Source organism: Salmo trutta, chromosome 19 (genome assembly GCF_901001165.1).
Source record: "Salmo trutta chromosome 19, fSalTru1.1, whole genome shotgun sequence".
In the NCBI taxonomy this organism is placed as follows: domain Eukaryota; kingdom Metazoa; phylum Chordata; class Actinopteri; order Salmoniformes; family Salmonidae; genus Salmo; species Salmo trutta.
Genome location: NC_042975.1, coordinates 55,663,421 through 55,735,509, shown reverse-complemented (window position 1 = coordinate 55,735,509; position 72,089 = coordinate 55,663,421). Strand labels below are relative to the sequence as shown.

At 41.4% G+C, this 72,089-nt stretch overlaps 1 protein-coding gene across 2 annotated transcripts; it reads left to right on the top strand.

The window, feature by feature from the left end:
* Positions 1-37,672: 37,672 nt before the first annotated feature.
* LOC115155022 (segment polarity protein dishevelled homolog DVL-2) lies at positions 37,673-71,604 on the top strand. 2 transcript variants are annotated; one of them, XM_029701809.1, is made up of 15 exons: positions 37,673-38,386; positions 52,789-52,858; positions 53,125-53,270; positions 53,573-53,682; positions 54,549-54,675; positions 54,960-55,050; positions 57,363-57,432; positions 57,645-57,784; positions 57,867-57,943; positions 61,651-61,718; positions 61,977-62,144; positions 62,553-62,684; positions 66,922-67,098; positions 67,483-67,707; positions 69,781-71,604. In XM_029701809.1, the coding sequence occupies exons 1-15, from the start codon at positions 38,226-38,228 to the stop codon at positions 70,320-70,322; spliced, it is 2,304 nt and encodes a 767-aa protein (XP_029557669.1). In that variant the 5' UTR covers positions 37,673-38,225; the 3' UTR covers positions 70,323-71,604. The 2 variants fall into 2 exon arrangements, with proteins under 2 accessions (XP_029557669.1, XP_029557668.1); XM_029701808.1 differs by having other exon boundaries at positions 61,953-62,144.
* Positions 71,605-72,089: the final 485 nt, after the last annotated feature.

Below are 72,089 nucleotides of genomic sequence, written 5' to 3'. Positions count from 1 at the left end.
CAGGTAATTGAGGACCCTCATCTTAATCTCTCGGGTCAGTTTGGCTTCGCCCTCATTTAATTTCATAACCTCCATCTTGAACAAATGGAGGACCGGCTTCAGATAGGACACACTCACGTATGTCTCTCCTGGAGGGGCTTAAGTGCTGCCGTGATAGATTCAAAGACCTCAATGTTTTGCCAGGAGGGTGCAAGGTGCTGTGTTTTTTTGTCTGCTGCCAGGACTTGTGTGATGGCCTTTTCTTGCTCCAGGACTCTCCATCATCTGCAGTCGAGATCCCCACCTTGTCGGGGATTCCGTAATGAACTTGTGGAGGGGCAGACTCAGTTTATCCTGTGCACTTATCAGGGCCTTCTGCTTCCAACTATAGAAAAATGTGCTGATCACTTTCTTGCACACCGGGAAACCAGAGGTTCGTTTTGGACACTCTTCTCTGAAAAATAAAAAGGTGAAAAATAATTACATATGAATCACAATTATTCAATAGAAATAACATTGCATCTGCTGTAATTACATCAATTTACAGCATGGACACTGGACATGATTACAAATGTAATCCATCTATAGACGTACATACAACTGTTGTGATTAAGAGAGCTATGTTGCTTTAGAAAACGGGATAATTTATTGAGTAGGCTATTTATTATTAAAAGAGAGAAGATAGCTTCATATATTGAAACCACAGGCTAATGTATCAATTAGGGGAAAAAAACTATGAATGTTTGGATATTGCACACATTTACAAATATGATAGATTTGCATAGCTGTATATATTCAGCTTAAAGTATAAGAAGGATCAGGCAGTGTAGTCAGCTATAACTGTAAACAGAGGAGATAGGGAATACAATAGCTTCCGCATTTTAAGTTGTTGTTTTTAAGTTACGTTATTTTTCTACCTAGCTCTGTGTGTTTTGGACGTTGAAACTTACCAATAGCAATGTGTAGCCTGTGTCCGAAAAAACCTAGTCTTGTGTATTTGTTCAGCTTCAATGCTGTGACCATGTTCGATTCGCTGTCGGTAGTCATACATACTTGATGCAACTCTTTCAAGCCCCAGGATGAAAGTGCCTCCCTCAGCCCAGCTGCAATTATTTCTCTGGTGTGTTGGTCTGGGAAATAAGAGGTCTGAAGGCATTTGCTTTGCACCTTCCAGTTGTCGTCATTGTAATGAATTGTGAGGCTAATGTATGCTCTGGTCCGGCATGACCATAATTCGGCAGTGGTAGAGAAGAATGCAGCATTACGGATTTAATTGGCAACTCTGTCCCGACATTCTGCATAGCGTTCTGTCAGACATGTTTTGCTGAAGTATTTACGGCTCGGGATCTCATGTGCTTAATGATTCTGATGTTTAGGGGGGTTATAGCCTAGGCTAACCAATTCTAAATGACACTAGCAGACAACAAACAAGTGCAAAATGGGTTTGGGGTTAGCCATCCTTTTGTTAGCCAAAGGGGCTAAGTAGCCAGCTAGCTTCCCATCCACCACAGCCACGTGGACAAGCCCCACCCCCTCCACATTCATGAAGTGGGATTAACCATTCAACATCAGCTTGGCTGAATGCGGCTGGGCCCAGGTCATCTTAAGCTCATCGACGAAGTCTGGAAAAAGAGGCAAGCGGTGCTTGACCGGTAGCAGATATTCCCCCCCAAACCTGAATGCCTTCCGCCGTGGGCGGAGGACGGCCACTCCACTGACAAGCGTGCAGTCGCTTGGTGACATAGCTCAATTAGCGGCGCGCTAGAAGCCAGGGATTCCCCTGCTACATCCGTATCAAGGATGTGTGGCTGCCCCAAAGCCAAACCCTCCATCACAGTCTCAGAAAAAAGTTAACCAGCCAGAGAAACCACGTCGTCATCCGAACGCGAGTCCTATGTAACACTGAAGGACACCGACATATCAGCCAGCACTATATCACCATGCAGGGAGTACAGCTCCATGTGATTTGATTATGAACCCAGATCCACCCTCGTATCCTGCAACTCAGACTTCACCAAGGTACAGGCACCCACGGGAGGAAAGTCAACTTCTGTCTCACCAAACCTTCTAAGGAAAGTTACACGCCTCTTGAGAGAGCTTAGATGCAGCCAGCGACAGTCATAGCACAAGCTGGCTCGATCCAGAGCAGCCTGAGCATGCAAGTTTCAATGAATTAATCAAATGTGTTTATAAAGCCCTTTTTACATCAGCCGATGTCAAAGTGCTATATAGATGTTACACTTACCATTAATATATAATTGAATCACATCAGGTGTCGTTCTAATGTTACTCAGTAGAGGGCGCTATCGTGAAATCTCCCTATAGCTATGTTGTACAGAGGACCGACAAAGGGAACTGTCTGTTTTCCTAGTTTTGAGTTCTAATGTCTATGTTATAAATGACTTCAAAATGCATCTTAGAAAGAAAGCATACTGTTCTAATTCATTCAAAAACGACTCATCTTGTTTTGAACACAAAGCATGCCTCTGAATCCAGGCCATGTCCCAGTATCTAATGTTAGGTTTCTGGCAATTCACGAATGGATAGTGGAGAAATGCAAGATTACATGTATCAAGGGGAAAACATGACGTCGCACGATAGGAGAGAGTTTAGGAGATTTTATACGGTTTGTTCTATGGTCATTTTCATGAGCTAGTCACTTTTTGTAAATTTAAGCATTTATGTAATCAGAAAAAGCACACAGGCTTCATAATTCATAGAGGTCATGTTAACTGACTGCTATTATCTCAGAACATAACGTGTACAATCTCCTAAACCTGTGTAAACCTATTTTCGGCGTTTATCCCCCCCCCATGAATGGCTGAACGAACCAGCAGTAAGATGGGGCGTATTCATTATGCCGATTGTTGCCAAACGTTTTGCAACAGAAACCGTTTACTTCAAATGGAAAGGAGAGTTTCTATTGGACAAATTCCGGTAGGTCCCTCCGTTTCGTTCTTGAACGGTGAACTGTTTCCGTTGCAAGAGGTAATGAATGCACCCTGATGTTCCCTCATTCTGTCTGAATGGACAAAAGCTTTACGCGTATGTGTTTTCTACTTTCAATAGCATAGGATCAACAGCCTAGTAATAACATATGCTTTTCTTATTTCAAACTCTGACAGCAAACGGTAGTCATCGAAATGTAAACTTGCTGGCTAGTTAGTAGTTACCAGCTAGCGAGACCATTCCAGTAGTTTATCCGGTCTGAGATCATTAGCTAGCGAACTACTAATCAGAACCAAAAGCAACACATACAGCAAACTCTCCAAAGTGTGTTACTTTAACAATTTTTATACAGCGTGCAAGCCAGACAACTTGGTGCATTTTGTTGATTTACTAGCTGGCTAACAGTTAGCTAACGTTCGCTAATGCTAGAAAGCCAAGTTGATTAGCCTAGCATAGCGCTCTTACCTTAGTAAAGCTACAAATACAGTCGTTAAACACCAACAGGAGAAAGTTAAACGAATTAAAAAGAAACAAATACTATAAAAATGTGCGATAATGGCTTCTTTGCAAATCTAGATCATTACAGTATATATTCATTTGTAGGTTTATTTTAACTGCTTTATGGTATGCAGCTCTGACACCGTTTTCTGAAAATCCGCCATTTTGTTTTACCTTTCAAGGTCCTCAAACATGTTTACGTGAATGAAGTGACATCCTCTATTTTGAAGCGTGTTACATTTGTGTCTATGGTGGTATACAGTTTTATGAAGTTGGTCTTATTGTAAAATATAGTATACATAAGGATTTTGTAACACTTCAAATGTAACTTTTTTTGTTGTTGAATATTTCACACTACACATCTGTAAGGATTAGTTGGATGTTTTTATCAATCGGCCAGTTCTGACTGGCAGCAATTGTTCCATATTTACCAGCCGTTTGCCCTATCCTAGTTCTTACAATGCAAACCTACCCTAAGCCACAGGTCTGTTACAGGTAGTCTTTATTGCAGTCGCGCAGCACAGCTCAGAAGATTGCTATATCATATGGATGTGGTCCCTGAGAACACTTATCCAAGCGCAAACACGATTCCAAAAAAGACAACCTGGAACGTCACCGATAACATGCCTAACGATGAAAGATATTGACCAATCAGATGGTCCAGAAAACATAACTGCGATGTCTGCGGTCGGTAACAAGCTGTATCTTTTTTTTTTTTTTGCACAACTGTACTGTGGCGGGTTGGCATTGCGGATAAGTCAGATGGTAGCATTAGGGCAATTGATAATGATGATAAAACTATTGATGATCAGCTATTTACACCTATTGCAAATCGGAGGAACTGGAGTAAGAACCGCAATGAGGGTGATGGAGGGATGAATACTGCTGGGGAAACAATGAGTAGTGTTGAGAGTAGACCTGTAAAGCACAAGACCACTCTAGACAAAGAGTTGTAGAAAGTTCCACAGTTATGGTAGTGTTCCCAGAAACAGCAAGCAAGTACTTTCAGCCATTGCATTTTACAAAAGCAATTAGGGAAGAGATTGGGGTGATTAAGGATGCCAAACCGCTGGGTTATAGGAAGGTCCTGATCATTGCAAACAGTGAAATTCAGCAGGAGAAAGCTTTGAGATTGAACTCACCAAATGGGAGTTAGCACCGGGAATGTGACATTTCACATATATCTAAAATGAGAGGAGTAATTGCTGCGATGTCATAGGAAATGATCATGGAAGAAGTTAAGGCTTCCCTGAAAGGAGGAAAAGTTATTGATGTGAAAAGGATGAAAAGCAAAAAGAGTGGCAGTCGAGTGGACACTGCAACTGTACTGTTACAATTTGAAGGGAACCTGCAGAATAGGGTGCAGCTAGGATCACTCAGTTGTCCAGTCAGAGAGTATGTGCCGCCTCCTTCTGTGCCTTAAGTGCCAAGGGATGGGTCATTTTGCTAATGTGTGCAAAGGTTAAATGAGATGTGCAAAGTGTGGTAGGGATCACGAGCAGTGGCGATTTTAGCATGTAAATCTTGGTGTGGCAAAAAAAAAAAAATTGGTATGCATGCCAGCAAAGCCACAACACTAAACAATACATTCATTGCACTATAATGGTGGCAAACGGTGGCCACAATCTGTTAGGGCCTACATGAAGCTGTACCAACAGCAGAGTCCCAACACCTTACCACTGCTACACCTGGCTATCAGCGGAGCCTTGTCTGGCAGCGAAACAGTTCATTCAGCCTCATATACTGCCATTTTAGAAAACATAGCTGATATGGATGACTTGCCAATGTATTCAAACGTTTCTCGTCCATGACCTTATCCCCTTTTTCGTGATAGACAATTGGTAGTTACGATCTTGTCTCATCGCTGCATCTCCCCTACGGACTCGGCGCAGGTCGAGAGCCAAGCCGCAATGCTTCTTGACAGACTGCTCGATTAACCCGAAAGCCAGGTCTTCCCTGTGGCTCAGTTGGTAGAGCATGGTGTTTGCAACGCCAGCATGGTGTGTGCAACGCCAGGGTTGTGGGTTCGATTCCCACGGGGGGCCAGTACAAAAAAATATATATATAAAAATTCACTACTGTAAGTTGCTCTGGATAAGAGTGTCTGCTAAATGACTAAAATGTAAAGCCAGCTGCACCAATGTGTCGGAGGAAATACTTTCGAACTGTTGACCTAAGTCAGCTTGCAGGCGTCTGGCCGCCACAAGTAGTTGCTAGAGCACAATGAGACAAGGACATCCTGGCTGGCCAAACCCTCCCCTAACCCGGATGACGCTGGGCCAATTAAGCGCCGCCTCATAGTTCTCTCGGTCACAGCCGGCTGTGACACAGTCAGGGATCAAACCCGGGGCTGTAGTGGCGCCTTAGCACTCATTGTTGGATTTCCAATTTGTAATGTTTATGTCTAATGACCGTTGAGCACCAATATGTTTAATATATCATTTATCTTCATATGACAAGGATTGAAAAGGATTTGCCAGTAGATTGCTGACTTGATGCATGATGATGACTGCTTTTCTAGCTTGCTAGCTAAGATTTTGAAAGTATGATCTTGACATGATCAGTGCAATCAAACCTACAGTAGATATAGTGTGATTTGAAATAATTTTATCTGTGGCCAATGACCTTGAGCCTTCTTGGATGGGCACTTCTAATGTAAGTCTATGGCAGCCCCCAAGGGGCTTGAATTTTATAGCCTTCCCTGTAGCTCAGTTGGTAGAGCATGGTGTTTGCAACACCAGGGTTGTGGGTTCGATTCCCACGGGGGGCCAGCACAGAAAAAAATTGTATGAAATGTATGTATTCACTACTGTAAGTCGTTCTGGATAAGAGCGTCTGCTAAATGACTAAAATGTAAAATGTATAGCTCTACCTGTAGATTTTGCGGTGACGTGGTGTCCTCATGAGTGACAGAACACTGAGCCAATCACGGCGCAACTAGAGAAAAGGACCAACCCCTATGCACCATATTTTCCGCTGGCTGCCCCACCACCACAGAAAGCACTGAGCTAGGCTGAAACACCTACATTTTGAAGCTGCCTTATTCAAGAAAGCTAAAAAGAGACCATGTCTGTATGCAGCTTTATTAACTCAATGATTTTTTATATTGTTTGGAAAGTGATATGTGACACGTATTAATGCCAAATAATATGCAAGCTAAACAGGTGGGGCTCTGCATGAATGACGCATCGCCACTGATCACAAGTATGGGAAATGTGAGCCTGATGCTAAAGTTAAATGTTGTAACTGTGATGGAGAACAGTGCAGCATATGGAGGATGTGAAGTACAACAGAAAGCCATGGAAGCGCAGAGGTACAACATTACAAACAATGTATCTTATGCTGAGGCTGTTCGGAAAGTGAATAACAAACCAAGTGTTCAAAATACTCCAGATACAACATGGATAGTGGTCGCGCCGAGGACGCCAGTGGAGCCTCAGCTTATTGTTAATGTGATATGCAAGCATAAATGATCAATTACAGAGAACCATGGTAGTAGATCATGTAGAATTCTTGGCCTTTATGTGTAGGGCAATCAATATGACTGCTCCACATAAGAGCAGGACTGCACAAATAAAAAAAGTAGTGGGCAGCCAAAGACATTCTGGGGATTTCTGAAGTTACGGTAGAAGTTATACATCGGATGCTGAACCAAATAGCAAATGATCAGGATAATACATAGTATTATGGTGTTCCTTGTTGCTCAATGGAACGCTAGGAGTTTGATAGCCAATGGAAAGGAATTTAAGAAGTTTATACATGATTTAGATGTTTTATCGGACGTGGTGTGTGTATACAAGAAACATTTCTTAAACCTCAATTGGATTATATTATACCTGGGTTTATCTCTGTGAGAAGTGATAAAATAGAAGGTTCAGGTGGTGGGTGTGCTACATTTATCATAGAAGTTGTAGCACATAAAGCAATTAATGGTTTCAAAGAACATGAATGTGTGGCAGTGGAGATTTGTAGAGAAGGGGGTAATATCACATTGTTTAATTACAATAATCCTTTTATGCCCATTTCTGAATATGAATTAAACATAGTTGCGAAATCCAGTTCAGGTGATAAGGAGATAACGTGTGGAGATGTAAATGTGCATAACTGCTTGTGAGGGAGAAATATCAAATTCACCTTTCCAGAAACAAGTCTCTCACCGTTGCCGCTTGCTATAGACCACCCTCTGCCCCCAGCTGTGCCCTAGACACCATATGTGAATTGATTGCCCCCATCTATCTTCTGAGCTCGTGCTGCTAGGTGACCTAAACTGGGACATGCTTAACACCCCGGCCATCCTACAATCTAAGCTTGATGCCCTCAATCTCACACAAATTATCGATGAACCTACCAGGTACAACCCCAAATCCATAAACACTGGCACCCTCATAGATATCATCCTAACCAACTTACCCTCCAAATACACTTCTGCTGTTTTCAACCAAGATCTCAGTGATCCCTGCCTCATTGCCTGCATCCGTAATGGGTCTGCGGTCAAACGACCACCCCTCATCACTCTCAAACGCTCCCTAAAACACTTCTGCGAACAGGCCTTTCTAATTGACCTGGCCAGGGTATCCTGGAATGACATTGACCTCATCCCGTCAGTAGAGGATGCCTGGTTATTCTTTAAAAGTGCCTTCCTCACCATCTTAAATAAGCATGCTCCATTCAAAAAATGTAGAACCAGGAACAGATATAGCCCTTGTTTCACTCCAGACCTGACTGCCCTTGACCAGCACAAAAACATCCTGTGGCGTTCTGCATTAGCATCGAATAGCCCCCGTGATATGCAACTTTTCAGGTAAGTTAGGAACCAATATACACAGGCAGTTAGGAAAGCTAAGGCTAGCTTTTTCAAACAGAAATTTGCATCCTGTAGTACAAACTCAAAAAAGTTCTGGGACACTGTAAAGTCCATGGAGAATAAGAGCACCTCCTCCCAGCTGTCCACTGCACTGAGGCTAGGAAACACGGTCACTACCGATAAATCCACAATAATTGAGAATTGCAATAAGCATTTTTCTACGGCTGGCCATGCTTTCCACCTGGCTACCCCCCTACCCCGGTCAACAGCCCTGCGCTCCCCAAAGCAACTTGCCCAAACCTCCCCCACTTCTCTTTCACCCAAATCCAGATAGCTGATGTTCTGAAAGAGCTGCAAAATCTGGACCCCTACAAATCAGCCGGGCTAGACAATCTGGACCCTCTCTTTCTAAAATGATCTGCCGAAATGATTGCAACCCCTATTACTAGCCTGTTCAACCTCTCTTTCATATCGTCTGAGATTCCCATAGATTGGAAAGCTGCCGCGGTCATCCCCCTCTTCAAAGGGGGAGACACTCTAGACCCAAACTGCTACAGACCTATATCTATTCTACCCTGCCTTTCTAAGATCTTTGAAAGCAAAGTTAACAAACAGATTACCGACCATTTCGAATCTCACCGTACCTTCTCCGCTATGCAATTTGGTTTCAGAGCTGGTCATGGGTGCACCTCAGCCACGCTCAAGGTCTTAAATGATATCATAACCGCCATCGGTAAGAGACATTACTGTGCAGCTGTATTCATCGACCTGGCTAAGGCTTTCGACGCTGTCAATCACAACATTCATATTGGCAGACTCAACAGCCTTGGTTTCTCAAATTACTGCCTCGCTTGGTTCACCAACTACTTCTCCGATAGAGTTCAGTATGTCAAATCGGAGGGCCTGTTGTCCGGACCTCTGGCAGTCTCTATGGGGGTGCCACAGGGTTCAATTCTCGGGCCGACTCTCTTCTCTGTATACATCAATGATGTCGCTCTCGCTGCTGGTGATTCTTTGATCCACCTCTACGCAGACGACACCATTCTGTATACCGCTGGCCCTTCGTTGGACACTGTGTTAACTAACCTCCAGATGAGCTTCAATGCCATACAACTCTCCTTCCGTGGCCTCCAACTGCTCTTAAATGCAAATAAAACTAAATGCATGCTCTTCAACCGATCGCTGCCCGCACCTGCACGCCCGTCCAGCATCACTACTACTATGAGCACAGCCTGCTTTTCATGTTATTTTGGCATTGATACAAGTCACATATCAGTTTGTAAACAATGTAAAAAAATCATTGAGTTAATAAAGCTGCATACAAACATGGTCTCTTTTTTGCTTTCGTAAGACAGCTCCAAAATGCAAGTGTTTCAGGCTAGCTCAGTGCTTCCTGTGGTGGTGGGACAGCCAGCGGAAAATAGGGTGCATAGGGGCTTGGTAATGTTCTCTAGTTGCACCTTGATTGGCTCACGTCATCGCAAAGTTTTCAGAGAGACCTCGAAAATTCAAGCCCCTTGGGTGCTGCCATAGATTTACATAAGAATTACCCATCCAAGAAGGCTCAAGGTTATTGGCCACAGATAAAACTATGCCAAATCACGTTATAGCTTTGATTGTACTGATCATGTCAACATCATACTTTCAAAATTGTAGCTAGACAAGCAGTCATCATCATGCATCAAGTCGGCAATCTACTGGCAAATCCTTTTCAATCCTTGTCATATGAAGAGAAATTATATATAAAACATATTGTTGCTCATCGGCCATTGGACATAAACATTACGCAACAAGTTGGAAATCGCAAATTCAACATTGAGTGGTTTGGAACGAATCAGTAGCTAACTCCAAGCATTGCGAAGCAATCACTAACCTGCTATTCAGTGGAGAGGGTGTGTGGTCCAAGTCTGCTATTTTAAGGGTCTCTTTTCCAAGCTTAAAAGGATAAACATTCCCATGCAACACCATGGGCCAGAAAAGGTTGAATATATTGGCCATGCTGTCAATCCAGCATGACTTCTGCCACGTTCAAAACAACTGGAAACTCGGAACTGGGAAATCTCAGATTTCAGCAAGTTCAAGACAACTGGGAACTCTGGAAGAAAAAAAAAACTATCTCAAACAGGAAAAATATGTTTTGAACGGTCATCAAACTCGGAATTCCAAGTCAAGAACTCAGGCCTCTTTCTAAAGCTCTGATCTGAAGATCACTAACGTCATGATTCGACCGTTTTTTTTTCAGAGTTCCCAGTTGTCTTGAAAGCACCATAAATCCAGAGAATGCCAGACTTTAATGACGAAGTTTGATGACAAAACTTGCCCACAAGAAGGACCGTCGGCCCACTTTCCTGTTCAAGTGAACACAGCACAACAAGATGAGTCCAATAATGTATTGTATGCTGCTGCATAAATTATGTCATATGCAAGGGAGATATGTATACTGTAGCTAAGGAAGTCATACTAAGCGTATGTTGTGTACTAAGCTGTTGGTAGCTTATGTGCCTCACCCTACTGTTTTAGAGAAATGTCATCATCTAATTTTGTAAGAGCTTTCATTGTCTGTTTATATGCCCCCTTTATTTATCCTACGGTTCTGACTTGGTGTACAGGGAGAATACTATAAGAAAAGCCCATTTTCTGAATTCTGTCACTGTACATTTCAAAAGTGCTGAACAAATAGTTATATTGACTACGTCTTTCTTAGCTCGCTCATTAATGTCTTTATAGAAATTACGGATCGCCTCTTATCCCCTTGTCGTCCCCATATGCCACAGCTTGTACATCTCAATTGTCAGTAGAAACCACATTTGTTTAAGCAAGTCAGCTATGTTTTCTAAAATGGCAGTAAATGAGGCTGAATGAACTGTTTCCCTGCCAGACAAGGCTCTGCTGATAGCCAGGTATAGCAGTGGTAAGGATTCACTCCAGGGTGCTGAAGAGAAAGCTCTGCTGTTGGGACAGCTTTATATAGGCCCTAACTGCTTGTCATTGTTATAGTGCAATTCATGAATTGTTTAGTGGCTTTGCTGGCATGCAAATATAAACTTTTTTTTTACTTTGCCCCACCAAGATTTACATGTTATAATCGCCATTGGGCAGGGATCATTTCCCAGTCATGCAACATGGATGTGCAACATAGATCTTCACGTACTGTAGCAGTCAAAAGTTTGGACACACCTACTCAATCAAGGGTTTTTCTTTATTTTTACTATTTTCTAAATTGTAGAATAGTAGTGAAGACATCAAAACTATGAAATAACACATATGGAATCATGTAGTAACCAAAGAAGTGTTAGGGAGACATGTCTTTGAGTGGCCCTACTCAACTGTAGCATTGATTGATAAGAGGTTCCTTTGTCTTCTTCAACCTCGTGTTGCGTTTTGGGGTCGTGACTAATCATAGACCTCGGCAGCAGTGCGTGGTCATCCTCGTCTGGTATGTTAATTCTTAACTCAAATGCTTTATACCCTCGGGGAGAAAGGGGCGTTTCCGTCTTGCTGGCACGCTCTCTGGGTTCCCTGGGGCGTAGCTAGTTACGAGGCAAGGCATCACAATTTACTATGATCTCGTTTAGATAACAACTAAAATCACAGTCTCATTGTCACGAAAAAATTCTCTTTAATCTGGATATTTTCTACACAACGTAAAGTATGTAAACATCATAAACCCATTATGAAACTCTTCAAGTTACAATGTTTTTGTCATAACGTCTTCATTTAACACATCTTTTAATGAAATATAGTCTTCCCGTGTCCATTGTTTAATGTTGTAGTTTTGGGCTGTAAACTCTTCATAAGGCACACAAAGACATTCCAATCGCTCATGCTAGAGCAGAAAGGAATCGTCTGCTGCCTTACAATTTACGAAGGGCGTGAGGTGTCATAAAACCTCCACATCCATCCCTCTCCCCCTCTGCGGGAGAGAGAGTTCTGTAGAGTTGATACACTGTAACCTGATCCTTTGGATCCTCACAGGAGAGTCATGACACAGGATTAAGTGAACTGTTGGGGAAATCTTAAGGAGATGTAGTATTTAATGATGTATTTAGTTTCCTTAGAGAGATGGGGATTTTTATTTTTTAAATGGCGACGATAGATAGGGCAGCCGTGCTTCTAGCCCCTAGGCAACTTTGCACTGTTTTTTTATGTGTTATTTCTTACATTATTAGCCCAGAATTTATTTTGTGTTATTGCATACAGCCGGGATTTTGCATATCAGAGCGGCTGTAACTCACTTTGAAGTTTGTAGAAATGTGAAATTAATGTAGGAGAATATAACACATTAGATCTGGTAAAAGATAATACAAAGAAAAAAACATGCGTTTAAAAACAAGATTTATCTTTGAAATGCAAGAGAAAGGCCATAATGTATTCTTCCAGATTAGGTGCAATTTAGATTTTGGCCACTAGATGGCTGCAGGTTATGTGCAAAGTTTTAGACTGATCCAATGAACCGTTGTATTTCTGTTCAAAATGTTGTATCAAGTCAGCCCAAATGTGCCTAATTGATTTATTGATACATTTAAGTTCATAACTGTGCACTGTCCTCAAACAATAGCAATGTATTATTTTACTGTAATAGCTACTGTAAATTGGACTGTGCAGTTAGACAAGAATTTAAGCTTTCAGTGGAGGAAAGGGAGAGTGGAGGGATATTAAGAGGCGGACCCTCAGTCTGTTGCTCTCCCTCCGCTGACCATCCGGTCAGATGCAGGCACCATCAGCCCAGTAAAACAAAAACTCAGCTGTGCCTGACAAGTAATACAACAACGGATCTATTACCGATGTGATCATATAGCCCATCTCCATTTTTTTATATATATATTTTTTTAAATGGCCCAAACAACAATGCATTGGCAGGGCAAAGCTATGCGGTGATAATGTATTGGTTATAGCTTACGGCACAATCTTCATTGCTACAGTACTGTTTTTAATTTGTTGATGTTGCATTGGCTTACGTTTTTTAATCAGTCATGTTAAAAAAAGAGTGGTAGATCTCAGCTTGCATTTTGACTCGAAGTGAACTTGACTCAGAAAAGGTTGGTGACCACTGTTCTAGAGTTTTCCCTTTTTATTTTTTTTATTACAAAAAACACAAGGAAGGGGTAACATTAAAGTATTTGAACATGAAGGACAAACAATACAGCATCAAGACACTATCAAACATGTATCAGTCTTTCCGCAACAGAGCCATCCTTATGTGTGAGGGTGCATGATAGTGATATAAAATATGTCATAGTTTCCTTTTTCATGATCACAATCTTGTGAAGCTCGAACCCTCCAAGATGCCTCCCACAGTTCCCCAATAGCTGTCCCTCAACCATTTGAGACCCCTCCCACAGTCCCCCCCCTCTCCCGGAAGCAAAAAAATAAAAAATACAATTAATTCCATTCCCCACCACCAAGAAAAAAGGAAAAGACAGAAGAAAACAGCAAACAACAATGCAAAAAAATAATAAAACAAAATAATACAATTAAAACAAAGGACATCAAGGACAACTGAAAACATAACAGTAATGCCTACTTTATATGTTTGTGTGCATGTCTGGCACTATTACATGTATGTGTGTGTTCTTGTGTGTTGATTTGAATGAGAGTGTGTGTGTATATGCATGTGTACAAACACCTGCACGGCATCAGCCTCAGGCAAACTGGTATTAGTTGTAAAAACACTGCCACTTAGTGTCATTCAAATGTACTTTTATTATGTTTTATTTAGACTTTTTTTCCTTTATCTTTTGACCATCATTCTCTCTCTCACACAGCAACTCCACTCCCACTTGTTTCCAATTCTACATACCAACCCTCAGCTTCCCTCAGCCCATCCCATCTATCTCTGCTGGCCACCCACTTCGTGTTTCTACGTAACACATATCTTTCAACTATGCTATGATGTTTAGCGTACAATTTCAATCTATCTAATCGAATAGAATCTACAAATTGCGTGTTGAAGATAAATACTTTTACTGAGAGTGTTAGTATATTAGTAATTGACTGACCCGGTCTCTCCAGATCTCCTAACAGTACTATTTCTAGGGTAAATTTTAGATCAATGCTATGCGTTTTCAGCCATTCCTGAACGTGAGACCAGAAACAGGCTACCTGAGGGCAATACCAAAATAAATGGTCTATTGATTCTGTATCCTCACAACGAAATCTGCAGAGCTTCGATGATTTTATGCCCCAAATATTCAAAATTTTGTCGGTGGCAAGAGTTCTATATAATAATTTTAGCTGAAAAGCACAAAGTCTTGAATCTTGTGTTGTTTTATATATCAACTCATACACCCTGTACCATGGAATCGGTACATCAAAAATCTCTTCCCAACTATTTTGCAATCTGTATGGCACAGTTGTCAACATCCTGGTTCTCAAATTAAACTGGTATACTTTCCTATTTATGCTATTTTTATTCCTCTGCCAATTTTGATCCTTTATATTGGGCAGACAGACCAGTTCCCTACCTCCTCCCACTACCACCTGCCTCCTCCATTTTTGAGGCCATGCTGTAATCAATTGGTTGTACTCTTGGATTGAGCAGACCTTCCCATACAATTCCGATAACTCCATGAAGGACATAACTCTACCATTACAATTTACAATATAATTTAAGAACAAAATAACCTTTTCATACATCTTTCCCATAAATACAGGTATTTTATCAACCAGCACATTTGAGTTCAGCCATAATATTTGTTGTAATATTTGTTCTATCTTTTCAGGGGGATGAAATTGAAATTGTAGCGAGCTCTGCAATGCTTGTTTGAAAAAGACAGATACTTTAAAAAAAGTATAATTTTCAATTAATCGAAAATGAGACATGGCGATCTGCACAAAGGCAAAAAGGCCATTTTTAAACAATGGATGAGCTTTTCTTATTAATCTACTTGAGAACCATTTAGGGTTCAAATAAAACTTTTGAATGAGTGAAGCTTTTAGAGAGAGGTTTAGTTATTTTATATTTAATAATCTCAACCCACCCAATTCATAATATAGATATGCTCGTTTTATTTTGTCTGGTTTAGCGTCCCAGATTATTTTTTGCTCATATGATTTGAAAAACTAATCTTCAGGAGTAGGCAGCGCCATAAGTAAGTGAGTAAACTGAGATATGACTAAGGAGTTAATCAGGGCAATTTTTCCATAAATAGACAGGTATTTACCTCTCCATGGTTGCAGGATCTTGTCTATTTTTACAAGTTTTCTATAGAAATTAATTGTGGAGAGCTTATTTATATATTTTGTGATATGAATCCCGAGTATATCTACTTCACCATCAGCCCATTTTATAGGTAAGCTGCAAGGTAATGTAAAAGTTGTATTTTTTAAGGATCCAATACGTAATATTGTACACTTATCATAATTAGGTTTTAGTCCAGAGAGTACAGAAAAGTTATCTAGATCTTTAATGAGACATTGCAGGGATCTAGCTTGCGGACTTAACATAAAACTTGAGTCATCGGCGTACATGGACACCTTTGTTTTTAAGCCTTGGATTTCTAATCCTCTAATGTTGTTATTGGATCTGATTTTAACAGCTAGCATTTTGATGGCCATAACGAATAGATATGGTGACAGCGGACACCCTTGTTTAACCTTTTAGGGACAGATGTTCCGCTAGCGGAACGCCTCACCAATATCCAATGGTAGAGCCAAAAAGCGTAATTCAATTGTTTCCCAGCAGCACAGTTGCGGTCACCAACACTCTGGATAACATAAAAACAGCTTAACCAGCTCTGCTAGGGCGAATAAAATGGTCAGAGTGAGCTGTTCTCTCATTTGTCTGGAAATAGCTAGCAAGCTAGCCAACTTTAGCCAGTTAGCTTGGGTGCTTGACTGCTGTTGTTAGGACAGAACAATTGGATCAACCCTACTCCTTATCCAGAGTGTACAGTGTGTTACGGATGAAATCCCTTTAGCGGGATCAATTTCACAACAGCCAGTGAAAGTGCAGGGCGCCAAATTTGCGTCCCACCTAGTCAACAGCCAGTGGAATCGTGTGGCGCGAAATACAAATACCTTAAAAATGCTATAACTTCAATTTCTCAAACATATGACTATTTTACACCATTTTAAAGACAAGACTCTCGTTAATCTAACCACATTGTCCGATTTCAAAAAGGCTTTACAGCGAAAGCAAAACATTAGATTATGTCAGGGGAGTACCCTGCCAAAAATAATCACACAGCCATTTTCAAAGCAAGCATATATGTCACAAAAATCAAAACCACAGCTAAATGCAGCACTAACCTTTGATGATCTTCATCAGATGACACTCCAAGGACATTATGTTATACAATACATGCATGTTTTGTTCAATCAAGTTCATATTTAAATCAAAAACCAGCTTTTTACATTAGCATGTGATGTTCAGAACTAGCATACCCACTGCAAACTTCCGGTGAATTTACTAAATTACTCACGATAAACGTTGACAAAAAACATAACAATTATTTTAAGAATTATAGATACAGAACTCCTTTATGCAATCGCGGTGTCAGATTTTAAAATAGCTTTTCGGCGAAAGCACATTTTGCAATATTCTGAGTAGATATCACAGGCTAGCTAATTTGACACCCACCAAGTTTGGTGCTCACTAAACTCAGAATTACTATAAGAAAAATTGGATTACCTTTGCTGTTCTTTGTCAGAATGCACTCCCAGGACTTCTACTTCAACAACAAATGTTGTTTTGGTTCGAAATAATCCATAGTTATATTGAAATAGCTCCGTTTTGTTCGTGCGTTGAGGTCACTCTCCGAAGGGTGACGCGCATTTCGTGACAAATTTCGAAATATTCCATTACCGTACTTTCGAAGCATGTCAAACGCTGTTTAAAATACATTTTTATGCTATTTTTCTCGTAAAATAGCAATAATTTTCCAACCGTTGTATTCATTCAAAGGCTGAAAGAAAAAAATGGAGTAGTCTCGTGGACGCGCATCTCCAGTGTCACTGTTCCCAGCCTGACCAGTAACAAACAGAGCTGCTGTACTTAGCCCAGAGACTGCAGACATCAAAAATTCCACTTTCTGGCGCCTTCTGAGAGCCAATGGAAGCCTTAGAAAATGTCACGTTACAACACAGATGCTGTATTTTTGATGGAGATGCTACAGAAGGACAATAAATTGTCAGACAGGGCACTTCCTGTATGGAATCTTCTCAGGTTTTGGCCTGCCATATGAGTTCTGTTATACTCACAGACACCATTCAAACAGTTTTAGAAACTTTAGAATGTTTCTATCCAAATCTACTAATTATATGCATATTCTAGTTTCTGGGCAGGAGTAGTAACCAGATTAAATCGGTACGTTTTTTATCCGGCCGTGAAAATACTGCCCCCTATCCCAAGCAGGTTAACTCCTCTTGACAATTCAAAACTCTCTGAGAAGTAGCCGTTATTTACTATTTTACACCTGGGGTTGCAATACATTATTTTTACCCATTTTATAAGAGAATTACCGAAATTGAAAAAATCCAGGCATTTATAAATGAAATCCAGTCTTACTTTATCAAATGCCTTTTCAAAATCCACTATCAATATCATTCCTGGCTTCATACGTTTCATGATGTTCTATTATTTCTAGTAGTTGTCGTATATTATCTCCAATGTATCATCCATGTAAAAAAAACTATCTGATAAGGATGAACAATATCTGGTAAAACCCTTTTAATTCTGAGTGCTATGCATTTTGCTAGTATTTTTGCATCACAACTGTCACAATTGTTGTAGTGATTGGACCAAAATGCAGCAGGGATGTGAATGCTCATTTTCTTCTTTATTACATTTACGTCATTTAGCAGACACTCTTATCCAGAGCGACTTACAGTAGTGAATACATACATTTCATTTTCATTTCGTGCATTTTTTTTTGTACTGGCCCCCCGTGGGAATCGAACCCACAACCCTGGCATTGAACACACCATGCTCTACCAACTGAGCCACAGGGAAGGCTAAATATTAAATAAATGAACACTGAACAAAAAGAACGACGAAAACAGTCCTCTCAGGCACACAGCTAAACAAGAAACAACTACCCACAAAAACCCCATGAAAAACACCCCTACTAAATAGGACCTTCAAATAGAGGCAACGAGGAACAGCTGCCCCCAATTGAAGGTCAAAACAATAAACTAAACATAGAAATTGAATAACTAGAAAATAGAACATAGAAATACAAAACATAGAACACTACCCAAAAACCCCGACAACACAAAACAAACACACCCCTGCCACGTCCTGACCAAACTACAATAACAAATAACCCCTTATACTGGTCAGGACGTGACAACAACATTGAAGTTTAAGGGACCTCCAGTTTTTTATATAGACCGGGTCTTTATATTTGGCATCTGGGTCTTGTTTTAATAATAGAGAAATCAGACCTTCCTGCTGAGTACCTGACAGACTACCATTTCTATAGGAGTAGTTATAACAATCTAACAATGGAGCTTTTAGTATATCAAAAAATACTTGATATACCTCTACTGGTATGCCATCAAGCCCTGGGGTTTTTCCAGACTGAAAGGATTTAATAGCCTCAAAAAGTTCTTCCTTGGTAATTTGGCCTTCACACTGATCTTTCTGTACATTTGTTAATTTTCAATTTTTTATATTATTTGGAAAGAATTCCTTACCGTAATCTTCATTCAGTGGGAGAGGATGAGACGGAAAAGAGAACATTTGCCTAAAATAATTAGCTTCCTCTTTTAAAATATAATTCGGAGAATCATAGATGACTCCGTCTTCGAGTAACGAGTTTCTGCAAATTATTTTTGTTAGCGTTCCTGTATTGGAGAATCAGGAAGAATTTTGTGCATTTTTCTCCATATTCCATCCAGTTTGCTTTATTTTTGTAATAGATTACATTAGATTGTTCTTGAATAAGTTCCTGAAGTTCTTTTTGTTTTTCCTCTAACTTATTTTGTATCTCTGTAGTTGTCACACTTCTTCATCTGAAGATATAGAGAACTCATCGTCGGAGAAAGTGGACCAATACGCAGCGGGGTTATGTGTACTCATCTTCTTTTTATTATGGCTAAGAAGGTAAACCGAAAACAAAACATATACACAGAAAAACCATGACGACGACGCTTGTAAGGCACAAGGCTATACACAGAACAATCTCCCACCAAGTACTCAACAAACACATACCTATATATAGGACTCTCAATCAGAGGCAACTAGACAGAACATAGAAATACACTAACATAGAACAGTGCCCATAAACCCCCGGAATACATAAATCAAATACCCTACTAAACAAACCACCACCCCGAACCACATAAAACAAATACCCTCTGCCACGTCCTGACCAAACTACAATAACAAATAACCCCTATTACTGGTCAGGACGTGACAGTAGTATCATTTTTATTGCTATCTACTTGTACTATTAGTTCATGGATTTCCCTTGTTAGACTTGTTTCTTTAGCCAGAAACTGCTTTTTTTATTATTGATGAATATTGAATTGAATGACCCCTGAAGGTACATTTAAAGGTATCCCAAACAATAAGTGGATTTGCTGAACCTATATTATACTGGAAAATTTCAGTTATAAATAATTTTGTCTTAGTTAAAAATAAGTTGTCCTCGTGGAAAATCTATAAGAGTTATGTGAATGCCAATAAGATGATGATCCGATCGCATTCTACATTTACATTTTAGTCATTTAGCAGACGCTCTTATCCAGAGCGACTTACAGTAGTGAACGCATACATTTCATACAATTTCATACATATCATACATTTTTTTCTGTGCTGGCCCCCCGTGGGAATCGAACCCACAACCCTGGTGTTGCAAACACCATGCTCTACCAACTGAGCTACAGGGAAGGCTGTCTCCTATTAAAACTTTTTTAACCTTTGATGAAAGAGACAAGAAAGTGGTCAAGACGACTAGCTTGATTAAGTCCCCTCCATTTATATCTCACTAGGTCGGGGTTTTTTAGTCTTCAAATATCCACTATTTCTAATGTGTCCATAATATTTGTGATTTCCTTAAGGGCACGGTGATGATAGTTTGTAGAGTGATTACCTTTACGCTCCATTGAGGTACTTAACGCTGTGTTATAGTCTCCTACCATAATGATTAGATCATTTGTTGCCTGTAAGTTAAAAAAATTGGTCTAAATGTTTTCAAAGAAGTGTGGATCATCCTGATTTGGACCATATAGATTAATGAGCCAAATCTCTTTTTCGTACACTCTTTTTCGTACACTTTCATATTCAAAAGGATCCACCTTCCTTGCGAATCATTCCTGATTATTTGCACATTCAGATCGATTTTTTTGTTAATTAATATCATCACACCCTTTGAGTTCCTTTGTCCATGACAGAAAATTATTTCACCCCCCCATTCCTTTTTCCACGCAACTTCATCTAAGGATGTAGAGTGAGTTTCCTGTAAACAGTATATGTTATATTCCTTTTCTTTTAGCCATGTAAAGACTGATCTTTTTTTATAATCTGCTAAACCGTTACAATTATAACTGGCTATACTTATTTCACCCCTTACCATAACTAGATACTATTCTCAGTCTAAATTGACCATAATTAGTGCTTGTAAAGTTACTGCCGTCAGAGGTATTATAAAGGTCAAAACTAGAGCTTTCAAATGTCTGATATTTAGAATTCAAGAAATAGGTTCTAGCAATATTTTTTGTATTCCCTTGCCTGTTTGCCTGTGAGCCAATGCCACAGATGTTAGATAATTGAGACGAATTATGTGTGTAACAAATCTGAGTAGGTTGATGTGTATGATATTGGATATGATATAATGAGTGTGTGTATGATGTCTGTATAAGAGTAAGACTATAGTGTGTGATGTCCAAATAAATAATAACTGTGCCAATTTGCATGTTTGAGTGTCTATGTGTGTAACATGTAGTGCGTATAGCCTTAATATTCATAATTGTAATCCATATGGTATCACCATCATAGTTGCATCATAATTACCTTTAACATAATTGAAAAACACATCCCAGCATTTCCATAGCAATTGACGTTTCACATGATCATGAAAGAGACCTTGCATTACTCTAGAGACGGCTTCACTACAGTACAAATGTATTCCGTACAATATGTTATTATTCCATTATGCCCTTATTTTGATATCTTCCCCTTGCTTGTTGTAAACATATATAAACTTGTAGACAAATACATAAAAAAGATAGACAAACAATAAACACATTAAATTATAAAACAGTTCTCAACAATAGAGAGAGGAAGAAAAGAGAAGAGAGAGAGAGTGAGAGAAGAGAGCGAGATCAGGTGTGTGTGTATGTCTAAGTCCGTATGTGTAAGCAAGCATGTAGTTGAGTACGTGTGTGTCCATATCCACTTCATAATGTTCAGATATTTTAAACAGTTCCCATACCTTATTTTTTTTCGTAACCTGAAGTCCCTGTAGAATTTTCCCTATTAACGTTTCACTTTATTGTGGCAATTGTGATCGAATCAACGCAATATTAGCCACTTTTAATGCAACATACAGAAACAAAAGGAACTGAGCAATAATTGTATTTTTTGTTATTTCAATTTTTTTTGCACTTTTTACCCCTTTTTTGCCCCCATTTCGTGATATTGGTAGTTACAGTCTTATCCCATCGCTGCAACTCCCTTACGGACTCAGGAGAGGCATGCATCCTCTGAAACACGGCCCTGCCAAGCCGCACTGCTTCTTGACACACTGCTCGCTTAACCCAGACAACACTGGGCCAATTGTGCGCCAACTCATGGGTCACCCGGTTGCAGCCGGCTGCAACCAGCCTGGGATCGACCCTGGGTCTGTAGTGACACTTCTAGCACTGCAATGCTGTGACTTAGACCGCTGCGCCACTCTGGAGGTGACTATGCAGGAGATTTTGTTGTAAGCCGATCTCTTCGGAGTAGGACTCTATTACATTGACACGCACTACTCAGCCCATACTCTACACAGACCGGTGTGGCATAAACAATCAGAGTATATGCAAATAGACCATTGCCATGGATCTGTGCCATTTTACTTTTAACTGGATTGTGTTTACAGCATGAGCAGTCGTGAGTAAAGCTGCATGTAGCCACGTGTGCACATTTTGTTCACATCCTTTACTAGTTATTGAGTTATTAACCCAGTTATAAATCATTTGTAGTCAGCAATAGGGGAGTGATTGCTTTTTACAAGAGCACAAACATGTACATTTCTAGACATATTTGAAAAGTGAGTCAGGTAAAGAGCTTTCTTTTGTCTTAAAGGGGTAGTGTTGTATTTTGAGACAGGCTTAAATAAACTAAATAGACAATAGGCAGAGGGTAGCATCATTTGTCTGATTTGCTGTAATAATGGTATGAGAATAATGCATTTCATTTTGTAAAGTGGCTTCTTGCATCAAACACAACATGTTCAGTCACCTTGTCTGAAGGACAAGTGGATAAACAGGTTATTGTCAAGCCCTGCATGTTTGAATGTAGGCCTACATTAAACACCACACATTGGCTGCTACTGTAGGCTGAACAGCTATTTACATGTTAAAATGTTTATAGGATGCATTTTCTCCATTGTTTTTGATGGTAGCCCAATCTGGTAGGCCCACATTATGACCAAATAGCCACAGTAGCCTACATGGCCACTGTTAACTGTAGCTTCCTATGCGGGTATAGTACAGCCTCGTTATTCACAGTAAACATTCCCTGTTCAAGTTTGCGCTCAGCAATCCTGAAATTTGCTTAGTGCTGTAAAAAAAATTAGAGGGAACATTGGTCTGGAGTCTACTTCCTGGGTGATCCAAATCAACATGGAGGCGTCGGTCAGGGTTGCTCACCACACCAGGCTCAGGGTCTTTGTGAGCAGCAGCGTGGCCACACTGGACCCTGACAGGAACTCTGTGCCCAGATACGTCTTCATTGGGAAAATCTCCTACTAACTTAAGCGGCTAGTGTAAGAATATTTTAAGATAAATACACAACACAGAGGACTAAAAGTCAAGAAGGAATTAACGAATAATGGAAATTGTAATTTTTTTGTAATAGGGAATTAATTATTTAAATGGTCAGAGACACGGGAGGAATTTCAGTCCAGGACTCATAGCTACATGTGACAAGTTCTCATTGGTCCGAATTGTTTATACATTGAGCCTGAAACAGGATACTTGTTATTTGGCCATCGGCCCAGTTTTATTGCAAGGAATTCCAATTGGTCAACATCCTGTCACTTTGTTCTGTGGAGAATCACTGAGAACAGGGAAGAATGACCATCTACTTCCCAGCATAACAACTATGATTTGTTCTCTTTGAATAAACCTATTTTTCTCCCCCTGATTTGCTTTGGGGTCTGTGTTATTGAATAATAACATCAACTGCTAACACTACCTAGAATGATTGTGTTCTCCGGCTGTCCCTGTATAAAAACTTTTTTCAGGTTAAACCTTTTCCCCCAAAGGGTTCTTTGTTGGGTACCAAGGAAGAGGAAACAATATGTTGAATGTAGTCTGATCCTGATCTTTCCCCTCCAGGTGCTTGATGGACTCCCAGCTGCCTGCCGACCAGTCGGGTTTATGCGTAGAACCCAGGATGACAAGGCCTACAATGGTTATTCAGATTTTGTAAGTACACTGTATTGAGTAGTCATACACTGTGTGGCCCGATTTCAATTGGCCTCTTTAGTGTCACCATGTAAGTCTGAGCGAGTGTGCCTAAATATACAATTGTGTGTTGTCTTTGTGAGCAGTATAGTGTTTAATCGGTGATCATTTTTGATTGTGTGATTTTGTAATGTCCCAAAAAAAGTTATTTATTTATTTTTTCATACCTGTTTTTTCCAGGTGTACATCAATTGCCACCTTATGGCAGACCTTGTCATAGACCATGCAGAGCCTAGCAACAAGGCATGTTCTGACTTACTTCCAATTTACCCATTGTCAAGCTGAGCCCTCCTTAGATACTGTTACTGGGCTGTGACTTATCCACTGGGATAACCATAGCATTTGTTACAAGATGGTGTGTTCTTGGTCCATGATTACATCTTCTTTCATACATTTCAGATGGCGGTTTTCTGATGAGAATGATATGATATGTGGCTAGAATAGCCAGAAGGGGGTTGATCAAGTACCCTCAGTCCAAGACTAGGTGGTAGCCGACCTGAACCTCGTGACTACCACAGGTTCTAGTGGCCATTGGAAGAGTGGCACAAAGGCCAAGAAAGGTATATTTGGCATGTTCATCCTTCTATTCCTCTCGCTGCCTCCTCAAAACGGGACCTTGGACTTTCTCCTCCAATATGGTTAAGGAGGCAAGGAGATGAGTTTTAGGAATTGAAGAAAAACTAATTGAAAGAGCCATGGTGTCTTGACTGCAAATGCATTAGTGAGAAGTTGACCCTGCATGCATTTAATGAGAATGTTGTCCTTTTAGTATGGGACAGGATACCACTTTGGGCCCCATGATGGTCTTCCCAACCAAACAGAAGACTGCACCTTTAACTCCACGGGGAGGGATGGTATCCATATCAATGGCGTCCCCTCCAGTACATGGGACAGGAGGCCCAGTCCACTGGAATGGACTTAAAGAGGTACTTTGACTGTCTGAAATGACATTATGTTGTTATACCTTATGCAAGCAGTGGTCAAAAGTAGTGCACTCTATAGGGGGCCATTACGCACACTTTTCATATCCATATATGCTACCAATTCTGGCAACACTAGCTATTACATTTCATTCCTGGACCTTATTTTGACAAATCCCAAAATGCTGGTAGTCCCTTGGGCCCCATGGTCGGACCCGACAACAAGCAAGGTTTTGTTAGCTCTACAACATATGATGGCCTCTTCAGGCAGAAAGGACTAATCGGTCCCAAGGAGGTAATGACCTTTCTGGTTTGGATGTGTGGTAATTAGGCTCTGTGCTAACTGTAGTCTCTTCTCAGAGCTGGAGCCCATCCCAGACCCTGAGTTCATTCCTGAGCCCATTGGAGACTTTGGAGCAGAATTTACCACAGAGAAAGAGTGTCTGATTGAAGATCTAGGTGACGAGAAGGATGAAGCCAAGCCTTTGGTTGACAAGGATCATTCTAAAATTGGAACTCATGGTAAGGGCATGTATTGTATCATGGTGGGTATGTGAATTTCAAGAATGACCCCTAAAAAGCAACTAATCCCTTTGATAACTGCATATGTGGCATCAATATGAGTCAAACATTTATTCTAGTGTCAAAATTGACTACAAAGTTTAAATAGGATAATTTTGGTCATAGTTAGTCTAAAACGGAGTTTGGAACCTCAGTGCTTCACAACGAGTAAATGAAGTTTGGATAACCATTGTCAACAAATCATGCCCCCTTTTTTTAAACTCCATGTGCAAATCTAGGTAGCTAGCTAGATAACTAGCTAGTGTTAGGGTTGAACTGGCTATTTGTTTGCATAACTTATATAATATACCGGGGAAGCTATGCTACAATAATAAGTATATGAACGGCGGATAAATCAACTGCTGAAGACAGGAAGAACGACACCCGGCGACAGGAAGTGCGTCACGACGCTGGGATCAGCCTGCATGCCGACGACAGGAGGAGCAAGTTTAAACCACGCTCCTCCTCCCTCTGACAGGCCAGCATTGAGCGGGAACTATCTCTGTCAGAGTATAAAAGAGAGAACAATAGAATGTGATGCTCTCTTCTTCTGTCTGCCCTGCGAGGTGTCACAGATAGACCGTATATACGAACCACCCATTTACCACACACGTGTTTGCATTAAGTAAAGTACAAATAAATCAGAAGTTACTATGTGCTGACTATTTTGTTCTGATACCAGAAACGAACTGTCGCAACTTTAACATGGTAACCCCGACGTCTGGTAGATAGAACGTCTTCGCTGAGAATTGATCAGCCAATTGGACTTCGCTTTCGGGAAACGGTGTGCTTCACGATGAGTCTGGACAACTAAAAACAGGTAAGCAGACACCTATTGTTATAATAACTAAAGATCTGCATATTGGCTTTAACCAAATTAATTTTGTGAAGCACCTGTTCGATGTAAGTGGACAAAATTATGAATTATTATGAGTAGATAAGAAATTTGATAGAGTCACTATTGTGACATGCAAACCTGTGGTAAATGTGTTGTTATTACCATGATACCATAGAGTATTGCTTACCTGGAAAGATCCGTAAAATATAAAAGGTGCGGTTAGGTTCAGGGAGAATACTGAAATCTATCGGCAAGATTCGTAACGAAGGGTACGATTAGGTTCGAAGATATAGGGAATAATTGGGTTAGTAATTGGTATCAGCAAGATTCGTACATATAAAAGTGCAGTTAGGTTCGAGGAATTACCCCGACAAAGATCGGGAAATTTTAGATAGAATAATTGGTTTAGTAATTGGTATCGGCAAGATTCGTACATATAAAAGTGCGGTTAGGTTCGAGGAATTACCATGACAAAGATCGGGAAATTTTAGATAGAATAATTGGTTTAGTAATTGGTATCGGCAAGATTCGTACATATAAAAGTGCGGTTAGGTTCGAGGAATTACCCCGACAATGATCAGGAAATTTTAGATAGAATACTGAGTGAGGTTATAAAGGGAGGTAGAGAGGAAGAGACACAGGGAGGAGGACAGGATTTAGCCACTTTATTGAAAATGTGGATAGAAACAGAGGGAGATATAATGATGAGAACTTGGGGTCGAGAGCGTGTTGGGGGTGCTGCACAACCCAGAGCCCTCGTTAGACTCGTTTACCATAACCAAAGTCCGGATAGAAATAGACAAAAGAAAGGGTAGATGGATGCTTTAACTATAACAAACCGGGTCATTTTGCTAGAGAATGTGAGGTTCTGTGTAAACACTGCAATAAAATAGGTCGAAACTGCAAAAAGAGTGAATCGGTTGAGATAGAGCATCTAACAGTAACTGTCGGGGTAACAGAGTACCTGATAGCAAACCTAGGAGAAATAGCGGGGAGGAGCAGAGTCTCCGTAGACAGAAGGGGAAAAACAGGGAGACACGCTGACAGAGACGGAGAGAAGCGGTGTTTGTGACCGAGTAGGACACAACCACCGAAATTGCAGCTCTAAGCAATAGCATTGGTGGTTCAGTGGTAGAATTATTGCCTGCCATGCGGGAGGCCCGGGTTCGGATCCCAGCCCATACACCATGGGACTAAAATGTAAGAAGGTATGCTTTGCACGGAAAGATACGGTTGTTAGTGGTTGTTTAAGATATAAACCGAACGTTTTGATGGCTTGTTTAGTTTAAAATGAAGAAACAGTTACCGAAATCTAATGATTTATAATGAGCGGATAGGTTTAAAGGGAGTAGTAATAAATTGTATTAAGTATTATATAAGTTTGGCGATTTACATGGTACATATAAGGTCATAGACATTTCATAAGTGTGAAGCCGAAAGAGAGATACAGTTGGAATATTGGTTTAAATCTTGTGATAGAGGAAAGGCAGAACGCTGTTTGAAAAGAGGTAATCGCTGGGCTATGTTTGGCGGGAAAGAAGCATTTTGTGATGTGATAAATTCTGGCTATTGATTCGTGGTATTGATTGTTTAGTAACACCAGTGAATTGAACATTGCATGGAAAAATATCAAGTTATTAAAGTGAATTACAGGTGGAGTTAATTTTATATTTACAGGGACGGTGCACATTAAACACAGTTGTGTATAATGGCAGGGTATTCCTAGCAAACAGAATGGGCCGGTTTGCAGACAAACTGAAGGGGTTTTAAGGTTTTAAGCAATCTTGGGTCAAATTAGTCAAATAGTACGTTAAAATATGGGGTTTCATAGATTGAAGTACAGTATTTTATCCAAGGGTAGCGCATGTTCAATTAAGTTTAAAACTAATGATTGGGGGGAGTACAATGGAATTATAAGCATTTTTAGGTTTTGTTTGTAGTTAACTTTTGGGTTTCTGAATCGGTGTAGTATGAGGAAATGCTGACCAAGTGGTTATTTTATGGAATCAGGAGCGCTTAGCTCTTTGGGGAAAAATTCCTAGGGACAGGATATCTTAAAGGGGTATACACACATGGCATTTTGAAGTTTTGTTTTTTGAGTTTTAATTAAACACGTGAAATTCTTTTTGATAAGGAATGTTCTGGGAAATTGAGATACAAAATGTAGATGAAGTTATTAGCTTTCATTTGTCTAATATAGTAAGAAACACGGTTCTGAAAAGGGGGTATGACTTTTGACCCCACTGGTGACTTTTCCTTTTGTGGTCTGATCAGCCACAATGAAAAGCCATTTGGATGGTGAATTTAGGGTCATTTGTGATACTGATTTTAAGGAAATTTGGAGAACTGATAATTATGATGGAGTTAAAGTTCATAGACACAAGTGTTAATTTTAACCAATGAAAAGACAGAATGACAACAAGGGCATAATACATTTTCTTTGTGGAGTAGTTCAGATTAATAAGCAGGGGTACTTTTTACATTATCTAGATAAGTTTATTTTCCCTTAGGAAGTCAGCTGTGGTTGTATTCAGTGGAAGAGATTTAACACAACAAGACTGTGGAATTAATATAATAGTAATATTATATTTTGTTGTTAAATAAGGTTAATAATGGTAGACTTAAGTCAACAGGACAGGGAAATATGACATCTGTAGGTGATCCAGGATTATTGAGGGTATCGAGATAAATTTAAGTAGCTATGTAATAAGACAATGAGACATTTAGTACTCCCCTGCACTGCTGAGACCTTGATGGGTTGGAAGTAGCAGGAGGAGAGCATAAACAAGGAAGAAAAGATAAAAGGGACAAAGAAGAATTAGATAACAGTTAGTGAGTGGAGACCAGCATAGTTAAATTATAAACAGGTGAGGACAGAAATAATACACGCTCCTCCTCCCTCTGACAGGCCAGCATTGAGCGGGAACTATCTCTGTCAGAGTATAAAAGAGAGAACAATAGAATGTGACGCTCTCTTCTTCTGTCTGCCCTGCGAGGTGTCACAGAGAGACCGTATATACGAACCACCCATTTACCACACACGTGTTTGCATTAAGTAAAGTACAAATAAATCAGAAGTTACTGTGCTGACTATTTTGTTCTGATACCAGAAACGAACTGTCGCAACTTTAACACTAGCTACCTCATTACAACTTAGTTTGGTCAAATCTCATACAAGTTTGCATTGACTAGATACTTCTGGTTATGTAACGTTATCATTTGACAGCGCTAGCGAGGCAGGCTAGCTAGCTAACGTTAGCCTACAAATCTGATTTGCAAGTTTGTAGCTCATACAAGCGTGTTCTGTATTGTCTAGGGCAAAACTAAATAATGGATGCAGATATGGTGGTAGCTAACTCATGTCTGAGTCTGATTAATACAGTGAACTAGGCGCAACAAACCGTAACGGTGTCACTTGCCTGAATCAATCCAATCTGGAGCTTGTCGGTCTACATCTTGTAAAGCATAGAATTAGGGTTACCACAGCCTCAAAGTCAAAATTGGCTATACTGTAAAAATTCATGAAAACAAATATTTTGGTCTTAAAGATGAGGCATGAGGTTAGCAGTTGGCTTGACGACAGTTACTGCAATGTGTGTTATGTGAAAGTTGTATTAAAAATAACTGGTTTGATAAACTAGTATGCGGCATGACACATCTCCTTTGCATAGAGTTGATCAGGCTGTTGATTTAAGCCTGTGGAAGGTTGTCCCACTCCTCTTCAATGGCTGTGCGAAGTTGCTGGATACTGGCGGGAGCTGGAACACGCTGTCATACACGTCGATCCAGAGCATCACAAACATGCTCAATGGGTGACATGTATGATGAGTATGCAGGCCATGGAAGAACGGACATTTTCAGCTTCCAGGAATTGTGTACAGGTCCTTGCGACATGGGGCCGTGCATTATGATGTTGAAACATGAGGTGATGGTGGCGGATGAATGTCACGACAATGGGACTCAGGATCTCGTCACGGTATCTCAGTGCATTCAAATTGCCATCGATAAAATGCAATTGTGTTCATTGTCTGAAGTTTATGCCTGCCCATACCATAACCCCACCACCACCATGGGGCACTCTGTTCACAACATTGACATCAGCAAACCGCTCGCCCACAAAACGTCATACCATCTGCCCAGTACAGTTGAAACCTTGATTCATCCGTGAAGAGCACACTTCTCCAGCGTGCCAGTGGCCATCGAAGGGGAGGATTTGCAAACTGAAGTTGGTTATAACACCAGACTACAGTCAGGTCAAGACCTTGGTGAGGACGACGATCATACAGATTAGCTTCCCTGAGACGGTTTCTAACAGTTTGTGTAGAAATTCTTTGGTTGTGCAAATCCTGGGCCGGCATGGTTACACGTGGTCTGTGGTTGTGAGGCTGGTTAGACATACTACCAAATTCTCTAAAATGACATTGGAGGCGGCATATGGTAGAGAAAAAAACATAATTCTCTGGCAACAGCTCTGGTGGACATTCCTGCAATCAACATGCCAATTGCACCCTTCCTCAAAACTAGAGACAGCTGTGGAATTGTGTTGTGTGACAAAACTGAACTTTTTGTGGCCCTTTATTGTCCCCAGCACAATGTGCACCTGTGTAATGATCATGCTGTTTATTCAGCTTCTTGATATGCCACACCTATCAGGCAGATGGATTATCTTGGCAAAGAAGAAATGCTCACTAACAATGATGTAAACAAATGGGTGCACAACATTTTAGAGAAATAATCCCTTTGTGCGTATGGAAAATGTCTGGTATCTTTTATATCAGATTATGGTACCAACACTTTACATGTTGCATTCATATTTTTGTTCAGTATAGTTTGACAATGCATTTCTGTCTTTATCATTATGCACTGCATACTAGCTAGAGCAGGGGTGGGCAAACTTTTTGGCTCAAGGGCCACATCGGGATTTTGAAATTCAACGGAGAGACGCATTTTTTGGGGGACCTCCCGAGTGGAGCAGTGGTCTAAGGCACTTCATCTCAGTGCTTGAGGTGTCACTACAGACCCAGGTTCGATCCCAGGCTGTGTCACAGCTGGCCATGACTGGAAGACCTATGAGGCGGTGCACAATTGACCCAGCGTCGTCCGGGTTAGGAGAGGGTTTGGCAGGCCGAGATTTCCCTGTCCCATCGTGCTCTAGCAACTCCTGTGGTGGGCCGGTCGCATGCTGACACGGTCGCCAGGTGTACGGTGTTTCCTCTGACACATTGGTTCGCCCGGCAGTCTCGTGTGCATTTCTGACACATTGGTGTGGCTGGCTTCCGGGTTAAGCGGGCATTGTGTCAAGAAGCAGTGCGGCTTGGTTGGGTTGTGTTTCAGAGGACGCACGGCTCTTGACCTTCGCCTCTCCTGAGTCCATACGGGAGTTGCAGCGATTGGACAAGTCTGTAACTACCAATTGGATACCACGAAATTGGGGTGAGAAAAGGGGTAATTGAAGTGGCCAGTGGGCCATACTCCCCCCCCCATTGAGCTAGAGTAATCAGAAATATTGCCTTATTTGTTAAGAACGCCTACTTAAGAGCTTTAGGATAATATCCTTTGCAGGGTTTCTAATGCGTTCAAGATGGTCAGGGCAGTTCTGTAATTCTTTTTCATTATAATTGAGGGAAGATTCAGTCCAACTCAGATGTACAAATTATCAGGGGACACATTCCGTAGACACGACCAACAAGAATGTTGCACATGGAAAGTATGGAAACTCTTTTCACATGTTCCTGCAAATCGTAACATTCCTAGATTTCTTTGGCCTGCATTGGTTTCCTGAGTTTGCAAAGCCAGACCTATCGCTAGTCTTGGTTGAATGTGAATCAGGTTATCACAAGTCCCAAGGTTCCTGATTAATCAAGTTACAGGGCATTCCTAGGAAAATTGGGCTTGCAATGTTGGACTTGTTATAAAGGGTCTTATGAGGAACAGGGTCTTAGGTCTGGTTAATATATCAGCTAAACACATATGATATGTTTGTCTGATGCCAGACTGCACAGTCGATGATGTGGCACGCAACCATTGGTTGATGCAATGTCTACGCATCTAGTCGGGCTGGAACTCTACCTTTGCTACTGTCAGAAATGCACACGAGACTGCCACAGTAACTGTTCTTCAGATTTGAACAAGCCAGACATGCGAAATTATCAGGTGACGATTCACACTATGGCTGCGTTTTAGACAAGCGGCCCAATTGTTTTTTTTCCCCACTAATTGGTATTTTGACCAATCACAGATCTTTTCACATCAGATCTTTTTTTAGGGATGATCTAATAGGTCAAAATACCAATTACTGGAAAAAATATCAGAATTGGGCTGCCTGTGAATACGGTCCCTGAACCCTATGGACAGTGTAGGCATATGAAGGCCAATCGGCAACACACCTGATTCTTCCAATCATAGTCTTAATTATTATTATTTATTTTTTAAGGCATCATGGCAATGAATCTGGGTGGGAAACCTTGGGGAGTAATGACGGCAGGTACAGGGTTAGGATGACTTATCTGTGGTGGCAGGTGCGTTGAAGACTGACGACTTCGGGCCTCGTCCCGATGATTACAAGGATGATTCTGACCCAGTGGGAGCAAGATTTATGGGTAGAATGTATCCTTGCCTTCTGGGTGATCCATATGTGGTGTCAGGATTGGTGGAGAAGTGGTTGGCCTGTTGAATCGGTGAAAGTAACTCTAAGTGGATTTATGATTTCCATCCAGAGGGAGCCGACACTCCGCGCCTTGGAACAAGAACTGTGACTTTCTTTGCTCTCCGCAGCAGTGCGCCATTGAAAGGAGTGATAACTGGAGTGACGCTAAGTGTTGAGGAGGACCAACAGAAATTGAGGATTCCCAGTGTTTGTGACTCCTGCCGCTTGGTGCGACACAGACCTGGTGGAGAGCGTGGTGAAATGGATACTGTCTGTCCTGATGAGTTTTGACGCAGAGTCTTTACCCAACCAAGTCAAGTTAGGATGTGTCAGTTATCCCATTTGAGTTTTTGTCCTGAATCCATTATGGTGTTTTAGATGCCAAGCTTATGGCTATGTGTAGGAGGGAGATTCCTAGATTTGAGAAGTGTGCATTAGGGCATGAGACAAAGGAACGTGTAGTATCTTTGGAAAAAGATGAGTGTGTTAACTGTAGTGGTACCCATGGTGCTGGAGATCAGAAGTGTCCGGTGATAGAAAGGCAGATTGAGGTTGCCAGGATCAGAGTAGTACAGAAGGTGTCGTATGCTGAAGCAATGAAAAGTAGTAGACGAAGATGGGTCCAGGGCGAGGGATCCTAAGAGGCTCTCTATGAGTAGGCCGAGGCCAATAGTGATCGGAAATAACATGTTTCAGTAAGGTTGGCGTTTTAGCATTCATAGCCATGGTTATTAACTGTACTGCAGAAATGGAATCACAGAAAATATATGTTGTGGTGTCAGCTGCAGAGAAGTACATGGGTGTATGAGATTTTACTACAGAGGAGTTACAAGGTGTGTTGAATGGTCTTGTCCTGTCCTCCCAGGCTGCGGGCCCGGTGTATGATCAGATGTAGATTGGTGTTGAGGTTTTAATGGTTGTAGGGTTAGATAGATGGTAGGGCAATTTTTATTATCTTTTGCTGTCCTTTTCCCCTTCCATTTTGTGTCACAAAGTGTAAGGAATTCACACTCCAGAATAGTTGGTGGAAACACAGGGCTAGATAAGATAAATAGATTAATAGGGTGGCCGTGACCGGCCTTACAATCCAGTACAGTAGGTGGCGTGTATGCACCTTTCAGTTGCTTGCTATCAGGGCAGGATTTCTGAATGTGTACGCAGGGCATGTTCCGGGCCAGTAAATAGCATATGATAGCAAAATGTGTAGAATTGCAGGAAATTTGCTCTAAAACTGCAACATTTTCTCAGTCTCATGACAAAATGTGTAGAATAGCATGATTTGTTTTTTGGGGGGGGAGGGGGGGGGGGGGCAAATGCAGTAGTCCAGCCCTAATCCAACAATGCAAATTTAAAGAAGGTGTTTATTGGGTTCGGTAAGATGGCAGAAGCAGGTCTTCTGTTTAAAACTGATAGCGTGTTGAGTGGAGATGAGTGAGAAGGAATGGACTACTGGTAGAGTAAGTTCAAATGTATTATTATTATTCGACATTCTGGCTTGTAAGGAAACGTTCCACATTTTTGCACTGTTTAGTTTCAGACTGTACCAGAAGCTGGTATCACAGTCTGATTCATCAGCCTAGTCACTAACCAAGACATTGTGACCTCTATGCCTTTTCACACTGCATTATCTTAGCACAGGGCTCATGTTAACCCTGAGTTAAAATGATCCCAGGGCTACTTTGACAACCTTTCACACAAGAATTTGTTAGACCTGGACTTAGTGCAATGTGAATGTGGCTTTTGCTACAATTTGTCTTTGGCATGCTGTGATCACCAGGGGCCGGTTTATCAAAACCTTTTGTGGGTGATCAGACAGATCTGGATTCTGTAATCCTGTTTTTTTGTTATCCGGGATCAGATCGATCTAACTGTTTTTGAGACGGTTTTTGAGACTTATCGGATGGGATCGTTCTGATCCAGATACCACAATATCAAGATCAAAGAATCCAGATTCAGATTTTTGGATAGGTCTCTATATTGCCATCTACTGGGTGAGTTATGTTGATCCAGATACAAAGTTCAGAAAAACTTTGCTGTCTTTTTGGCTAAAGAAAATATTTTAACATAACTCACCCAATAGATTACAATATAGAGACCTGTCCAAAAGAGTGTCTCTCTTATGGAGAAAGGTCTCTCAGCGCAGTATTTTCCAGACTACAACCTAAAACAAAAAACATCCACGTGGGCGTGGTCTGGTACAAAAATTGATATAAATCAGTCAAAGATAATTTTAACAATTTGGTACACATGATAAAGTTTTCCCTTTGTCCATAAATGCCATACTTAAACGTGCTGCATGGTCAATCCTACGTCTGCATTGGCCGTGCGGTATTTACGGTGAAACGGCTTCTGCAAAGGTCAGGGGCATTCATACTTCTTGCATTTCGCGGAGCAGCACAGACTGTTGAGCAGAGCTTTTGTGAAGGAAGTTGTCAAGGAAGTGAGTTTTGTGTTTATAGAGGACCTTCGGCCCACACCCACCGTCAACCAATCATGTCACTGCGGAGCTATACGGAGCACTCCGCATTGTTACAACATTTTGGAGGCCCACAGCGATGCGGTACGCACCTCAATTTGGCCTATGCGTGCCTCTGGAGGCTCCGCAATTGCGTCACACCCTCCACACGTATTGTCCGACCACATTTTCGATCAAGCTTAAATTGGCTTTTATCCCTATCCAGAGGATCAGAATAAACATGTTCAGTTTTGAAAAACCCAATGCTAAAATTGGTGCATGATGAACTATATGAATATAGCCAAGACAAACAAGTTTGCCTGTCAGTTATAAAAAAAAAAATTATTGCATTACTTTTAATATAACACTTAAGTGTTAAATATTTTAAAATGTATTTCATTATATTAAAAGTAACACTTAAGTGGATGCAGTCTTTCACAGTGCCATCCGTTTTGTCACCAAAGCCCCATACACTACCCACCATTGCGACCTGTACGCTCTCGTTGGTTGGCCCTCGCTTCATACTCGTCGCCAAACCCACTGGCTCCAGGTCATCTACAAGTCTCTGTTAGGTAAAGCCCAGCCTTATCTCAGCTCACTGGTCACCATAGCAGCACCGACTCGTAGCATGCGCTCCAGCAGGTATATCTCATTGGTCACCCCCAAAGCAAATTCCTCCTTTGGCCGCCTTTCCTTCCAGTTCTCTGCTGCCAATGACTGGAACGAACTGCAAAAATCTCTGAAGCTGGAGAGTCATAGCTCCCTCACTAGCTTTAAGCACCAGCTGTCAGAGCAGCTCACAGATCACTGCACCTGTACATAGCCCATCTGTAAACAGCCCATCTATCTACCTACCTCATCCCCATACTGTATTTATTTATTTATCTTGCTCCTTTGCACCCCAGTATCTCTACTTGCACATTCATCTTCTGCACATCTACCATTCCATTGTTTAATTGCTATATTGTAATTACTTCACCACCATGGCCTATTTATTGCCTTAACTTACCTCATTTGCACTCACTGTATATAGACTTTTTGTTTTCTTTTGTTCTACTGTATTATTGACTGTATGTTTTGTTTATTCCATGTGTAACTCTGTGTTGTTGTATGTGTCGAATTGCTACTCTTTATCTTGGCCAGGTGGCAGTTGCAAATGAGAACTTGTTCTCAACTAGCCTACCTGGTTAAATAAAGGTGAAATAAAAAATATTTGAAGAAAATGTAAAGCATGACTTTTAATATAACACTTTAAGTGTTCAATATTTGTTGAAAATGTACCATCTCACCGGATAACTCAAATAATTCTAAACACAAATCCATATTGTTCAGAAGTCTTCATCTGAAAATGCAATCCTAGCATCTTTCAAGCATGCTTGAAGGAAGCGAAGGCACAGTTTTCTCTTTTTGTTGGAGCATTGTCAACTTGATCTTCTCTTCAGCAAGACAAGTCAGATTTTCTGACTACCTTTTTTTGATTTAAAGGTGACATTGGATGACCAAATTCTTATCCCTATCAGGAGGAACTGAATCTCATTTTTCAGTTTTGAAAAACCCCATTTCAAACATTTTATCCTACCCCGTTGGGGAAATCCTTGCAGATAACATTTGAAAAACTGGGCCCTGTAACACGTATAATCGTAATTATAAAAATAAAAAAAATTGTGGGGGGGTGAAATCACATTATGTGGGCTCCCGAGTGGCACAGCGATCTAAGGCACTGCATCTCAGTGCAAGAGGCGTCACTACAGTCCCTGGTTCGAATCGAGACTGTTTCACATCCGGCCATGATTGGGAGTCCCATTAGGCGGCGCACAATGGTCCAGCGTCGTCCCGGTTTTGCTGGGGTAGGCCGTCATTGTAAATAAGAATTTGTTCTTAACTGACATGCCTAGTTAAATAAAGGTTACATGTAAAAAATTACAAAATACAATCTGTAGCTAGGACACATCCAAGTCCTTCAGGTTGTAATCGTTCGTAGACACAAGGTTTTGGGTTTCCAAGATTATTCCGTTTGAAGCAATGGTTCACTCATCTAAAGCAACCCTGTTAACATTGTGCATGCTGTATTCCATTTCAGGCTGTGGTTTGTGACAGCGTGACTCTTGAGTCCTGTGATTATTTTGCCCCCAGAAAATATATTTCTTATTACACAAAGAGTTAATGTGATATGTTCTGTGATTTGTCTTTGATAGACCTAATAGACAGATGTCAATCAGTCTTAAAACATTCTCTTTTGATTGATTGCATGCATCTGTGAAAGCAGGCTGGGTCAAATCTTATATATCCGAGCATTGGATAAGCTTTAATATGGATTTTTTACAGCGGGTACAAAACAATTTTATTGTACATGTGAAAGTCCTATCATGAGAAGCCCTACATATTAATACGCTATCTGTTGGGATTTCAGTTGGATGTCCCGAGCAGGGAAGGGGAACTACGCTCTCTGTTGGGATTTCAGTTGGATGTCCCGAGCAGGGAAGGGGAACTACGCTATCTGTTGGGATTTCAGTTGGATGTCCTGAGCAGGGAAGGGGAACTACGCTATCTGTTGGGATTTCAGTTGGATGTCCTGAGCAGGGAAGGGGATATAGGGGCGTAAAGATACGCCTGTGTAGCCTATAACGTCACACGCCGCGTTGGCTACTAGCAGTGCAGGGATAGCTTTGAGCCCCCTCTTTCCCTACCCAGTTGATGCCTAAAAAGTTTTAGGAAACTCTACGAATTTCAGCGTACCTGAGGGAATTAAACTATCGAACAAAAACTGGAAAGTGACCGAATAATTAATGTATGCAAGGACAGCTGCAAGTAAACAACCAACCGAAGGATTTAAATGGTCGCGATTTCAGAAGTAGAATAGTTTGCTGAGAGGGTAACTTTACGGTCAGACCTCGTCCACTCGTCCTGTTCTAATCGGTGTGTAAAGTTCTGAGGGACCGAAAAAGGCTGGCGAAATGGCGGAAACCAAAATAATCTACCACATAGACGAGGAGGAGACGCCGTATCTGGTGAAGATCCCTATTCCTTCTGAAGACATAACACTTTTGGATTTCAAACATGTTTTGAACAAGCCGAATTATAAATTTTTCTTCAAATCTATGGATCAGGATTTCGGGTAAGGACGGTTGTTAATGTGATGATGCTTTGAAGCTGGTTTGCTACTCCAGCTATGGTTTATCTTAAATGGCCTAGGCTAATTGATGTTGGACAACTCATTTCTGTCACGAGGCATGCATTGAATTAAATTGTTCGACAAGGAAATGGCACTGGTATTCAGATATTGCTTCTTAACGTATGTCTGTCCCATGTCAGTTGACCAGGAACTATTGCTAGAGATGTTGTTTTTACTGCGATAAACTGCTGACTTTGTGCACAAGGTAGTTTTTTAGTCTCTAATAATTCCAGGGCCAGCATCATCCTAAGGAATGTAAATGAGCATTCTGAAAAGGCACCACTGAGTAGCCGTCAACTCCACGTGACAAACTAGTGTTGGCGGATTGGAGCACCGACATGACATATAAAATGAAGTTTTTGTAAAAAACGAGGAATTTCAGCACTCAATGAACAGCCTGCATTTATGCTAAACACACATTACATTGTCCTGTGTAAATGCAGGCTATTCTTTGGGTGCTGAAAACCGTTGTTTTTAATACTTGTATTTCATGTGGCTTCAGAACCCCAGTCTGCCCACACTAGTGGGGGCTCAACTCCATCTTAAATAAGTTGAGTTGAGTTTAGTTGGCTATGACTGAGTTGCAACGATGTTGCAAACTTTTGGCAACAAAGTTGGTGCACATCAGAGAGAACCTAAAATTAAAGTATTATACTCACACGTGATGTAGCTATTCAACAGCTTCCTTTATTCACCCCTGAATCCTTATTTCTGTCCTTGAAATTATAATCATATATTAATACGTAGGCCTAATTATATAGTAATAACCAATAGTTAGACTGAAGGCATATCGTGATCTGCTAATGGAACATGGGCCTATATTTATATATTCTATATGTGTTTTTACTGTCCCAATATGCAGGCAGTTCCTAAACTAATATATTTTCTTATGAGAGAGGCTAATTAAATGCACAACTCCCGATTCAACAGCACTGTTTAAACAGAGGATGTTCTATAGCCTATACATCTCTGGGGGTCTTCAGTCTTTCTATCCCTCTGTGTTTGAATACGTCCCAAATGGCACCCTATTCCCTATATAGTGCGCTACTTTTGACAAGTGCCCTATGGGTAGTGCGAAAAAAGTAGTGCACTATAGCGAATATGGTGCCATTTGGGAATGCAATCTCAGTGTTTGGGCTAAGTGCCAGGACTCTCCCCTCTTCACAGCAGCTGCACTTCCTCCTCACCTAAACCCCATTCCTTCTCGACCCTTAAGTAGAGTCAGGAGAAAACACTCTGCCACTGCCACAGACTGTCGACTTTTCTCTTTAACAAATGAGCATTTCCTGCTCTGCCTGAGGTTAGATTTACACATTCACAGTTCCAGCGATTTAAAGCATGACCGCCATGATTTAGCAACTTCAACCATCGAAAACACACACACAGGCGCCTGAGCGATGGAGCAGCTGCATCCCCACTTTCAAAATCAGGGTGCAAATATGTTTTAGCACCCCCACTTTTTTACCAGAAAAGTATCATGATCAATTGGGTAATTTTTCATTTTCAATGATAAGTAATGTTTTGCGCTAGTCTGTATTAAAATAGATTAGTCCATCATTTTTTTTTTACTTATAATAATTAACAGATGCCTCAAGATGAGTGGTTTTTGCCCACTGGAAAAAGTTTTCCTTCCCTCCAGGGCTACACTTTTGGTTCAGTGCTACACTTTTGGTTCAGTGCAGTTAGAAAGCACTAGTTGCACCAAATGAAAAGGCACCTGCAAAAGAAAATGTTATGTATTTTGTTGTCCTGTTACATTTGTATCATTGTTTCATGTCCAATGCACTCAGGGTGATGCATATAATTTGAGCTGAATGCACCAGGGGCAAATTTTTTCACTTTTCCTGTAAGAACCATGATGAGCACAGGCATGTGATTATGTCTAATATAACGTGATTGAATCTGCGAGGAAACAAATTCCCCAAGCTGTTTACAGGCATTTTAAAAGCTGCAAAATGTATATTTTGTGGGAAACGTAACCAAATTTACATAGAACAGCTCTATAACTCACATTTCTATGTGTACTATTTCTATACTTCTCATTTTTGTGTCTTACTTTTGGTTTTGCACACCAAGTGAAAATACAATATTTTTGGTTATGGAAAAGATATTTCACAATGGTTTAGATGGTACAATGATTCTCTACAGTATACTTGCTTGATTTGTCACAAACAAAACTAGGTGAACTATTAGAATTTTAGCAATTAGGAAATGTCAGTGACGTCTGCATAGTGCACCTTTAACGCCATTATGTATTTTTGCCATCTATTTTCCCAACGTCAATTAGTTAAATCACATTGTTAAAATGTTTTCATTCCGTTACAAAAGTAAGTCCTAGCTGAGCCCCATATGCAACTTCATTGTGGCCGCTTCGCCCTTACAATGTAGCCAAACTGTGTCTGTGCCTAAGTGCAATATGTTAAAAGCACAGGATATGTGTACCTTGATTAAACGGCCCTGCTAAGTAATATTGACCAAATAAGCCAATTTTCTACCCTAGTTGCATCAAATATTTATGCTGCTGAGACAATTTTATACATTTTCTTGGTGACACGATGACAACGCTTCGAGCAAAAAAAAAAGTCCATGTCGGAGGAAGGAAGTACCATTTTTTAATTTTTTTTTTGCCAGAGATGATGAAAAACTTTCAAATACTGTAAAACTATTTTGTTGAATATGGTTTGAAAAAGATGTGCTGTTTTGTCTTGACAATGTTCATTTGCTTTGACTCTAATGTTCCATAGGCTTACATGTGCGTCTGAAGATGGAGAAGCGAGGGTTTTGAAAAGCAAAGGTATTTTCAAGCCAAGGTCAAAGGTATGCGAGCACACGCGCCAGCCGAACCAAAGCATTAGGAAGAATTGGTTAGCCTAGGGCTACGCTTCAAGCCCCCTAATCATAGACGGGTTCCACACACAAAATATGCAAAAACATAAGTTTGATAAATAAACAGAGCATATACTTTTATCAGAATCATTAAGCCTAGGCCTACTCACCAAACAGATGTTGTCCATAATTCATCACCATGCCCTGTTCAATTCTGAAGAACGGGCATAATATACTAAATCGAACGTCTGCATATCGAAATACATTTTGGTTTGTTACCCTGCATTGCTTTTCTTTCAACTCGCCAAATGGAGCCACGTTTCAAACGATCACTCCGGGAATAACTGTTCCAAACACAAGATATGAATAATTTCGCATTAAATATTCTGTTCTATTTCATTCCTGTTATTGTTTTATTTACTATAAATAGGTGTCTTGACTGCGATAAGGGCTCTGGGAAATAAGAGTGCCCTGCCTGCTAAATGAACAAAACAAGGCTATGCCATTCCATAGCCTTTTACAAGAAAGCACCACTGCTGAAGTTACTGCCTTTTTAAAGTGTTCAAGGATATAATAAACCAGTCGATCCACTACATGGACAAAAGTATCATTCCAAAATCATGGAAATTAATATGGAGTTGGTCCCCCTTTGCTGCTATAACAGCCCTCCACTCTTCTGGGAAGGCTTTCCACTAGATGTTGGAACATTGCTGCAGGCACTTGCTTCCATTCAGCCACGAGCATTAGTGAGTTCAAGCACTGATGTTGGGCGATTAGGCCTGGCTCACAGTCGGCGTTCCAATTCATCCCAAAGGTGTTCTATGGGGTTGAGTTAAGGGCTCTGTGCAGGCCAGTCAAGTTCTTCCACACCGATCTCGACAAACCATTTCTGTATGGACCTCGCTTTCTGCACAGGGGCATTGTCATGCTGAAACTGGAAAGGGCCTTCCCTAAACTGTTGCCACAAAGTTGGAAGAACAGAATCGTCTAGATGTAATTGTATGCCGTAGTGTTAAGATTTTCCTTCACTGGAACTAAGGGGACTAGCCCAAACCATGAGAAACAGCCCCAGATCATTATTCCTCCTCCACCAAACTTTACAGGTGGCACTATGCATTCGGGCCGATAGTGTTCTCTTGGCATCCGCCAAACCTAGATTGATCTGTCGGACTGCCAGATGGTGAAGCGTGATTCATCACCCCAGAGAACGTGTTTCCACTGCTCCAGAGTTCAATGGCAGCGAGCTTTACCACACTTCAGCCGACGCTTGGCATTGCGTATTTTGATCTTAGGCTTTTGTGCGGCTGCTCGGCCATAGAAACCTATTTAGTGAAGCTCCCTACGAACAATTCTTGTGGTGACGTTGCTTCCAGAGGTAGTTTGGAACTCTGTAGTGAGTGTTGCAACCGTGGACAGACTATTTTTACGTGCTTCAGCCCTCGACAGTCCCATTCTGTGAGCTTGTGTGGCCTACCACTTCGCGGCTGAGCCCCTAGATGTTTCCACTTCACAATAACAGCACTTACGTTTGACCGGGCCAGCTCTAGCAGGGCAGAAATTTGACGAGCTGACTTGTTGGAAAGGTGGAATCCTATGATGGTGCCACGTTGAAAGTCACTGTGCTCTTCAGTAAGGCCATTCTCCTGCCAATGTTTGTCTATGGAGATTGCATGGCTGTGTGCTCGAATTTTATACACCTGTCGGCAACAGGTGTGGCTGAAATAGCGAAATCCACTAATTTGAAGAGGCGTCCACATACTTTACGGTTTCAATAAATCAGTCTTAAACAGCACTTGTTTATTTGACTGAAGATACGGGGCAATTTAGCAATTACGATTTATCTGTAATGGTTATGATACATAAGGCACTGTTGGCGTGTAGGCCTAGATAAATGTGCATGTATTTGTCTCGCCTTGTGTTCTAAAAAAATATTTACTCGAGTTCATATTTATTGTGGCAGAACCGAAGAATTTTTTTTTGTTATTTTCAAAAATATGGATTTCCCCTGTGAAGAAAGTGTAGAATTGTAGGAAATGATTAAAAAAAATCATTTTCCATTGATGCAAATACTATTTGACAGAAATGCATTTGACCGTCATTCTTCTTGGTCAATAGGTTAATTTGCATAATATAGTGTGGGTATTTTTGTTAGTCATCATGAGGCCCATATTATTTATCCAACACAAGTATCACACTCTCACATTATTGAGCCTATTTTGAGCGGGATGTTTGCTGGTTGCTTCTGAAGTAAAACATGCTTCTATAAGTCAATTTATTGTGCAACAATTCTAAATGCAATTGCATGTTAACAGTTTTGGTGCATGACTAGAAAGAGCTAGGCCTATTACTATTTTCTCAACTCAACTGGTACCCTAATTGGAGCGCGCCTCCCATCATAAAGAAATCAGCCGTTTCCAGCTACGATAGTCATTTACAACATTAACAATGTCTGCACTGTATTTCTGATCAATTTGATGTTATTTTAATGGACAAAAAAATTGCTTTTCTTCCAAAAACAAGGACATTTCTAAGTGACCCCAAACTTTTGAACGGTAGTGTATATGTGTACATTTATTTTGCAATGCTCGCGCACAAGACGCGTCTGGTTTGGTTAGCATGTTCCCGATATGCCATTTCTCTCCTGTTCTATTGGTTTTCATATCAACTTTCTTCCATTGTCCAGAAGCCAAAGGCATTATCCTAGTCATATTAGCAACTCATCCTAGTATTTGCATCTTTAGATTCCCCCTTTAAGTTTCTAACAGAGATTTTCATTTTTGTCACATATGGAACCACTCATCAAGTGTGCTGTTTAGGGTTTTCCGCAAATTTGCTTTTTAGCAAATGTTTGAAAATGCTTCATTACAGGATTGCATGTTCCGTTAAAAAATAACCATAATCTATATGTGATTTCTGTCATGCTGAGCACCGTGAATGGATGCCCTAAAGGGTTACGCACCCAATGCATATGGGTCTGTTAAATTTGTCCGGCGCCACATTTTCTTAAAGGAAACCCTGATACACACACTACATACAAAAGCTATTTTCTACCTCAGACAAATCTTATTATGCCATTAGTCTGAGTGCTGGCCTCCCTGGTAAGTTACATTCCCTCCCATCTACAACAGGCTAATTTATCTCCTGGATAATACAGCTATACTGGAGGCCCCCTGACTGTACATTTAACTTATGGACTGCTGACATTCATTAGGCTATGAGACAAATAGGGGGAAGACCATAATGGAGAGATTGTAGGCTTTCAATATCTGTCTGCTCTACAACTTCCTGTTACCATGTACAACTACACAACTTTCTCTAGTCTCCAAGGCTGCGTTTACACAGGCATCCCTATTCTGATCTTATCCCATTATGCCACCTGTCCCTGGTGACTTTCTTCAGCAAAGATGTCTGACAACTTGTTCAGTTTGTCTGTTGAATCTTAAGTTCATACAAATATTTACACGTTAAGTTTGCTGAAAATAAACGCAGTTGACAGTGAGAGGACATTTCTCATTTTTTTCTGAGTTTATAAGCCTTCCACAACCATAAGACCCACTAATAATTTAATTATTTTCTCAAAATACTTTAACCTGCTTCTTTTTTTTTTTTCCTTAATCACTGATCTGGCTTTCAAGTCTATGAAAATGCCCGCTGCACATTCACTAATATTGACTCACTTCTTGTAGCAGGCATTAAGCTATAGAAAATTAACACAGGTCTCAACAATCTCTGTCTCTAACTGTTTGAAAAGCATCTTAGCCTGTCCACTTTGTTCAGATTTTGAAATCAAGTGGCGTACCTTATTTCTCAGAAAGAGGACGAGTTGCCATTTCCATATATAATTGTTTTATGCTTATTGCACATTTATAAAAGACTAGATAACTAGTATAAGTCTTTGGCTAAAATGCTGCTAGCAGTACCCCAATGCCGTGTGCGACAAATTGAGCATTCATTTTCCAGATTCAATATTCATTTATACTCTCGTTTTAGTTGTCTGCTCTGCACGCAATTTGAGTAGTTGAGACATAACTTTTCTAACGAAACCCTTTTTAACTTCTCTATTACAGTAAAATAATGTCTCAATGTGTTTGTCCATATGACCGATCCTGTTGGACCGAACATCAAATGCAGATAGCGAGTTGAAACTGCTTGTCAGAGAGGAAATTGTAATCTCTCAATTTTGTTGGAGTGAGAGGCAGGGGGAGGGGCTTGATGTGTGTATACCATAGAGGAAAAGACGAAGCGAGAGGTTTCACTCAAGCTAAAATCTGTCCAAAAATAAGCCCAATGTGTTTCTATGGGCTTATTTTGGACCTAAACTTGTCGCCTGCCTTCCCGCCTTTGGGACAACAAGTCCCTTTGTTAGGGCAGAGATGTGCATCTCTTCTTTATATATAGATCTCTGGTGAAATGTAGAGGTGTACACAGCACAGAAGGAGCGAAAGATATGAGACTAAAAATACAACACGAGAACAAGCGGCCGTAAATACTCATAAAAATGATAAAACCCTGATTATTTTTGGAATATTGCGCAACAACATGAATTCAAATTAATCAAATAAATTAGATATCGCCCAGCCCTACTTAATTCCCTTCAAAAATGTGTCAAAACCATTCGGTAAAGTTGCAGAACATTATGCATGGTATTTTTCTTTACCTCAATATCATTTAGAGGCCTGTGAAGTTGACCAAGCAGTTGGATTTTAAGTGAGACAACAGCAGATCTTGACTTTTCTCGTCCAGAGTGAGGCGTTTTATTTGCAAGTGAAGATAATAGCCCGTGACTGTACAATATAAATAAATACTAACATGCTCTAGAGCAAGGGTTTTTAAATGTTCTTGGCCAGGGACCCTCTCCCATCATATGTTAGCAAAAAAACAAACGTGTCTTATATTCAGGCAGAGCCGCCGGAAAACATGTGGCGAGACAGCATTTGCCCCAGTAGGCCTACTTTTCAATCTGCACACCACTTTCAAAGCAGTAGCACCAACCCGGCCAGATAGCCTACTTGTCAGCACATTTTTGTATTGCAGTTCAAAATGTACCTGCACTGTCGTCGCAGACTACCATGTAAAAACCATTGAAGACTACACGTAGACAAGCGTGCTATTTGTGCAATATGATTGGCTGTTCATTCAAGCACCAATATGCTCCAGCAAATCACCACTTCTCAAGCAGAGCTACGTTCACACAGCGCACACGAGCTGTCCTGAGCAAAAAATAAGTCCCCATCAATCTACTCGCTGAGCTTATTTATTTTACTTATTTTATTTCACTTTTTTAACTAAAGTAATCTTACAATAGTGAACATTCTATCAATATGCTGGTGACTGTTGAGTCTGCAAAAAGAAACCTACAAAAATACACTAGCATTTGTCGTGGTTAGCCTGCTGTAGCCAGGTCGATGTCATTTCCAATGCCATTGTCTTATTTTGAGATGTAATTAAAGCAAATTCTCAATGACATACTTTAGAAACAAAAATATATGGCATTTAATACAATGCAATTCTAAAGAATAGAGTAACGACTTACATTGCTAAATGATATTAAATAGCTTTTTAATTCATATCATAATAACCAAATATTGCCTATTAATAGCTGCATATAGAGAGAAAGCAGGCAACCTATAGGCTCTGCATGACCCCAATGCATTTAAAAACTACACCATGTCCAGGCCAGTGAGGGGGAAAAAGTTACGTTGGACCCTATTAAAGCTTACAAATAGGACAGAGTTTTACCTGACCAGGTCATGATTTTCAGGAAAAACTCCAGGCCCCAGAAGATGTGTACGAATTTTGACACACCACTTTGGAACCTGTTTCTGCCTTCTCTGTCATCATGTGAATGATAATGGCTAGTAGAAGTAATCAGCATTTTAAATTTAATAGATTTGTTAGAATATTTCATTACTGTGACCTCCCCACAGTTCATTATAAGAGGAAGTGTAAACTAACAGTCTATTAGTTAGAAAGGTATCTTGGCAGCGTAAGGAATTTTGCTGTTCTAAAGCAATTTTTATGCAATTCAACACTTTCATTGTGCTGAAAGAACATTTTGCAGTTTTGAAGAATTGCTGGAAATGTTCTATGTATTTTGCCATGGCTAATGGTGTGTTCCTCTGTTCATAACACAATCAATGGCATGTGCTCTGAACCAATGCTGGCCCTAAGACCGCACTCAACGAGCTGTATAATAATGATCAATAATTTATGATAATGGCGCTGAAAGCGGTTTGACAACCCCGTAACTAATTGTGCTATTTTGTATGTTTTTTTTGCGTTATTTAACTTGTACATGTTTCTGCCACCGCGTCTTATGACCGAAAAGAGCTTCTTGATATCAGGGCAGCGATTACTCACCCCGTACTGGAGGAATTCTTCTTCAACAAGTCGGAAGGATTTACTCCAGACACCCGACAAGGCCCTCATCCCCATCATTCACAGGAGGAGAAGACGGAGATATCATGGACACAGGTCCAGGTGCCTTGTAAGGATCCGTCGCCGAGAGGGTAATCTACCTTTTACCATCGGTCCTATTAGCCCATTTACAATCAATCGATAATAAAATAGACGAACTACGAGCACGTATATCCTACCAACAGGACATTAACTGTAATATCTTATGATTCACAGAGTCGGCAGAACGACGACATGAGTATTAGCCCATTTACAATCAATCGATAATAAAATAGACGAACTACGAGCACGTATATCCTACCAACAGGACATTAACTGTAATATCTTATGATTCACAGAGTCGGCAGAACGACGACTGGCGTGTTAAGCTGGCGTGTTAAGCTTTTCCGTCAGGATAGAACAGCAGCCTCTGGTAAGACAAGGGGCGGCGGCCTATGCATATTTGTAAAAAAACAGCTGGTGCACGAAATCTAAGGAAGTCGAGAGGTTTTGCTCGCTTGTGGGAGAGTATCTCATGATAAGCTGTAGACCACACTATTTACCAAGAGTTTACATCAATATTTTTCATAGCTGTCGATATACCACCGCAGACTGACACTGGCACTAAGACTGCACTCAATGAGCTGTATACGGCCATAAGCAAACAGGAAAACACTCATCCAGAGGTGGTGCTCTTAGTGGCCGGGGACTTCAATGCAAGGGAACTCAAATCAGTTTTACCTAATTTCTATCAGCATGTTAAATGTGCAGGGAAAAGATCTCTAGACCACCTTTACTCCACACACAGAGACGCATACAAAGCTCTCCCTGCACACTATTTGGCAAATCTGACCATAATTCTATCCTCCTGATTCCTGCTTACAAGCAAAAACTAAAGCAGGAAGCACCAGTGACTCGGTCAATAAGAAAGTGGTCATATGAAGTAGATGCTAAACTACAGGACTGTTATGCTAGCACAGACTGGAATATGTTTTGGGATTATTCCGATGGCATTGAGGAGTACACCACATCAGTCACTGGCTTCATCAATAAGTGCATCGATTCACATTGTCCCCACAGTCACCGTACATACATACTCCAACCAGAAGCCATGGATTACAAGCAACATCCACACTGAGCTAAAGGGTAGCACTCCCGCTTTCAAGGTGCGGGACTCAATCAATCACATTTATTTATAAAGCCCTTCTTACATCAGCTGATGTCACAAAGTGCTATACAGAAACCAGCCTAAAACCCCAAACACCAAGCAATGCAGATGTAGAAGCACGGTGGCTAGGAAAAACTCCCTAGGAAGGCAGGACTCTAGGTAGGAACCTAGAGAGGAACCAGGCTCTTACTACCCTGAGACAAGGTCGAGTATAGCCCACGAAGATCTCCCCCACGGCACAAATCCGAGGGGGGCACCAACCCAGACAGAAAGATCACGTCAGTGACTCAACCCACTCAAGTGATGCACCCCTCCTAGGGACGGCATGGAAGCGCGCCAGTGACTCAGATGCAGAGAATCCCAGTGGAGAGAGGGGAACCGGCCAGGCGGAGACCGCAAGGGCGGTTCGTCGCTCCAGTGCCTTTCCGTTCCCCTTCACACCACTGGGCCAGACTACACTCAATCATAAGACCTACTGAAGAGATGAGTCTTCAATAAAGACTTAAAGGTTGAGACCGAATCTGCGTCTCTCACATGGATAGGCAGACCATTCCATAAAAATGGAGCTCTATTAGAGGTCAACCGATTAATAGGCACGGCCGATTTCAAGTTTTTATAACAATCGGTAAACAGCGTTTTTTTGACGCCGATTATGGCCGATTACATTGCATTCCACTAGGATACTGCGTGGCAGGCTGACCACCTGTTACGCGAGTGCAACAAGGAGCCAAGGTAAGTTGCTAGCTAGCATTAAACTTATCTTATAAACAATCAATCTTCACATAATCACTAGTTAACTACACATAGTTGATGATATTACTAGGTTATCTAGCTTGTCCTGCGTTGCATATAATCAATGTGGTGCCTGTTAATTTATCATCGAATCACAGCCTACTTCGCCAAACGGGTGATGATTTAACAAAGGCGCATTTGCGAAAAAAGCACAATCATTGCACGAATGTACCTAACCATAAACATCTTTTGCCTTTCTTAAATCAATACACAAGTATATATTTTTTAAACCTAAATATTTAGTTAAATGAAATTAATGTTAGCAGGCAATATTAACTAGAGAAATTGTGGCACTTCTCTTGCATTCATTGCACGCAGATTCAGGGTATATGCAACAGTTTGGGCCGCCTGGCTCGTTGCGAACTAATTTGCCAGAATTTGCCATAATTATGACATAACATTGAAGGTTGTGCAATGTAACAGCAATATTTAGATTTAGGGTTGCCACCCATTTGATAAAATACGGAACGGTTCCGTATTTCACTGAAAGAATAAACGTTTTGTTTTCCAAATGATAGTTTCCGGATTTGACCATTTTAATGACAAAGGCTCGTATTTCTGTGATAATTATATTATAATTAAGTCTATTTGATAGAGCAGTCTGACTGAGCGGTGGTAGGCAGCAGCAGGCTCGTAAGCATTCATTCAAACTTTACTGCATTTGCCAGCAGCTCTTAGCAATGCTTGATCTCAGCCTATCAACTCCTGAGATTAGGCTGGCAATACTAAAGTGCCTATTAGAACATCCAATAGTCAAAGGTATTTGAAATACAAATGGTATAGAGAGAAATAGTCGACGCGTCATAATTCCTACAATAACTGCAACCTAAAACTTCTTTACTGGGAATATTGAAGAACTGGGAATATTGAACCACCAGCTTTCATATGTTCTGAGCAAGGAACTTAAACTTTAGCTTTTTTACATGGCACATATTGCACTTTTACTTTATTCTCCAACACTGTTTTTGCATTATTTAAACCAAATTGAGCATGTTTCATTATTTATTTAAGTCAAAATTAATTTTATGTATTATATTAGGTTAAAATAAAAATGTTCATTCAGTATTGTTGTAATTGTTATTTATTATATAGTCCGTAATAGTTTTCAAGCCCTGCCGGTGTAGTAGGATTCAATCTTAATCCTGTATTGACGCTTTGCCTGTTTGATGGTTCGTCTGAGGGGCAGCGGGATTTCGTATAAGCGTCTGTATTAGTGTCCTGCTCCTTGAAAGCGACAGCTCTAGTCTTTAGCACGATGCGCATGTTGCCTGTAATCCATGGCTTCTGGTTGGGATATGTACGTACTGTCACTATGGTGACGAGGTCGTCGATGCACTTATTGATAAAGCCGATGACTGAGGTGGTATACTCCTCAATGCCATTGGATGAATTCGGGAACATATTCCAGTCTGTGCTAGCAAAACAGTCCTGTAGCATCCGTGTCATCTGACCACTTCCTTATTGAGTGAGTCACTGGTGCTTTCTGCTTCAGTTTTTGCTTGTAAGCAGGAATCGGGAGGATAGAATTCTAGTCAGATTTCCAAATGGAGGGCGAGGTAGAGCTTTTTATTTGTCTCTGTGTGGAGTAAAGGTGATCTAGAGGGTTTTTTTCCTCTATATGCACATGTGACATACTGGTTGAAATTAGGTAAAACAGATTTAAGTTTGCCTGCATTAAAGTCCCCAGCCACTAGGAGCAGCGCTTCTGGATGAGCATTTATTTGTTTGCTTATGGCCTTTATACAGCTCGTTGAGTGCGGTCTAAGGGCCAGCATTGGTTCAGAGCACATGCCCATTGATTGAGTTATGAAAAGAGGAATACTGCATTAGCCATGGCAAAATTCATAGAATAGCTGGAAATGAGCTCGATATTCTAAAATATTTCACACACAATAAAGCCCCCAGAATATTTTCCAGAAGGAGAAGAAAATGATCATTTTGAAAAAAATAAAAAAGTTATATTAGAATTGTGCCTGTTGTTCATACATGTATCTGCCCTCTCATTGGCTAGAATGGTCCCACCTGATTTATCTTCCTCCCACTGCCTTCCATCTTTTGAGGACATGTATTTACATTGTAAGAGCAGTCATTCGACTATCTTGTCAGTATAATAGATAATCCATTTTTTAGATGAAACAAAAGATAATCTTCAACCAAGACTCGAACAGATCAAATCAGTTTATTTGTCACGTGCGCCGAATACAACAGGTGAACCTTACAGTGAAATGCTTGCTTAAAGGCTCTAATAGTGTAAAAAAAGATACCCCCTTCTCAATCAACAGGGAAATACAAGGTAATCATTAAAATTTTTACAGCTTTGCCGTAACGTTTTGATTGTTAAACATTATCACATTGCACTTGTTACTTTTGATCAGTAAATACACAAACATAATGAGTTATAACAATGGGCGAAGCACAGCAAAAGCTTTCTGCGACGCACCAATTACCGGCGCTCCCAACTCAAACTCCTAATACATGTTCCTTCCTTGACAGGTGATCAGCAACAATCGAGGACATCTCTAACCCACATTGTTATCAATAAATACATGTGCTTATCATAAACTGTAAATCCTCCTCGGTGTCCGGATATTCATAATATCTTTAGCTCAAGTGACGGAGGACATGGGACGATAATCACAAGGCCATACACAGAAAAATGCCTTCTCTCACACAGTGACAGGCATGGACAGGCACCCGGGCATTCCAACAAAGGAGAGATGGGTGGATAAACCCATACAGACCAAATAATACGCATCCACAACCCAGACAGGAGGGAAAGGAATATGTAATGGAAGCACCAGAAGAGGGAGAAGGAGTGTGTTTGTGTGTCTAGAGATGCTGTTGTGTGATAGTGGCATTTAGGTCTGGTTTCACAAACCAAGTATGTAAGGTAATAACTATGATACTAAAAGTACCTATTTGAAATAATAAGGAAAGTAGGCTCTATATTTCATCCAAAACGTTTGCATTATAGACTTAGCAATGCACAATTCATCCGTTTTTGAGATAATGTTGTAGGTCTGAGTGGTGTGCGTATGACATCCACTCTGCCTGAAGCATGGGGAAATGAACAATGGCATGTTTGAGATCTCTCGCTCTCTGTATGTGTGGTATGTCTATAGTGTGTGTATCACTCATCTCTCGATCTGTGTTATGTCCGTAGTGTGGTGAAGGAAGAGATTTCGGATGATGCTGCCAAACTACCTTGTTTCAATGGGAGAGTTGTGTCATGGGTAAGATGCTGACTTTCACCTTTCTTCTACTGATTGTGTTGCATGGCACTTTGTCCACCCAGTCAGCAGTAACCTCAATACGCTCAATACAGAATTGAGTTCTTTATCAAGAATAATAACTTGGATCTTGTTTTCACTGATGTGGTCCTGCTGATGTTTGTTTTGACAGCATGCTAGTTTGGTGGTAGGTCAGCAAGCATGGCGTTTGCTTGTGTGAATAGGTCAGTTTTTCTACTTTGTTTCTGTTGCCCCCCCCCCTTCTCTAGCTGGTATCCTCAGACAGTCCCCTTGCGGAGCCCCCTCTTCCCCCGGTGGAGGTCTGTACGGAGTCCTCCCTCCCCTCTCCCCCCCTGACTCCCCTCCCGGTGGAGAGGACAGGGGGCATCGGAGACTCCAGACCCCCGTCGTTCCAGTAGGTTGAAGCCCTACAACATAGCCTGATCCACACACACACACACGGCTGGGAGTTAAGTAAATGCAATAAAAAGTGGCAGCTCCAGTGAATGATTGAATGGTACAGTGGATTGGGATTGTGAGAAGAACATTTCAGAGGGAGAACAGGAAAAATGCTGACTACATTCATCAGGATGTCTTTACGATATGTCAAAAGAGGAAACTGAGACATGGAGTTGTTTTTCTGTTAATGACAATGGCATTCTAAAACATCCTCCACATTCTCATCCCCCTTGTTCTCCCCCCTCTTTCTTCCTCCAGTCCCAATGTGGCAGGTAGTGTTGAGAACCTGGATGAGCGTACTGAGACAGAGTCAGTGGTGTCATTCAGAAGGGAGAAGCCCAGAAGGAGAGAAAGCATGGAGCAGCATGGTCAGTAACTGTTTGAGTGGTCCAGTTGGTAAGAAAATTGCTCGAAACGCCAAGGTCGCGGGTTCAATTCCTGCAGGCATTACATGCATTTTTAGGATGTGTATGTGACTAAGTCTCTCTGGATAAGAGCATCTGCTAATGACTAAAAAGGTTAATTGTACGGCCTCCCGAGTGGCGCAGTGGTCTAAGGCACTGCATCGCTGTGCCACTAAGAGATCCTGGTTCGAGTCCAGGCTCTGTCACTGCCGGCTGCGATCTGGAGACCTATGGGGCCGCGCACAATTGGCCCAGCGTCGTCCGGGTTAGGGGAGGGTTTGGCCGGCAGGGATGTTTTTGTCCCATCGCGCATTAGCGACTTTGGTAGTTACAGGCTTGTCCCATCGCTGCAACTCCCGTACGGACTCGGGAGAGGCGAAGGTCAAGAGCCGTGCGTCCCCCGAAACACAGCTCAACCAAACTGCACTGCTTCTTGACACAAAGCCCGCTTAACCCGGAAGCAATGCGCAATGCACGCTGACACGGTCGCCAGGTGTACGGTGTTTCCTCCGACACATTGGTGCGGCTGGCGTCCGGGTTAAGCGGGCTTTGTGTCAAGAAGCAGTGCAGCTTGGTTGAGCTGTGTTTCGGAGGACGCACGGCTCTTGACCTTCGCCTCTCCCGAGTCCGTACGGGAGTTGCAGCGATGGGACAAGCCTGTAACTACCAATTGTATATCATGAAATTCGGGACAAAAAGGGGTACTGTCGCTTTGGCAAAGTGGCATATAAGTGATATGCTCTAGTCTAGGTACTAAAGGAGTAATGTTTGGACGATGCTCATGTCCCCCACGATCGTCCTTATCTCTGTTGTCCCTCTGCTCTCCAAAGGGCCGCGGATGAACGGTCAGAGCCGTCGGGAGCGCCACCTGGCAGGCTACGAGAGTGCCTCCACCATCATGAGCAGCGAGCTGGACACCACCAGCTTCTGTGACTCGGATGATGACACGATGAGCAGGTGAGACACACACACAGAGCATGGGCCGTCAACCACGACTGTTTAATAACTTGAACTTATTTGGCCCAGCATCACCACTTTGCCTATATAATTTATAGAAATGGTTAACAAAACAAGCCCTAAGATAGAGCCTTGGGGAACCCCTTATGTGATATCCAGGAACCTAGATTTTTTTTACTGTTTCACATTGACACCGAGTTGTGTTTGAGATATAGTTGCTGAGCCAATTACAGGCTTCCTTAGGAAACGGGTAACACCTCCATTCTGGCTTTCTCCCCTCTCAGGTTCAGCAGCACCACAGAACAGAGCACAGCCTCTAGGCTACTGAAGCGCCACCGCAGACGCCGGAAGCAGCGTCCCACCAGGCTGGAGAGGGTACTGCAGCTACTGCTTTTAATATATAATATTTATCTAGGAACATACAGTAATTCTGAGAACATAAGACTATATGATAGTTACATGTTATGGATATGAAATATGTAGGGGACTGCAGTAGGGGCTAGTTTGTGTTTCAGTATACAGTACCAGTCAAAGGTTTGGACACCTACTCATTCCATAGTTTTTTTTTTTTTTTGACATTTTTACATTGTAGAATTATAGTGAAGACATCAAAACTATGAAATAACACTTATGGAATCATGTAGTAACCAAAAAAAGTGTTAAACAAATCAAAACATATTTTATATTTCAGATTCGTCAAAGTAGCCACTGTTTGCCTTTATGACAGCTTTGCACACTCTTGGCATTCTCTCAACCAGCTTCACCTGGAATGCTTTTCCAACAGTCTTAAAGGAGTTCTCACATAAGCACTTGTTGGCTGCTTTTCCTTTACTCTGCGGTTCAACTCATCCCAAACCATCTCAATTGGGTTGAGGTCGGGTGATTGTGGAGGCCAGGTCATCTGATGCAGCACTACATCACTCTCCTTGGTCAAATAGCCGTTACACAGCCTGGAGGTGTGTTTTGGGTCATTGTCCTGTTGAAAAACAAATGATAGTCCCACTAAGCGCAAACCAGATGGGATGATGTATCGCTGCAGAATGTTGTGGTAGCCATGCTGGTTAAGTGTGCCTTGAATTCTAAATAAATCACAGACAGTGTCACCAGCAAAGCACCACCACAACATCACACCACCTCCTCCATGCTTCGCGGTGGGAACCACACATGCGGAGATCATCCATTCACCACCTCTGCGTCTCACAAAGACACGGCGGTTGGAACCAAAAACCTCAATTTGGACTCATCACACCAAAGGACAGATATCCACCGGTCGAATTGCTTGTGGTCTCTTCCTCTTATTGGTGTCCTTTAGTAGTGGTTTCTTTGCAACAATTTGACCATGAAGGCCTGATTCACGCAGTCTCCCTTGAACAGTTGATGTTGTGATGTGTCTGTTACTTGAACTCTGTGAAGCATTTATTTGGGATGCAATTTCTGAGGTTTCTGGTAACTCTAATGAACGTATCCTCCTGTGGCGGTCCTCATGAGAGCCAGTTTCATCATAGCGCTTTGTTTTTGCGACTGCACTTGACGAAACTTTAAAGTTCTTGAAATGTTCCACATTGACTGACCTTCAGGTCTTAATGATGCACTGTCATTTATCTTTGCTTATTTGAGCTGTTCTTGCCATAATATGGACTTGGTCTTTTACCAAATAGGGCTATATTCTGTATACCACCCCTACCTTGTCACAACACAACTGATTTGCTCAAAGGCAATAAGAAGGAAAGAAATTCCACAAATTAACTTTTCAGGTGACTACCTCATGAAGCTGGTTGAGAGAATGCCGAGTGTGCAAAGGTGTCATCTAGGCAAAGGGTGGCTACTTTGAAGAATCTCAAATATAAAGTATGTTTTGATTTAACACTTTTGTGGTTACTACTTGATTCCATATGTGTTATTTCATAGTTTTGATGTCTTCACTATTATTCTACAATGTAGAAAAGTGAAAATAAAGAAAAACCCTGGAATGAGTAGGTGTGTCCAAACTTTTGACTGGTACTGTACATTTTAAAAACATTACAATACAGTACAGATTTCACAACAGGTGTTGATGGTGTACAGGCTATTAAATGGATTTATTAGACTTTAGACTATTCAAATGTGGACCTTTCATCAGCAGCTTGCATGTGTGGAACCCCTTGATAATAATTAACAGTGAATTACTGTGACACCAGCAGTTAATTACCAGCTGACAAAATTTGTGTCGACAACTTTCCACAGTGATGCTGGCCCATGTTGGCTCCAATGCTTCCCCCAGTGTCAAGTTGGCTGAATGGTCCACCACCCAAAGGACATTCTTGATACACACGGGAAACTGTTGCGTGTGAGAAAACCAGCAGCGCTGCAATTTGACATAAACCGGTGCACCTACTACCATACCCTGTTCAAAGGCATTTACATATTTTTGTCTTGCCCATTCACCCTCTGAACCGCACACATACAAAAGCCATTTCTCAATTGTCTCAAGGCTTAAAAATCCTCCTTTAACTTGTCTCCTCCCCTTCATCTACACTGATTGAAGTGGATTTAACAATTGACATCAATAAGGGATCATAGCTTTCACTTGGATTCACCTGGTCAGTCTATCATGGAATGAGCAGGTGTCCTTTAATGTTTTGTATGCTTGGTGTAGGTGATGTAATAGTACGTGTTTTTTTTTAGGTTTTTGTTTTGCTGTGTTTCAGGCTTCTTCGTTCAGCAGTGTGACAGACTCCACCATGTCCCTTAACATCATCACTGTTACTCTCAACATGGGTGAGTGCCCCCTTCAATTGCTCCCCTCCTTTTTGCTTCTTTCTTATTCCTTTCTTCTCACTCCTCTATCACCTCACGCTCTTCCATTGCCTTATCTCTACATCAGGCTCACGTGCTAGCTTATCTGTAAGGTTTAGTTTTTCTTATCTGAAATAAAATGGAATAGGATAAAAAGACTATCTGTTAGCTGATGTACGGTTTCCCCCGTGCAGATAAATACAACTTCTTGGGCATCAGTATCGTGGGTCAGAGCAACGAGAGGGGTGATGGGGGTATCTACATTGGCTCCATTATGAAGGGAGGGGCTGTGGCTGCTGATGGGCGGATCGAACCAGGAGACATGCTGCTGCAGGTGACACACATACAATAAGTTGTCTCTTATAGCTGGAAAGCTCTTTGTTTAAGGTCTATCCTCTCATGTTGCTTCATCTCAGGTGAACGACATCAACTTTGAGAACATGAGTAATGACGATGCTGTCCGTGTGCTGAGAGAGATTGTACATAAACCTGGGTAAGGCATCTCTTTCCTGTATGCACAAACTTTCAGTCTGTGTCTTGGTCTACAGTTGAAGTCGGAAGTTTACATACACTTAGTCATTAAAACTCGTTTTTCAACCACTCCACAATTTTCTTGTTAACAAACTATAGTTTTGGCAAGTCGGTTAGGACATCTACTTTGTGCATGACTCAAGTCATTTTTCCAACAATCGTTTACAGACAGATTATTTCACTTATAATTCATTGTATCACAATTCCAGTGGGTCAGAAGTTTACATGCACTAAGTTGACTGTGCCTTTAAACAGCTTGGAAAATTCCAGAAAATTATGTCATGGTTTTAGAAGCTTCTGATAGACTAATTGACATCATTTGAGTCAATTGGAGGTGTACCTGTGGATGTATTTCAAGGCTTACCTTCAAACTCAGTGCCTCTTTGCATGACATCATGGGAAAATCAAAAGAAATCAGACAATTGTTTTTATTTCACCTTTATTTAACCAGGTAAGCTAGTTGAGAACAGGTTCTCATTTACAACTGCGACCTGGCCAAGATAAAGCAAAGCAATGCGACACAAACAACAACACAGTTACACATGGAATAAACAAGCGTACAGTCAATAACAGAATAGAAAGTCTATATACAGTGTGTGCAAATGGCGTGAGGACGTAAGGCAATAAATAGGCCATAGTAGCAAAGTAATTACAATTTAGCAGATTAACACTGGAGTGATAGATGAGCAGATGATGATGTGAAAGTAGTGATACTGGTGTGCAAAGAGCAGAAAAGTAAATAAAAACAATATGGGGATGAGGTAGGTAGATTGGGTGGGCTATTTACAGATGGGCTATGTACAGCTGCAGCGATCGGTTAGCTGCTCAGATAGCTGATGTTTAAAGTTAGTGAGGGAAATATAAGTCTCCAGCTTCAACGATTTTTGCAATTCATTCCAGTCACTGGCAGCAGAGAACTAGAAGGAAAGGCGGCCAAAGGATGTGCTGGCTTTGGGGATGACCAGTGAGATATACCCGTTGGAGTGTGTGCTACGGGTGGGTGTTGTTATCGTGACCAGTGAGCTGAGATAAGGCAGAGCTTTACCTAGCATAGACTTATAGATGACCTGGAGCCAGTGGGTCTGGCGATGAATATATAGCGAGGGCCAGCCGACTAGAGAATACAGGTCGCAGTGGTGGGTGGTATAAGGGGCTTTGGTAACAAAACGGATGGCACTGTGTTAGACTGCATCCAGTTTGCTGAGTAAAGTATTGGAAGCTATTTTGTAGATGACATCGCCAAAGTTGAGGATCGGTAGGATGGTCAGTTTTACTAGGGTAAGTTTGGCGGCGTGAGTGAAGGAGGCCAAGACCTCCGAAAAAAAATTGTAGACCTCCACAAGTCTGGTTCATCCTTGGGAGCAATATCTAAACGCCTGAAGGTACAAAGAAGCCACTGCTCCGAAACCGCCATTAAAAAAGCCAGACTACGGTTTGCAACTGCACATGGGGACAAAGATCGTACTTTTTCTAGTAATGTCCTCTGGACTGATGAAACAAAAATAGAACTGTTTGGCCATAATGACCATCGTTATGTTTGGAGGAAAAGGGGGGAAGCTTGCAAGCCGAAGAACCCCATCCCAACCGTGAAGCACGGGGGTGTCAGCATCATGTTTTGGGGGTGCTTTGCTGCAGGAGGGACTGGTGCACTTCACAAAATAGATGGCATCATGAGGGTGGAAAATGATTTGGATATATTGAAGCGACATCTCAAGACATCAGTCAGGAAGTTAAAGCTTGGTCTTAAATGGGTCTTCCAAATGGACAATGACCCCAAGCATACTTCCAAAGTTGTGGCAAAATGGCTTAAGGACAACAAAGTCAAGGTATTGGAGTGGCCATCACAAAGCCCTGACCTTAATCTCATAGAAAAATGGGCCAAAATGCACTCAACTTATTGTGGGAAGCTTGTGGAAGGCTACCGAAAAACGTTTGACCTAAGTTAAACAATTTAAAGGCAATGCTAACAAATACTAATTGTGTGTATGTAAACTTCTGACCCACTGGGAATGTGACGAAAGAAATAAAAGCTGAAATAAATCACTCTCTACTATTATTCTGACATTTCACATTCTTAAAATAAACTGGTGATCCTAACTGACCTAAAACAGGGAATTCTTACTAGAATTAAATGTCAGGAATTGTGAAACGGAGTTACATTTATTTGGCTATGGTATATGTAAACTTCCGACTTCAACTGTATGTGTGCATGCCTTCTGCTCCTTCTACAAAGATAATTATCCATCAATAATATAATACTTTTAGCGAAAACACTTCTGTTACAATCTGTACAAACTGAGAATAGAAAGGTTCACAACTTTTGTGAAACATCACAGCAAAGTTGAAAAATATATGGCAAATAGAAATACAATATGGATGGTGTTAAGAGATCGATGGGAGGTGTTGAGTGGAGCTGAAGGGTGGAATTAAAAACAAGTTAACTAATGTAAAATATACTTTCCGATAATGGAAAATGTATTTAAGAGCTGTGTACATACATACATACATACATACATACATACATACATACATACATACATACATACATACATACATACATACATACATACATACATACATACATACATACATACACAAGATTTCAGACCCCTTGACTTTTTCTACAATTTGTTACATTACAGCCTTGTTCTGAAGTGGATTCAATATATTGTGTTCATCAATCTACGCACAATGCCCCATAATGACATCACAATACCCCATATTGACTAAGCGAAAACAAGTTATTACAAAGTTTTTCAAAAGTACAAAAAACAGATACCTTATTTACATAATTATTCAGACCCTTTGCTATGAGACTCAAAATTGCACTTAGTTGCATCCTGTTTCCATTGATCATCCTTGACGTTTCTACAACTTAATTGGAGTCCACCTGTGGTACATTCAATTGATTGGACATGATTTGGAAAGGAACACACCTGTCTATATAAGGTCCCACAGTTGACAGAGAATGTCAAAGCAAAAAACAAGCCATGAGGTCGGCGGAATTGTCTGTAGAGCTCCGAGACAGGATTGTGTCGAAGCACAGATCTGAGGAAGGGTACTAAAAAATGTCTGCAGCATTGAAGGTCCCCAAAAACACAGTGGCCTCCATCATTCTTAAATGGAAGAAGTTTGGAACCACCAAGACTCTTCCTAGAGTTGGCTGCCTGACCAAACTGAACAATCGGAGGAGAAGGGCCTGTTCAGGGAGGTGACCAAGAACCCTATGGTCACTCTAACAGAGCTACAGAGTTCCTCTTTGGAGGCCTTCTGGAAGGTTCTCCCTTCTCTGAAGCACTCCACCAATCAGGCCTTTAGGGTAAAGTGGCCAGACTAAAGCCACTCCTCAGTAAAAGGCACATGACAGCATGCTTGGATGCACCTAAAGGACTCTGACCATGAGAAACAAGATTCTCTGGTCTGATGAAACCAAGATTGAACTCTTTGGCCTAAATGCCTAACTTTTGACTGGTACTGTATATATTATATACATTTACAAAAAAATATATGGGGGTTGAAAATGATGCAGACAATGACATTGATGGAAGCTACAATCCATCTGCAATATTAAAGCTGATCTACCCCCTAAAACAAAAGAGAAGAAAATAAAGATAATTATCTCGATGTCTCCCTCGCTTTCACTCTTTCTCCTTTTCTCTCTCCACCCAGACCTATTATCCTGACAGTAGCTAAATGCTGGGACCCGTCACCCCAGGGCTACTTCACCCTCCCACGCAGTGAGTAACCTGTTATATCTCCTAGGCTCTTTCTCAGTTCCTCTTTCCTTGATTCCTTGCATCCTCTCTCCTCACAACACACTCAAGGTCGAAGATCCAAAGTCCCTTCCCCTCTGACCTTCTCTTTTTGAGAACGAGGAGAGGGAGGACGTGAGAAATCGAGCAGACTAACTGCGAAAAGAGCCTCGGCTGAGAAATTCACCCAATGGTAGAGGAGACGACAACCCCTCATAGTGTACACCCCCATTGTTCTTCCAGATGAGCCGATCCGGCCCATAGACCCGGCTGTGTGGGTGAGCCATTCTGTGGCCCTGACAGGGGCCTACCCTCCCTACCCCGGCAGCTCCTCTCTCAGCACCATCACCTCCAACTCCTCCGTGCCCGAGACAGAGCGTGAGTCCCTCTGCCCGTCTCTGGCCCACAAAGGTAAGGTCTGCTTTTATTTACTACACTGTATGTTTGAGTCTTCTCATGTCTCTTTCTCTCTCTCACTTTCTGTCTTGTAAGTCTCAAGTTTTGTCATTTTGCTCATTGATCTCTGTTGAAGATTTAAGTCAGGGTTTCCCAAACTCGGTCCTGGGCCCCCAGCACTACTCAGCTGATTCCAATAGTGAACTAATCATCAAGCTTTGATCATTTGAACTAGCTGTATAGTGTTAAGGCAAAAAACTACATGGGGACCTGAGGACCGAGTTTGGGAAACGCTATTTTAAGTTCCCTCTTCTCCCTCAAGTGTTAAGTTTTGTCTACCTTAGTTGTTGATAATGAATAGATTTTTTTGACAGTCTGTTTCTCTTAATCTTACCCTCCTCTCCTCCCCTCATCTCTCTCCAGGTTTTGATGACTTCAACCTGTCCCTCCACTCTGACATGGCGTCGGTGGCTAAGGCCATGGCCTCCCCAGAGTCTGGTCTGGAGGTCAGAGACAGGATGTGGCTCAAGATCACCATCCCCAACGCCTTCCTTGGTGAGAGAACTGCTTCCAGATCTGTTTGTGCTGTATAGCCAACTTCTAGGGTGCTGTTGTATTTGGATTGGAAAGAAGGGTTATATCGTTGAAAAGTTATAACTAGTATTAGGGTTTAATGAAAAATATATAAATAATAATAATACCGATGACTGGTATCCCAGGACTTCCCGACCAAGCACCTTCCAGTTTCTCAAGAACAATATTGACAGGTCCCGTGGACCAATAATATTAAACATTTATGCCTCACTAAAAAAATACAAAATGTGCACGTGCAAATAGCTGCATGCATGAACCGGACATATCAACTTTTATTTAACTTATTTTACTAGGTAAGTTGAATGAGAACACATTCTCGTTTATAGCAACGACCTGGGGAATAGTTACAGGGGAGGTGGGGGAATGAATAAGCCAATTGGAAGCTAAGGACGATTAGGTGGCCATGGTGGTATGAAGGCCAGATAGGAAATTTAGCCAGGACACCGGGGTTAACACCCCTACTCTTACAATAAGTGCCATGGGATCTTTAGTGACCACAGAGTCGGGACACCCGTGTGTCACGGTCGTCGTATGAATGAGACCAAAGCGCAGCGTGTGTATCGTTCCACATCTTTATTTAACTGTGAAACTATGCAAGACATACAATAAACAAAAACAACAAACCGTGACGAAGAGGTGCAACATACACTAACTCAAAATAATCTCCCAGAAACACTAGTGGGATAAACAACAACTTAAATATGATCCCAAATTAGAGACAACGATGACCCACTGCCTCTAATTGGGAATCATATGCAAACCCCAACCTAGAAAAAATAACCTAGAACACAACAAAAAACTAGACAAAAACCCCAACATAGAAATAAATGCACTAGACCAAACCCCCCAGTCACACCCTGACCTACTCTACCATAGAAAAATACAAGCTCTCTATGGTCAGGACGTGACACCGTGTAACGTCCCATCTGAAAGACGGCACCCTACACAGGGCAATGTCCCCAATCACTGCCCTGGGATATTTGTTTAGACCAGAGGTAAAAGTGCCTCCTACTTGCCCCCCAACACCACTTCCAACATGAACTGGTCTCCCATTCAGGGACCGACTAGGACCAACCCCGCTTAGCTTCAGAGGCAAGCCAGCAGTGGAATGCAGGGTGGTATGCTGCTGGCAAACTCTCTGGCGTCATTCATAGCCTACATTAAACCAGCCATCACGATTCTAGCAGCCTACCATATTTAGCCTACTCAACATAATGTCAATAGAAAACATCACTTACTTGCAAGACTTCTATAAATTGCTGTCATGTGTAGGCTACTCATGACGCAGTTACTGAAGGCAGTCTCATCTCACATTCACAGATCACTTTATGGCACTGGTAGAAGCTCAAAATATGACCTGCAGCTACTCACTGGTCACAAAATGGCTGGTATATTGTGAGTACAACCGTGCCTCTAGGAAATATATATTTGGAACATTGTTCCATGATGTTAAAATAACAAAAGTGAGTGCACGGCTAGCAGATAGTGGCTATCAGATACCATAGACTTCCAGTCATTGCACTAACCCTACTTAGCAGTTGCGCTAGTTAGCAACTTCCTTCAAACTGCATGCAGAGACATACAAATGGTGTCCATGAGTTCATCTGACTCAGGGGAAGTACATATAGGGCCTCATTACCAAAATCACAAAGTGTCCCTTTAAACTGGCTGGGCCTAATATAGTGAATAAGAGGTCATACAATACGTTTTGTAGTGATTCATATGTTGCTGATGTGAAGAATATTTGCTGGTATGTGGTGTGTAATGAGGAGCAACCAGACTTGACACATTGCTTATTTCAGTTACAAATAAGCATGCACCCATTAAGAAAATGACTGTTAAAACTGTTAAGTCCTGTTGGATTGATGAAGAATTGAATAATTGTATGGTTGAGAGGGATGATGCAAAAGGTATGGCAAATACGTCTGGCAGCCCAACTGATTGGCAAACATACTGCAAATTAAGAAATCATGTGACTAAACTAAATAAAAAAACTATACTATGAAACCAATAAATTATATAAAGAATAATAGTAAAAAGCTTTAGAGCACCTTAAATAACATTTTTTGGGGAAAATCATTCCATCATTCATTGAATCAGATGGCTAATTTAAACGTAGGGATGGTATACCAGCAACAAATGCTGACACTACACATCCAAGTATATCAGACCAAATTATGAAAGGCAAGAATTGTACTTTTGAATTCCGTGAAGTCAGTGTGGAAGAGGTGAAATCAACAATGACAAGCCACCGGGGTCTGACAATCTGGATGGAAAATTACTGAAGGTAAGAGTGGATGATATTGCCACTCCTATTTGCCATATCTTCAAGTTAAGCCTACTAGAAAGTGTGTGCCCTCAGGCCTGAAGGGAAGCTATAGTCATTCCGCTACCCAAGAATAGTAAAGCCCCCTTTACTGGCTCAAATAGCTGACCAATCAGCCTTTTACCAACCCTTAGTGAACTTCTGGGGAAAAAAACAGTTTGACCAGATAGAATGTTATTTCACGGTAAACAAATTGACACCAGACTTTCAGCATGCATATAGGGAAGGACACTCAACAAGCACAGCACTTACACAAATGACTGAGAGAAATGGATGATAAAATGATTGTGGGGGCTGTCTTGTTAGTCTTCAGTGCGGCTTTTGACATTATCGATTATAGTCTGCTGCTGGAAAAACGTATGTGTTATGGCTTTACACCCCCTGCAATATTGTGGATAAAGAGTTACTTGTCTAACAGAACACAGAGGGTGTTCTTTAATGGAAGCCTCTCAAACATAATCCAGGTAGAAGCAGGAATTCCCCAGGGTATCTGTTTAGGCCCCTTGCGTTTTTCAATTTTTACTAACGACATGCCACTGGCTTTGAATAAGGCCAGTGTGTCTGTATGCAGATGACTCAACACTATACACGTCAGCTACTACAGCGACTGAAATGACTGCAACACTTAACAAAGAGATGCAGTTAGTTTCAGAATGGGTAGCAAGGAATAAGTTAGTCCTAAATATTTCCAAGAATAAAAGCATTGTATTTGGGACAAATCATTCCCTAAACCTCAACTACATCTCATAATGAATAATGTGGAAATTGAGCATGTTGAGGTGACTAAACTGCTTGGAGTAACCCTGGATTGTAAACTGTCATGGTCAAAACATATTGATACAACAGTAGCTATAATAAAGCGCTGCTCTTCCTTAACAACACTGTCCTACAGGCCCTGGTTTTGTCGCACCTGGACTACTGTTCAGTCATGTCGTCAGGTGCCACAAAGAGGGTCTTGGGAAAATTGCAGTTGGCTCAGAACAGGGCAGCACGGCTGGCCCTTAAAAGTACACGGAGAGCTAACATTAATGACATGCATGTCAATCTCTCATGGCTCAAAGTGGAAGAGAGATTGACTTCCTCATTACTTGTTTTTGTAAGAGGTGTTGACAAGCTGAAGGTACCGAGCTGTCTGTTTTTAAAATACTCGGACACCCATGCATACCCCACAAGACATGCCACCAGTACTACTTCACAGTCCCCAAGTCTAGAACATACTATGGGAGGCACAGAGTACTACATAGAGCCATGACTACATGGAACTCTATTCCACATCAGGTAACTGATGCAAGCAGTAGAATCAGATTTTAAAAAACAGATAAATGTACACTTTATGGAACAGCGGGGACTGTGAAGCAACACAAACATAGACACATGCATACACACACGCACTATACACACGCATACACACAGATTTTGTGTTGTAGATATGTGGTACTGAAGTAGGGCCCCGAGGTCACACATTTAGTGTGTTGTGAAATCTGTTATGAATGTATTGTAATGTTTTTAGAATTGTATAACTGCCTTCTTTTTGCCGGACCCCAGGAAGAGAGCAGCTAATGGGGATCCATAATAAATACAAATACACTAGGCTTTAAACAAATTGCGTTTAACAGAACTTTAACAGAACCTTGAGTTGATAAAGTTTTGACAAAAACAATATTATAAACTGGGTGGTTCGAGAGCAGCCTTTAGCCGTCGTATATTGGACATATACAGCCATATAGAGCCACTCCACATCCTCCTGATGTGGAGTGGCTCTACCAACCCACGGGGGGTTCTAGTGTGGGGTTCTAACGGATGATTGGAAGGTTCTGATGTGGTCGAGTGCCTCTACCAACACAGGGATTCTAATGGATGATTGATTGGCAGGTTCTGATGTGGTGGAGTGGCTCTACCAACACATTGAGGGCTTCCAGGACCGTCGTGAAGCCAGGAAGTATGCCAGTAACCTACTGAAAGCTGGCTTCATCCGCCACACGGTCAACAAGATCACCTTCTCAGAGCAATGCTACTACATCTTCGGTGACTTCAGCGACTGTGAGAACTGTGAGTAAAACAGCACAAGCCTTTGTGGCTAATTGCCCATAGGCCTGTTGTACTGTACTACAGAGATGGGCAACAGGTGGCCATCCCTGTATTATGATTATTTTGGATAAAGAAAATTGTCAATCTGTGCGGCACTCCTTTGAATTCCGAAATCCTGATGTGGCCCTCGAGCCTTAAGATGTTGCCGTGCCTGCTGTGCTACATTAGCTTTACAGTTTCGTTGCTGTTTGTTGTGAATATATATATTTGCCATGAACTTTTTGCTGTTTTATTTTGTGAGAGCTCTGATAAAATGTCCTATGTATTGAAATTGAAGGTCAAATGATGCATCCTACATCACTGATTATAACTGTACCGTTACTCTATTCTCTCTTCCTCTCCCAGACATGGCAAACCTCTCCCTGAATGACAACGACGGTTCTAGTGGGGCCTCAGACCAGGATACCCTGGCCCCCCTGCCCCTCCCGGGGGCCACACCCTGGCCCCTGATGCACACGTTCCCCTCCTACCAGTACACTTCCAACCCCTACTCCAGCCAGCCGCCCCCCTACCATGAGCTTTCCAGCTACAGCTACGCGCCAGGCAGCACGGGGAGCCAGCATAGCGAGGGTGAGACTGGAGGGACAGAGGGAGGGGGTGGGGTGGTGTGTATGTATACTGAACAAAAACATATATGTAACATGCAATAATTTCAAAGATTTAACTGAGTTACAGTTCATATACCGTAATTTCCGGACTATTAAGCGCACCTGAATATAAGCCGCACCCACTGAATTAAAAAAATATATGTATTATTTTGAACATAAATAAGCCGCACATGTCTAAGCCGCAGGTGCCTACCGGTACATTGAAACAAATGAACTTTACACAGGCTTTAACGAAACACGGCTTGTAACAAAAATAAATAGGCTTTAACGATACACGGCTTGTAACAAAAATAAATAGGCTTTAACGAAACACGGCTTGTAACAAAACATTTAAAATTAGCAGTAAACAGTAGCCTACCAAGAAAGTCATTGCTCCAGACCAAGCTCCCGTGCAGCAGCTCTATTTCCTTTTCCAATAGCCAGATCAATCGCCTTCAACTTGAAAGCTGCATCATATGCATTTCTCCGTGTCTTTGCCATGATGAGGGTGACAAAATGACTACCGTAATCAGAATGATGAGCGCGCTCGATTTAATCTAAACAGTAAACAAAAAAGTTGTTTGACCTTAACCCGTTCGGCAATTTCATTGGTCTAATGAAAGCTTCATGCCGCCAAAAAAACTGAGCACGTCAAAGAATGTTTTTATTTTTTGAAAGCGGGAAAAATCCATATATTAGCCGCGTCATTGTTTAAGCAGCGAGGTTCAAAGCGTGGGAAAAAAGTTGCGGCTTATAGTCCGGAAATTACGGTAAGTAAATTAATTAAGCCATAATCTATGGATTTCACATGACTGGGAATACAGATATGCATCTGTTGGATACGGATACCTTTTTAAAAAATGTAAGAGCGTGGTTCAGAAAACCAGTCAGTATCTGGTGTGACCACCATTTGCCTCATTCAGCACGACACATCTCCTTCACATAGAGTTGATCAGGCTGTTGATTGAGGCCTGAGGAATGTTGTCCCACTGCTCTTCAATGGCTGTGCAAAGTTGCTGGACATAGGCGGGAACTGGAACACGCTGTTGTACACATCGATCCAGAGCATCCCAAACATGGTCAATGGGTGACATGTCTGTTGAGTATGCAGTAGATGTAAGAACTGGGACATTTTCAGCTTCCAGGAATTGTGTACAGATCCTTGCGGCATGGGGCCTTGCATTATCATGCTGAAACATGAGGTGATGAGTGGATGAATATCACAACAATAGGCCTCTGTGCATTCAAATTGCCATTGATAAAATGCAATTGTGTTCGTTGTCCGTAGCTTATACCTGCCCATACCATATCCCCACATAACGTTGACATCAGCAAACCTCTCTGCCACACGGTGCCATACACATGGTCTGCGGTTGTGAGGCCTGTTGGACGTACTGTAAAATTCTCTAAAACCATGTGGCTTATGGTAGAGAAATAAACATCCAATTATCTGGCAACAGCTCTGGTGGACATTCCTTCAGTCAGCATACCAGTTGCACGCTCCCTCAACTTGAGACATCCATGGCATTATGTTGTGACAAAACTGCACATTTTAGTGGCCTTTTGTCCCCAGTACAAGGTGTACCTGTGTAATGATCATGCTGTTTAATCAGCTTCTGGATAAACCACACCTGTCAGGTGGATGGATTATCTTGGCAAAGGAGAAATGTTTACTAACAGGGATGTAAACAAATTTGTGCTCAATTTGAGAGAAATAATATTTTTGTGCATATGGAAACTGTATTTTATATTTTATTTCAGCTCATGAAACATGGGACCAACACTTTACATGTTCTGTTTATATTTTTGTTCAGTGTAATACATGTGTTATGGATGAATAATAAAAGATTTCAGAGTTATAGTTGTCAAAGTGTTTTCCTGACAGGCCATACTCAGAAACTTGAAGATTGTAGGGTTATGCAAGGGTTAAAAAATGTCTAGTTTGAATCAGAGCTATAGATAGCCTCTGTATGATTCTGGTTAGACATTGATTTTAGAATGTACTCAGCTTTTCTGGGGTGCCTGTTTTCACATCGTCCTGTCTTCTCTCCCCCAGGGAGCCGGAGCAGTGGCTCCACCCGGAGCGAGGGAGAGAGACGGAGGGGAGGGAAAGGCGGAGGAGGGGTGGGCAGTACTAGCGGCCGGGATGAGAAGTCACCGGTAGACGGAGGCAGGGACTCTCGCTCAGGGAGCGGCAGCGAATCAGAGTATTCTATACGGAGCAGCCTGAGGAGGGGGGAACACGGAGGCTCGGCCACCCCCAGTGAACACAGCCACTATAGCCACGTCAGCCAGCGCTCACACCACCGTGCACCCCCTCCACACCTCCAATTCCCACAGGGCATCCCCCTTTCATACAACCCCATGATGCTTATGATGGTCCCCCAGCACCCTCACGTGCACCCACACACCCTCCAGGGCGTGGGGCAGACAGGGCCCTTGATGTCGGGCCTGCCCCCTGGCACCACCCCCGGGGGACCTCCAGGGGCACCCCCAACCCGTGACCTGGGTTCTGTGCCCCCTGAGCTCACCGCCTCACGCCAGTCCTTCCACCTTGCCATGGGAAATCCCAGTGAGTTCTTTGTGGACGTCATGTAGGAGTGGAGACACTACAGAGGGCTGAGTCCCAAATGGCACCTAATTCCCTACATAGTGCACTACTTTTGACCTGAGTCCAATGCGCCCTGGTCAAGAGTAGTGCCCTCTGGGACTGACCCAGAGGCTGTATATAGGGAAGTTGGTGTCCAGAATCAGAAGGATGCACGCTGCAGCATAAGGCAACAGAGCGGTACCAGCAACATTCACAAGTTGCTTTGATTCACTTGAACTCTTGGAAAGCTTTAAGAGCCTAAACCCAGCCCAGACCATTCTCTTTCTTTTTGATGTCATTGGTGAACCAAGGTTTTATTAGGTGTCTCCTCATCTGACAGGAATCAGTTACCTCTAGATCTCTACCTTATCTTACAAGCTGGTAAACATCTAGAGGAAGCAAAGATAAGTAATTCCTGTCAGCTCAGGATTCAGCTAATAAAAACCTTAAATTGAGTTTCATCAAGGGTAATAGGAATAACCTATATTTCTCTGTTGTTCAGACAGGAACATAGGTCATTATGTCAATTTGTACAATATGAAAACAGAATAAATTTCACTTCAAGTAATTGTACATAATTCAATGTGCCAAGCCATTACGACCACTGTCACATAGCTGTGATCATGTTTTAGAACCTCCTATTTAGGAGGTTAATTGTTGTGGTGTTCTTGGAATATGGTACTAAAACACTACCAGCTGGAGAAAAAGTGTTGTATACATCATTTATCTGTTAATTGAAATGGATGAATTCATGCATTCCCATTTGATCTACTGACATACAGCAGTAGGGATGTTTTTATGAGAAGTTCTGTTGGGTTTGTGTTTACATGCACTCACGCTCAGGGCCTGTATTCACAAAGCAAGAAGGTAGGCTGATCTCGGATCAGGTGCCCCTGTCCATATAACTGTATTCATTATGATTTGACAAGACTCTGATATGATTTATGAATAAGGGCCCAGGTATTGTGGAGGCCTCCTGTCCTCTGCGGTAACTGTTGAGCCCCCTGATACTGTTGTGATTTGCGCCTTACTGGTCAGTCAGCTTGATGCAGTGTGTGAATTGGGCCGGTACACACAGGTACTGATTACAGGCCCCTCAAATACTGTACTGCTTTAGTTCTGGCCACTCTTATATTGGCTTAAATATATGATGAGTACTGGCACCCAAAATGACTACTGTACCGGCACCTATTTCAGTTCACTTCAAGCACTGGGTGGATGACTGGGAGATGGAAGCTGGTACAGACCGACAGACTGAAGTATTTGGGATAGCAGTTGGTGAGGGTAAAATAATGTAGCCTGGTTAAACCAGACTGAATGCTATGCTCTCACCATTGTTTTGAGTGCTGCATTCAGTCTGGTTTAACCAGGCTATAAAGAATGAAAAAGAAACAAATACAAAATAGTTGATATAGCTCTGATCTCACACTCCTACCCACATTTTGTTTTTTAACTGAGTGACATACACCTTTTTTTATGTATACATTTATATAATTGTATTAAAGGTGCTTGATGAAGAGAATAGTTATGTTTCTTAGTATGGCACAGTCAGTAATGCATTGTCATATTTGCTTGTTTGTCACTTTTACATTTGTACATTTTAGTCATTTAGCAGACACTCTTATCCAGAGAGACTTAGTGCATTCATCTTAAGATAGCTAGGTGGAACAAACACATATCAGTCATAGTAAGTACATTTTTCCTCAAAGTAGCAAAGTCTGAGCCAGTGAGGGGGAAATTGGAATTGTATTACAGTTTAAATACAACTGTACCAA

Excerpts from the sequence above, each read along its gene's own strand:
- LOC115155022 (XM_029701808.1), top strand. The coding sequence starts at position 38,226 with ATGGCGGAAACCAAAATAATCTACCACATAGACGAGGAGGAGACGCCG. Across the intron at positions 54,676-54,959 it reads GATGATGACACGATGAGCAG|GTTCAGCAGCACCACAGAAC; the intron begins GTGAGACACACA and ends CTCCCCTCTCAG. Across the intron at positions 62,145-62,552 it reads CCCGTCTCTGGCCCACAAAG|GTTTTGATGACTTCAACCTG; the intron begins GTAAGGTCTGCT and ends ATCTCTCTCCAG.